This window comes from Panthera onca, chromosome B4, assembly GCF_046562875.1.
Source record: "Panthera onca isolate mPanOnc1 chromosome B4, mPanOnc1 haplotype 2, whole genome shotgun sequence".
Taxonomy (NCBI): Eukaryota; Metazoa; Chordata; class Mammalia; order Carnivora; family Felidae; genus Panthera; species Panthera onca.
In genome coordinates, this window is record NC_138345.1 from 43,519,229 (window position 1) to 43,591,317 (window position 72,089).

General features: G+C 37.3%; 2 protein-coding genes and 1 long non-coding RNA gene across 5 annotated transcripts in view; 1 reads left to right on the forward strand and 2 right to left on the reverse strand.

Annotated features, from left to right (window-relative positions):
- Positions 1-10,424: 10,424 nt before the first annotated feature.
- CLECL1 (C-type lectin like 1) lies at positions 10,425-38,723 on the reverse strand. 3 transcript variants are annotated; one of them, XR_009617460.3, is made up of 7 exons: positions 38,334-38,715; positions 34,501-34,587; positions 32,367-32,465; positions 20,868-21,037; positions 15,544-15,656; positions 12,202-14,516; positions 10,425-11,506 (listed from the first exon to the last, which is right to left on the reverse strand). XR_009617460.3 is itself a non-coding variant. In XM_060658428.3 (6 exons), the coding sequence occupies exons 1-6, from the start codon at positions 38,413-38,415 to the stop codon at positions 14,402-14,404; spliced, it is 666 nt and encodes a 221-aa protein (XP_060514411.1). In that variant the 5' UTR covers positions 38,416-38,715; the 3' UTR covers positions 10,425-14,401. The 3 variants fall into 3 exon arrangements, 2 of the variants coding, with proteins under 2 accessions (XP_060514411.1, XP_060514413.1); XM_060658428.3 differs by having other exon boundaries at positions 10,425-14,516; XM_060658430.3 differs by lacking the exon at positions 34,501-34,587 and having other exon boundaries at positions 10,425-14,516; positions 38,334-38,723.
- Positions 38,724-62,693: 23,970 nt separating this feature from the next.
- On the reverse strand, positions 62,694-71,909 carry CD69 (CD69 molecule). The gene is made up of 5 exons (XM_060658427.3): positions 71,746-71,909; positions 67,461-67,583; positions 65,976-66,175; positions 65,531-65,634; positions 62,694-64,510 (listed from the first exon to the last, which is right to left on the reverse strand). The coding sequence occupies exons 1-5, from the start codon at positions 71,807-71,809 to the stop codon at positions 64,402-64,404; spliced, it is 600 nt and encodes a 199-aa protein (XP_060514410.1). The 5' UTR covers positions 71,810-71,909; the 3' UTR covers positions 62,694-64,401.
- Positions 71,050-72,089, forward strand: part of LOC132694743 (uncharacterized) — a 12,656-nt gene continuing 11,616 nt past the window's right edge. Inside the window, exon 1 of the long non-coding RNA XR_013556868.2 lies at positions 71,050-71,363. This is a non-coding gene — a long non-coding RNA (uncharacterized LOC132694743). The remainder of the gene's footprint in view (positions 71,364-72,089) is intronic.

Genomic DNA, 72,089 nt, shown 5'->3' on the forward strand with positions numbered 1-72,089 from the left:
GCCTTCATTTAGTGTTTCAGTTTTACTTTGCTACCTCATTTCTACTTTCCCTACAGGGAGCAGATGCTTGGCCACCTGTTCATGGATCACAATTCTCACCTTCTCTGGAACAATTGCCCTTCTTCTTCTTCTTCTTCTTCTTCTTCTTCTTCTTCTTCTTCTTCTTCTTCTTCTTTTTCTTCTTCTCCATCTTCTTCTCCCTCTTCTTCATATTTTGTTTTATTTCATTTATTATTATTAATTTTTAAAATTTTCATCCAAATTAGTTAGCATATACTGCAACAATGATTTCAGGAGTAGATTCCTTAATGCCCCTTACCCATTTAGCCCATCCCCCCTCCCACAATCCCTCCAGTAACCCTCTGTTTGTTCTCCATATTTAAGAGTCTCTTATGTTTTGTCCCCTCCCTGTTTTTCTATTATTTTTGCTTCCCTTCCCTTATTGGAACAATTGCTCTTCTAATCCAGACCTAGGCAAATACCAGAGGCCCTTACTTTTGGAATAATTATGGCTATGTCTTTTTTAATTAACAGAGAGGTGACTGACCCAGCTGGAGTGTAGGTTTACTTTGAGAAGTGGTAAGTAACATCAGAGGGAAAAGATGGTCCAGATGATGGTAGGGCTTGCATAACAGTGAGAAAGTGAGAAGATTCTTGCATCTGTGTTTTTTCTTTTCTTTTCTTTTCTTTTCTCTTTCCTTTCCTTTCCTTTCCTTTCCTTTCCTTTCTCTTTTTTTTTTTTGCCTTTTTTTTGGTTTTATTTTATTTTTTACATCTTCCTGTTTTCCAAAAAGGAAGAAAGTTTGAGGTCAAAAGTGTGGCATGTAACCCCAAACCTAAAAAAAATTTGTCAAAGTTTCAGAAAAGTACAATCTACTTTCCCATGTAAAGCTGATCCTCATGAAAATTCTGTTTTCTAGGTAGCAAATATTTTACTATGTGCATTTTAGAGAACAGGAACCAAAAGATTAAGCAACTTGGTTTGACACACCTAAAAATAGGTTGTCTGATTCCCAAATTCATGTTTTTTTCCATTGCGTTTCTCTTCCAAAGCCAAATTCCCTTTTGTATATTTTAGATCTCCTTGGGGAAGTCTCCAATTCAAAAGTTACAACCAGGTGACTTATCGATGGGATTCAATCTTTATACTTCCTTTGTATTTTATAGTTTTTGGTGCAATTGTAAGTGGGATCTATTACTTGATTTCTCTTTCTGCTGCTTCATTATTGGTGTGTAGAAATTCAACCGATTTCTGTACATTGATTTTATATCCTGTGACTTTGAGGAATTCATGGATCAGTTCTAGTAGTTTTTGGGGGGAGTCTTTTGGGTTTTCTACATAGAGTATCATGATGTCTGTGAAGAGGGTGAAAGTTTGACTTCCTCCTTGCCAGTCTGGATGCCTTTTATTTCTTTTTGTTGTCTGATTGTTGAGACTAGGATTTCCAACACTATGTTGAATAACAGTGGTGAGAGTGGACATCCTTGTTGTGTTTCTGACCTTAGGGGGAAAGCTCTCAGTTTTTCCCCAATGAGGATGATATTAGTGGTGGGTCTTCTGTATATGGCCTTTATGATCTTGAGATATGATCATTCTATCCCTACTTTCTTGAGGGTTTTTATCAAGAAAGGATGCTGTATTTTGTCAGATACTTTTTCTGCATCTATTGAGAGGGTCATGTGGTTCTTATCCTTTCTTTTATTAATGTGATGTATCACATTGATTGATTTGCAGATACTGAACCAGCCCTGCATCTCAAGAATAAATCCCACTTGATTGTGGTGAATAATTTTTTCAAAGTATTTTTGGATCCAGTTGGCTAGTATCTTGTTGAGAATTTTTGCATTAATGTTCACCAGGTAAATTGATTTGTAGTTGTCCTTTTTAGTGGTGTCTTTGTCTGCTTTTGGAATCAAGGTAATGCTGAACTCTTAGAATGAGTTTGGAAGTCTTCCTTCCATTTCTATTTTTTGGAATAGTTTCAAAAGAGTAAGTGTTAACTCTTCTTTAAATGTTTGGTAGAATTTCCCTAGAAAGCCACCCAGCCCCGGACTCTCATTTGCTAGGAGATTTTTGATTACTGATTCAATTTCTTTACTGGTTATGGGTCTGTTCTAATTTTCTATTATTTCCTGCTTCGGTTTTGGTAGTTTATATATTTCTAGGAATTTTTCCATTTCTTCCAAATTGTCCAATTTGTTGGCGTATCATTGCTATAATATTCTTTTATTATTGTTTGTATTTCTGCAGTGTTGGTTGTCATTTCTCCACTTTCTATTTGGGTCCTTTCCTTTTTCTTTTTGATCAACCTGGCTAGGGGGTTATCAATTTTGTTAATTCTTTCAAAGACCCGTTTCTGGTTTCATTGATCTGGTCTATTGTTTTTTGTTTTGTTTTGTTTTGTTTTGATTTCAATACCATTGATTTCTACTCTAATCTTTATTATTTCCCTTCTTCTGCTGATTTGGGCTTTATTTGCTGTTCTTTTTCCAGCTCTTTTAGGTGTAAGGTTAGGTTGTGTATCTGAGACCTTTCTTCCATCTTTAGGAAGTCCTGGATTGCTACATATTTCCCTTTTATGAATGCCTTTGTGGCATCCCAAAGGTTGGGGACGGTTGTGTTTTCATTTCCATTGGCTTCCATGTACTTTTAAATTTCCTTTTTAATTTCTTGGTTTACCTATTCATTCTTTAGTAGAATTTTCTTTAATCTCGAAGTATTCCTGGTCTTTCCAAATTTTTTCTTGTGGTTGATTTTGAGTTTCATAGTGTTGTGGTCTGAATATATGCAAGGGATGATCTTGATCTTTTTTGTACTTGTGGAGGGTTGATTTGTGACTCAGTATGTGATCTATTCTGGAGAACATTCCATGTGCAGTTGAGAAGAATGTGTATTCTGCTGTTTTAGGATGACATATTCTGAATATATCTGTTAAGTCCATCTGGTCCGGTGTGTCATTCAAAGCCATTGTTTCCTTGTTGATTCTCTGCTTACACGATCTGTCTATTGTTGTAAGTGGGGTGCTGAAATCCCCTTCTATTATTGTATTATTATCAATGAGTTTTTTTATGTTTGTGATTAATTGATTTATATATTTGGGTGTTCCACATCGGGGGCATAAATATTTACAATTATTTGATCTTGGTGGATAGACCCCTTAATTATGATATAATGCCCTTCTTCATCTCTTGTTACAGTCTTTATTTAAAAATATAGTTTGTGTGGCTGCTATGTGGCTACTCCATCTTTCTTTTGATGACCATTAGCATGATAGATTGTTCTCTATTCCCTTACTTTCAACATGCAGGTGTCTTTAGTTCTAAAATGAGTCTCTTGTAAGTAGCATATAGATGGTTCTTGATTTCTAATCCGTTCTGACCACTTATGTCTTCTGATTGAAGCATTTAGTCCATTTACATTTAGAGTGAATCCTGAAAGATATGAATTTAGTGCCATTGTATTGCTTGTAGAATTGGTGTTTCTACTGATGATCTCTGGTCCTTTCTAGTCCTTGTTGCTGTTGGTCTTCTTTTGTTTTGTTTTGTCTTTTCTCCATTCAGAGTCCCCCTCTTAAAATTTCTTGCATGGCTGTTTCAGTGGTCACAAACTTCTCTAGTTTTTGTCTGGAACTCTTTATCTCTTCTTCTATTTTGAATGACAGCCTTGTTGGATAAGGAATTCTTGGCTACAGAAGCACTTTGATTTTAAAACACACATGCCTAGGTCCCACTTGTGACCAACTTCATGGTAATCTTTGAATGGAGGCTCAGCCATACTTAACTCTATGTGCAGACACTAATGTGGCATATGTGTTCTTTGATTTTCCATGGTCTTCACTAAACTTCCACACTCACATGACTCCCTGACTTTTGTAGAAGTTTGAGTTGTCAATTCTGTTCTATCACATTCTCCACTCCTAACTCAATTGGCAATTTGAACTTCTGTATTCAATAACTTAAAGTTCATTGGTTTTCATTTTCCTTACACTCAAAATATTATGTCATCCTGTTTCAAATGTGTGGAATCAAATTGGAAATAATCAATGCACAGTCTAGGAATTAGAGTTTGTGAGCCTTTCTATTATAGTTCTTTTTAGAAGAGGAGCTGGGGACAAGTGTTTTCTCTGTGTCTTTTTGCTTTTGTGAATGATTGCAAACATGAAACTTGGTGATCTGTTGTTTCCAGAATGTACCAATTACATGGAAAACTTACGAGAATGCAATCTTATTTTTAGGACATTCTTAATTTATTTTGTGCTTCCCTCCTTCCATGAAATTCTTCCAGAACACCAAAATCTGTACCGTATGATCACTACACCGCAGTTCTCTCCATACTGTTTTGAAAACCAGAGATATTTTATGTTGATGTCAGGAAAGCCAGTAATTGCAAAAATGAATAATTTTATTCCACTTTATTTCAAAATATTGATGGGCTGTGCTGGGTCTAGTCCACAGATGCTAATTCTATAGAATGAGACCTCTGCAGTGTTGCTCATATTTACTCATTCTCTGAATTTAAGGGGATAAAGTTAAGTTAAGGTGAAGATTTGAGGTGAGGACTTTTCAGGCTGAGGACTTCTGAGAAGGTAGGTCTACTATAGGCTGAATATGCCTCTATGAAAGGAGAAGATGTTTTCCCCCAGTGTTTTCTTTTTTGCCCCAGTAAGGATAGGGACTTTCCAGAAAAGCTGGCAGTTTCTGAGTCTTCCACTCAAGAAGTGAAAGCAGAAGTTTATGTTCTTAAATATTCAGCACTGAGGTTAGAAATCTATTTCCTTTAAATATTCCATCCTGCCCTATCGCTGTCTCTCATCTTGAGTCAACTCTGGTTTAATAGAAATAAGGACATTTCCTCCCGAGATCCTTAAGTTCTGGCTATTATATCCTATTGCTCCAGGATTAGATAGTTGGATCAATCTAAAAGGACATTATTTTATTTCTTGAATGAAACAGAAACAGGATATCCATCCAGCGCCTACTGGTTACAGTGAATATGCCAGTATAATTTGTCAAATTTAGAGGAAGGGTTATTTTATTGCCCACAAGATGGAGTCAGAGCTGTTTCTCAAGTTGTGTGCGGTGGTCTGAATGTTTGTAGTCCCCCAAACTCGTATGTTGAAATCCTAACGCCCAATATAATTGTATCAAGAGGTGGGGGCTTTGGGAGGTGATTAGTTCTTGATGGTGGAGCCCTCATGAATGGAATGAGTGCCTTGTAAAAGAGACCCCACAGAGCTCCTGGTTCTTTTCGCCATGTGAGGATACAACTGGAAGTCTGAAGCCTGGTTGAGGAGGCCCCTCCCTCGACTATGTTGGCACTCTGGTCTGCACTTCCAGTCTCTAGAACTATGTGAACTAAATTTCTGTTGTTTCTAAGTTACTCGGTCTGTGGTGTTTTGTTACAGCAGCCCTAACTGACTAAGACAGCGTCTTGAGAATCCTTTGTGTTCCAGAGAGATGTTTCAAGACCATCATGGACAGAGAGTGAGGAGAAGGAGGAGAAGTCATACCTGGGGCATCTTGTGAGCCAATCCCACTGAAATCAAAGCTCCTCCAATTTTTTTTTTTTTATCCATGTTGGTATTTTATCCATGTTGGTATTCCACATGGGATTTTGTCTCTAAACAGGATTCCATTACTTAAAGAATTTGAATACCACTGAATCAGAGGGAAATTTCAAGAGGTTCTGGAGGCGAAAAAAAATGGCTCACGTAAAATTTCTGTTGAATGAACTACATTCTTATATCAATCAATCATTCTTACATCAATCAAATTCTAATCAAGGGACTAGAACCCACGGTAATTGGAACTGGGAAAATTTAATATATAAAGTTATTAGTAGAGGATTAAAGTTACAGGGCCTTGGTTAAAAGGAGGTAAAGAAAACTCTAAAGAATACAAAATCAGACACAGGGAGCACCCATCAGTGTTTGGGCTGAGACAGTACATTGAAAGAAGAGGCTTTTCCCATACCACACCACAGACCGAAATCCTGACCTCGGCAGAGGACACCAGTATGGCTCAGCAGATATCTGAGATGCTGGCTGAAGTGCCACGTCAGCAGGAATCTGAAAATTTGGCCTTTAGGGCGTCCACAGGAAGGTGTTACAATTGGCCATTCATTCCAGAGCCACCGGATCCTATATGAGGAGAAGCCCACCATCAGAGCTGCCCTGCTGGGACCACTCAGTTGTGAAGGCACCTGACAAGGTGTGATTCAAAGTTCCCCAGGGGGCAAGTGCTACATGCAGCTGGCCATCGGGTACTGAAGGAAACCCAACTGTGCAACAGCCTGGTGAACAAAGGACACTGGAACCAGGAAGAGAAACTCCTTCCCCTGACTGCCTTCCTTCTTCAGTTCCTTCAACTGACAAACGTTAACGCTGTGCCAGCTGGCATGGCAGAAAAACGTACAGGCCATGTCCATTATAACAGAGGAGATGGTGAATGATAGATTTGGAGCAAAGAGGCGATAAACTGGTAATTGACTCAATTCCTACGCCAGTTATTCATATGAGCTCCTTAAGACTCTTCTGATAGAAACTTGAGATACAACTGAATCCTTTGAATTCATAGAATTGCTGCTTAGACAAAGAAAGGAGAGTTAGAAGCTTAACTGGTGTTTCCAAGCATCTTGAGAATGAAGGTATTTACTTCATTCACTCATTTATTAATAAATTCATTCAAATCCCTACTGTGTTCGTAGCATTGGAGTTAGTGGTACAGGAGAGGCAAAATATATAGTTCCTCAAGGGACAGGAAGCAATGCATGTAAAATAAGGCTCTTGGTACTCAGTAACCTACTCTCAAATTATTCTGGAGGATGCTTTGGTATGAATCCAAATCTTGGCATCTACAAATAGAAGAACTATCCTGGAGGTGCCTCAAACACAATAAACAATACAAACAAAACACACTTATTGCTACAAAAATTTATTTTAAACGTTTCTGAGCTGATTTGCAGGAATATATACACTTAGAGGAAATATTCTATTCACTATCAGGACCAAAGAATGGGAAGGCAACTTAATATATTGCCATAAAACTAGACAAAAGTTGTGATTATTAAAGACTGAATCTAACTTCGAGCTTTCTGGTAGCTAAAAGTGGGAGGAAAGCATGATTGTTTATATGTTTCTCACTATTAAAATTATAGAACATACCCATTCCTCAGGTGTTGTGAAATTAGTTTTTCTAATACTCAGAAGTGTATCTCTCACATGAAATTTTCTGTATTGAGGTATATTATGTCATAGACAAACTCTTATTTGGTTGACGCTCCATCACCAAAATACAGGTATTTCCTTCAGAACTAAAAGAATTGCTAATGATTGATGCTATTAATGTTTCTGGGCTAAGACGTAGGTGTGATGTTCATGATCAACCTTATACAATGCTGGTCTAAGGTGAACTGCATACCAAAGACAGCCAGGGTATTTTGGCTTGCGATTGAGGAGGTTTAAATAGAAAATATCAATACTAATTTTGAATGTCTACCGAAGTTCACCACCGTCCCCCAAATGCTCATCTTTACTCAACTACCTTTACTCTCTGGAAGTTAGATGCAATATAACAGTAGCTAAGCGTGGGTTCTGAAACCAGATTACCAGAGGTAATTACATTTCTGCCCTGCCACTTACTAAATGTGAGACTTCGTAAAATGTACTCAGATTTTCCAGAAGGATAAGTTTCTTCATCTTTAAGATGAGAATCAAGGGCACCTGGGTGGTTTGGTAGGGCTGAATTTCTGACTCTTGATTTTGGCTCAGGTCATGATCTCACGGTCATGAGATATAGCCCCTGTGTCGGCCTCCATGTTAGGCATGGAGCCTGCTTGATATCTCTTTCCATATCTCTCTGCCTCTCTCTCTCTCTCTCTCAAAAAAATAAAATAAAATAAATAAATAAAAATAAAATGAGAATCATAACAGTATCCACTTAGCAACTTTTTGATATGGTTCAAACCTATTTAATATTCTTAAAGCACTTAAAACTATGCTCAACAAGCAGTATGTGCTGTTTAAGTGGTGACTTTTTTAGTGTTGGAGTTTGGGACCCAAGAGAGTCGGCTGTTTAAATTTTTTTTTTTAACATTTATGTATTTTTGAGACACAGAGAGAGAGAGAGCATGAACAGGGGAGGGTCAGAGAAAGAGGGAGACACAGAATCTGAAACAGGCTACAGGCTCTGAGCTGTCAGCACAGAGCCTGACGCGGGGCTCGAACCCACAGACCATGAGATTATGACCTGAGCCAAAGTCGGCCGCTTAACTGACTGAGCCACCCAGGCGCCCCGAGAGTCAGTTGTTTAAAGCCAATCTGTGATGATTTTTCATGGTTACCTTCTATTTGTTCAATTTACATCAGAGACCCTGTTCATTTCAACTCTTTTAAGCGTCGTGATGAAAGTAATTTCTAATTCATATCTCTGTGGCCAATTTTTCTCCACGACAGTATCCAATTTTTAGTATTCATGTTGATCTTGGAGCGCCCTAATCTCCCCCCCCCCCCCAACTGGTATAGTTCAGAGTTACTGTCCTGGTTCAATTGCCACTGTTCTTATTATAACAACTTAATTCTCACAGTCTGTGTGTCAGTTTTATAGTATTTTATTTTATTTTATTTTATTTTATTTTATTTTATATGTTTACTTATTTTGGAGAGAGACAGAATGCAAGTGGGAGAGGGGTAGAGAGAGAGGGAGACAGAGGATATGAAACAGGCTTCAGGTTCCAAGTTGTCAGCACAGACCCCACTCGAACCCACAAACTATGAGAACATGACCTGAGCCGAAGTTGGAAGCTTAACCAACTGAGCCACCCAGGCGCCCCAATACTGTTCATTTCTATATGAGAGTGGAGTGGAAGGATTCACTGGTTAACGGAAACTGCAAAAAATGAGATGTGGTAATACTGATTTACTTCGGTTTTCCATGCTCACCTTTTTTCAAACAAAAATCTGTTCAATGTAAATTTTAGTTTGTTAACATAACAGTGCAATTTAGTTGGTTTCAAGAGTAGAATTTAGGGATTCATCACTCACCTACGACACCCAGTGCTCATCACAGCACGTGTCCTCCTTCATACCCATCACCATTTAACGCGTCCTCCACTCACCTCCCTCCATCGACCTTCAGTTTTTTCTCTATTGTTAAGAATCTCCTGTGGTTTGTTTCCCTCTCTTTCTCTTTTTCTTCCCTTCCTTCCCAAATTTAAGGCTAATTTAACTTATTTCATTGGCTTGTACAAGGAATCCAATGAATTGTGGACATGAACACCAGGTGATCTAACAAGCATCTTGCTAGCCCGGGATCACCTCTCTCCAAATCTCACTACGTCCTCAGTTTGAATTTTTAAACTATTGTAAGTTGGAGTTAACAAGGAATTGATATATTTGGATGTTTCTTAAATTGATCACATACACGAGGCCTTCTGATTAGTACCACAAACTGAGAAAAATACTTTACTATGATCCAATCGAATGAAAATTCCTTTAGGACCTTAAATTTTGTTATTTATCATTTCTCCCGCTTGACATTTGATATGGTCACTCACTAGTTTTCTAACATAAAAATCACATTACCACTGGGTAATTATCACTTAACAGGGTTCTGTAAAAGCCAGATTCCTTCCTTGCTTTCATTTACTCTTCTATTCATTCAACTAACAGGTATTTAGTATATACACTACCTAGAATGAATTCATAAAATTTGATTAAAGAGATCACATTCTAATGCTCATCTTAAGACATCTTTTAACTAACAGACTCATGAGTCAGTCTAGTCCATAAAGTCAAATCAGTTTTCTTCTCGGAGATATTTGAGAGAAAGTGTTTATATTAGCAGAAAAAATGCAGCTGTTAAATTAATAAACTCATTATTGTTAATAATAGGTGGACTTTTAAAAATGTCAACTCTCTTTCTATAATATAATAGAAAAAAAATAGTAACAATGTGTCCCCCAAATAAATGAATAGTAATATAAAGTGTTGGTCGTCATTCAAATTGATGTACTATAGCTCTGAAATGGCAAACCCTGACATTGTATAGCAACATACAATGGGTCTATTAAACACTGAATTAAGGGACAAGGAGAACACAAAATTGTGTTAGAACACTGGCGAATGTCCACTGCACTGTCTGGGCTTCATTGTGAACCTTCACATATCCCAGTTTTCAGTTATTAGGTACAAGTTTTGTTACAGAAATGTCAGTGGATGGCTTACCTGGCTGTAGGGACCTTAAATAAACCCTCTTCCCAGGCACCTCCCACCCTCATTCCCTAGGAAGTGCACACACACCTCCCTCCTGTTATTTCCTGGGAATCACCAGAGACAACAAGGTGTTACTAAGCTCTCAAGACAGGTCAACTCATGCCTTTATGCCCTTGCCTCCATATCCATTTACGTCTGCAGTTTGTTTCCGGGTTTGTTTTTTTTTTAAACAGATAAAAGTTGAATTATTTTCTCTCATTCTCTAAGCTTTTGTATGGTGTCTACTAGTTAATTTTTTTTTTCTTTTTCCTTTCTTATCACTAAGCTGTAGTAAGTCCGTTATTGATGTTAATAGTTGCTCTCAATGTCTCAGAAGACCATAGAGAAAACGGGAAGTTTTCTACCGTCTCCCCAAGAACACGTTTGTTTAATGGCTCCCTCTGCTGGAGAGAGTCTGCACTGCTTGTTTTTGTTATCTGATACAACGACGGGGGACAAGCTAGGAAAGTTCCTACACATAGCTGGAAATTTTCCAAGGAAATTGGCCTAAAGATGAAACCACTGCTAACAGCATTGTGAGAGACTGAGGAGATGGATGTTCTGGATTTTCAGCATTGCAAGATGTCTTCTGTTAAAGTGAGGGCACCGTCGAGAAGGACTGAGATCTTGAAAACTGGAATGGGGACATACGGGAAGATTCCACTCAAGCTAGGGACATGGAACCCGAAATTCTATTGAGTCTTTTTTGCCAGTAAATGTAGCCCTTTCTTAGGAGGCTAACCTAATTCTAAAAATAGGAGATCATGCTCCCTCCATCAATTCCCAAACCTGAGCCATTTTACAGACCCAGAATCTCTGTAGAGTGGGGAGAAAGCCTTTGAGAAAAAACTCTACTAAACAAACAAAAAGAAATTATATAGTTCATCTTTTTCCCCCACTCTTCCCCAAAGAAATCTATGACCATTTACCTGGGTGACTATACATTGAGGAAAGAGAAATAATCGAACTTTTGAGGAGTTGCTGGGCAGTGGCTCAGAATGGACACTGATTTCAGGAGACCCAAGCCATCAGTGTTTTATACTGATCAGAGTAACAGTATAAGTAGGTCAAATGATGAGTGAGATTATGGATTCTGTCTGCCGCACAGTGAGTCCAGCTGGTCCCTCAAGCCCGAGTTTTGTTCTCTTCATCCATCACAGACTTCTCCCTTTGACTAGGCATGTGGATGCTGGTAGCTTCTATTTCCTAAAGACTATAATCCAAGAACTCCTGGGTATATGTCCAAATGGGATAGGCTTCCAAATTTGAAAGGAGAAAGAAAATAAGAAAGGTTCATTTCCAAAGGATCTGCGCCAAGATTACTAAATGAATTATTCTAGGACCACCAGAGAATCACTTGCTAGACTTCAGCGTAGAGTCGCATGAGCAGAAAGCACGCCCACCCTGTGCCTTTTAGTGAACTGATTGCAAACCAGAGTCCCTGCACAGTCGTCAGCAGTGTCTGAATCCCAAGACCTTTCCAGACTACTTCCAGCACAAACTCTTAGCTACTTTTGTGTCTATTCCCCATGCACAAGTCCATGGTGCTTAGCATCCCTTACAATATTCTGTGTTTTCAAATGGTTTAGTCCGAAAACAAGTTTAATAAACATTCTTATAGTCCTATGAACACCACTGTGCTCATAAAATAAAACATTTTTGTTGGAATGTAGCGCCAACGTGCCATAACACAAATGCTTTACCCATCTGTTCATATACAGTGTCCAACTCAACATACAGACGTAGGATTCTTACGTTATGATATGACTTACAAGAAAGCTTCTAAGGATGTAACCGCCATAAAGAGGTGAACATAAACGTCACGAGAAAGTTTGTTTCTGAAGCATTTAAGCCTCCACGTACACTCATTTGGCATTCATAGGATTCTCTGTCAATATCATCGCCCACGCAGAAAAATTCTCCAGTTTTCCCTTGGCACTCGATGACTTACCGGTGAGGCCTCCATTGTCTGAGCCTCTGGTCTTTTGCAGCCTATCTTTCCAGCCTCATATCAGCATTTTACTTTTGTGATCATTTAGGGAAAACAACATCGTAAGTAGTTTTTTGAGCATTTATGTGCTAGACATTTTAAAAGACACTGGAAATATAAAACCAGTTATTACGTACTTTATAGTCAAGTGAGAGTGGAGAACATTAATTAAATATTCACTCAAATACTGATATAGGTAAGACCAAAAATGTGATAAGCTCTGGGAAGGGGTATATAATGTTGGGATATTTGACCTCATCATGGAGCTCAGAGAAGATCCTTAAGAATTCAGCTTTTTATGGAGAGTGGTTGAGAGTTCACTTGATAGAGAATAGAGAAAAGAGACTTCCAGATACAGGGAAAATGTCTGTCAGACAGTGTGGTGAAATTGTGGATGAGTTCCTGAAATTAGTCTACTATGGTCGTGGTACTGGGAGTTTGGATAAGTTTTGTGTAGAAAGACACTAAGTAAGCGAGGATTAGAGCTGACTGGGATTTCTAGGCTGTGTTATGGAGTTTGGTGTTATTCTAAATTTATTACTTTTTTGACATACATTTTTAAGTTTATTTATTCTGAGAGGGAGACAGAGAGTGTCTGAGCAGGGGGAGGGCAGAAAGAAGGAGAGACAGAATCCCAAGCAGGCTCCCTAATGTCAGTACAGAGCCCAACACGGGGCTCTATCTCACAAAGTGTAAGATCATGACCTGAGCTGAAATCAAGAGTCCGGCGCTTAACCGACTGAGCCACCCAGGCATCCCTGGTGTTAGTCTAAGAACGATGTTGCAGTGTTTTTCAAAAGAAGGGTTGTATTGTCAGTATGTGTATTTTTAAAATATCACTTAGGTTACGTGGTAGAGAATAACTGAAACGGATTAGGAGTAGAACAAGGAAGGCCTTGTTAGGTCAGTCACTTAATATTTTGGTACTTTTGTATTAAGGTTGTGAAAGCAATGAAGGGAAGAGGTGAGATTTGAGAGATATTTAGTAAAAACACTAACAATACTTGGTTTTGTGGGAGGGAGAGTGGATAGCAATACAGAAAGGTGGGCCAGATAGAGGGTGATGACGACACAGCTGGACTCTAAGTTGTGACATTTCTTGTCTTGTGTGGTGTGCCATTGACTGAGACACTGAGTGCTGGAGGATGGTTCCTTTCATGAGGAAAGTGATTGAACTATTTTTTTTTAAAGAATTTTTTTTAACGTTTATTTATTTTTGAGACAGAGAGAGACAGAGCATGAACGGGGGAGGGTCAGAGAGAGGGAGACACAGAATCCGAAACAGGTTCCAAGCTCTGAGCCGTCAGCACAGAGCCTGACGCGGGGCTCGAACTCACGGACTGCGAGATCGTGACCTGAGCCGAAGTCGGACGCTTAACCGACTGAGCCACCCAGGAGCCCCATGATTGAACTATTTTTATATATTGAGTTTGAGATGCCTTTGAGATTTCAGATTTCATATGTTAAATGTCATTTATGAACTAACTTTCTTTGATATAGTAGAGAGAGTGTATGCACACTTGCTCGTAAGCAGGGGAGGGGCAGGAGAAGGAGAGAGAGAATCTTAAGCAGACCCCACACCTAGTGCAGAGCCTGATTTGGGGCTCAATCTCATGAGCATGAGGTAATGACCTGAACTTGAAATCAAGAGTCAGATGGTCAACCAACTGACAGCCAGGTGCCCCAACTTGATATGTTATATAAGCAGTACCGTATATGGGTCTGGTGATCCGGGAAAAGTCTGGGCTAGAGATGTAAACTTGATTTTGATATGAATTTCTTCGTAAAAATGTAATTAGGTAAGGATATTATAGAGGGAAGCTGTGGAGAAAATAAAGACGGAAGTTTCGAAACCACATGCAAAATGAGAATGGGGATTGAATAACTGATAATTCAGACGAAAAAATACGTTCATTCTATCTTCTCAGTTTCTACAACATTTCATTTTCTCTATTAGCCTTCCTAAATCTCTGAGAAGTAGTACTATACCCACCCGAATGAACACACACACACACATACACACACACACACACACACACACACACACACACACTCCCCTCTGGGACACACGTGGCCCTCTGGACTTTGATATATTCTGAGTTCAAACTTCATGTGGTGTCTTTCCGTCAGAGAAATGGAGACTGATTTCATGCAGTGTGGGTTACAGTTGACAAATCCACGGATTAACTTTCCCACATTTTTGTTCAGCTATCTTAATTTGAGACACCTGGGCACATTTCATGCTCCGGGTCCGCCATTTTTCTTCTACTGAAAACCTATGAAGGAAGAAAATGGTTATCTTTACAACAGCAAATGTCCAGAGACTAAAGAGGGCCTCAGAAAATATTTTCTAATTTTTAAAATAAAAACATGAGTATTTAAACAATTTAAACAATATACAATATGGTGGGTAAGGTAATTCTTCCCCCCCTCAGTTTTATTTTGCAAGAGAAGTTAATAGTTAAGGAGTATTAGTCAAGGTTATGTGGATAATGCTAAAATGGCACTTCTGGTTTTGTTCACTTAAAAACTGTTGAAAAGGGGCGCTTGGGTGGCTCAGTCGGTTAAGCGGCCGACTTCGGCTCAGGTCATGATCTCGCGGTCCGTGAGTTCGAGCCCCGCGTCGGGCTCTGTGCTGACCGCTCAGAGCCTGGAGCCTGTTTCAGATTCTGTGTCTCCCTCTCTGTGACCCTCCCCCGTTCATGCTCTGTCTCTCTCTGTCTCAAAAAATAAAAAAATAAAAATAAAAATAAAAACTGTTGAAAAGAGAAGAAATTTATATTTTGTAAACTATACTTGTGGTCTTTTTTTTTTTTTTTTTTTAAGAGAGGGATAGAGAGCATGCGTAGGGGAGGGGGCAGAAGGAGAGAAAAAGAGAATGTTAAGCAGTCTCCATGCTCAGTGAGGAGCCCCAAATGAGGCTCAACACCATGATCCTGGGATCATGACCTGAGCTAAATCAAGAGTTGGATGTTCAACCAACTGAGCCACCCAGGTGCCCATAAACTTGTGCTCTTACAAGAGATTTCACACTGGTCAATTTGCCTCTTTAATAAAATAAAAGAACGCTATTGGCAAATCCTGCTTCCCATCCCTAAATCTTCTGAGTGTGTGGAATATGATGTCTTTTTTCCCTCAACTTTCCGAGTAGACCATTTTATATGAATATTTGTCAGATCATATGATTCGGTTAGGAAATGTATACCTGTTTCCTCAGTTCAAGCCCAACAGCATCAGACGACTCTTTCTTGTCATACAGTATGGGATTAAAATCACAAAAAAGCTAAAATACAATAAACTCACAGATGGGAGTCAAAAGGGTTGTTGTCTACCCAGGTCCATGATTCCCCTCCAGGTGGAATAGTCAAGCCAATCCAGTAAAACACTCCGGTATTTAGGTGCTTCCATAGGAAACTCTAAAGAGAATAGGAAATATTATAGGAAACAACTGATCGATTCTTATAGATACACAAAATAAATTTCTCAAGAGGACCTTTTGTATGCTGGTCCTACACGAGAAACAGGGATTGAACGTCACACTTTTCTAACGGATCATACTGGAGGGACAAAGTACTGCACTACAATGTCGTAAAGTATGCGTGGTTGCCGGGGATCCTAAGACTGCGAAGATGAACTTTCAAATTTGAGTCCTGGCTCGACGATCGATTGCTGTGCATCTTGGCACAGTTGTTGAATCTTTTTACTTGTGTTTTCCCCAATCTCTGAGACTCAGGTTATAGTAGTACCTATCTCAAAGAGCTTTGTTATTAAATAACATTATTATACACTGCTTGGAACATAATAAATTCTCATTACATAAATGTTAGTGGTTATAATTAATTACAGGTAAGAAATAATAGATAGAGGCAAGAGAATATACAAGGAAGAAAGGAAGCAATATCTGAGCTGACATGGTACATATTGTTCATAGTTCTTAATAACTTTTTCTATAGTAATAAAACCCCTGAGCCATATCTATGGCCAGACATAGTAAGGATATGTTTCCCAGGCTCCCTTTTGGCGAAGTGTGACAATGTGACTAATTTCTGGCTAATGGAACACAATTCAAGCAATACTGAAATTCTAATCAAGCACGTAAAAGGTAGAGGGCTGTATCCTTCCATTCATTATTTCCTTCTTTTTTGATGGCTAGAACGTCCATATGGTGGTCCATCAACCGGAAATAGGTGGACACAGACAGCACTCCACAGACAAGACTAGGAATCCATAGCTGTACGGACTAAAACGTGAGTGACATAACCAATTGCATAGAGGAATAGATACATTTTCCCCCTATTTTAACACTTCAACATTGGAAACATCAGACAATCCATGGCTCATAGTAGTTTAACTGGGAGTTTTCTTTTTGCTTTCTAATTGTCCTAACGCTTTTAAGTGTACCAAAGGGATATCTTATAAGTGGAACTGTTTTAGAGTCAATAAAGTGAACATCTACCTTGTTTAAGCTACGGTGATTTTGGTTCTCTGTCACATGCAGCTGAACTCAGGCTAAATGTCATAACTGTTTGTAAGAAAATAAAGTCATTATGCACGCATACAAGACAATGTAGTGTTGTTCCATTGAATTATCTTTGCGCTATGGTAAAAAAAAATCAGTTGACTAAATTTTTGTAGGTCTGCTTCTGGCATCTCTATTCAGTGTCACTGGTCTATCTGTCTTTTGCCAATTCTACACCATATTAACTAATTTTGCTTTATAGTAAGACTTGAGATCGAGTAATGTACATCTTCCATTCTTCTGCTTGCTTTGGGTCTAGTTTGTTCTTTTCTTAGTTTCTTTTTTTTTTTTTTTTAAGTAGTGTAGATGACTGATTCTACATTATTTTCTTTTCAAACATAAGCACTTAATGCGATAAATTTCCCTTGAAGCTCTGCTTAAGTTGAAACCTGTAAATTCGGACACATTAAGATCCTGTTTTTATTCAATTCACAATATAGTTTAAAAATTTTGCTCTGATCACTTCCTTTTTGACCCAGTCATCATTCAGAAGTGTGTTGCAGAATTTTCAAACGTTTGGGAACTTTCCAAACACTATTCTGTTCCTAATTTCCAGTTTAATTTTCTGAAGGTCTGAGACATGCTTTGTAGAAGATCTATTTTTGAAGATTTTAAATATATATATATATTTTAAATATATAAATAAATATAAATATATAAATAAATATAAATATATAAATAAATATAAATATATATATATATATATATATATATATATATATATAAAATTGACTCCTGTTGTGGGATTCAAGGGCCAAAGGGTAGAATATTATGGACCAAATTGTGTCTCTCCAAAATTCCTATGTTGAAGCCCTGACCCCCAGGACTTCAAAATATGACTGCATTTGAAGTCAGAGCCTTTAAAGAGCTGATTCAGCTAAACTAGGGCTATTAGCGTGGATCTTAATTCAATCTGACTGCTGTCCTTATAAGAAGAAAAATTTGGGCACACGGAGAGACACAGATACACCCACACAGAGGAAAGACTATGTGAGGATGCAGTAAGAGGTGGCCGTCTGAAAGCCAAGGAGAGAGGCGTTGGCCAATACCTTGATCTTGGGACTCAGCCTTCAGAACTGCAAGAAATTCATTTCTCTTGCTTAAGTCATTAAGTTTGTGGTCCTTTGTCACGGCTGCCCCAGCAACCACATACAACTCCTTTATCATTTTGCAGTATTCCCTTTTTTTTTTTTTTTGCTTGTTTGTTTGTTTGTTTGGAGTGTCCTGTTTCTTTGGGTCTTTTTATTTACCTCATACCCAATGATTTGATGCTAACTTGACTTGACAAAACCCACTGGTTTTGTGCGTAGTAATGAAACGAGGTTACTAGTTTGTCCTAGGGTTGAAGTTAATAGTTAGGAGGGTGGGTTTCTCATCTGTTGCTGCTCTGGTAATCCTTGGTGCACCTCGGGTTTCAAATTCCTGCGGTGGCATCTTGTGTTCAGTGGTTTTGGTTTGTCTGTGTGCCAGGGAAATGTCTCCTTGACCTGAGAATTTAAGTCTCCCTTCTCACCATGCCTCATGAAGATCTCTTTGCTCATTCTTCTTCCTCCCTTGTCCCTCTCCCTTCTTGACTTCCTATTTGAAACTTGTTAGCTTGATAATAAAAGGCAGCAGAGGCAATGGTCTTTCTTGTTCTGATTATGCCTCAGTCTTAGGCAGGCACTCACCCCTGTCTTCTCTGTGCAGCTTTCTCTGTTCTGCTGCCCCTCCTCTGAATGTAGTCATGGTCCCATTGTGTATTCTCGACCCTCCCACGGGAGTATTTTCGGTTCCCAGTCCTCTTTCTCACCTGCAGTGGGTTTCACCAGCGCCCTAAAGGCAGCTGTCCTTGTCACCGGCACGCACATTAAGGCTTTTGTGCCATAGCACAGTTAACAGACAGGGGGACAAGGATCTAGGGGGGAATTTCTTGCCACTTCCGCATCACTGCTCTTTTCTCCTCCCAGGTCTGTGCCACAATGGACATTTTTTTTTATGGTTCTTTCCAATCTTTTCTTTTTTTAATGTTGATTTGTTTTTGAGAGCAAGAGAGAGAGACAGAGAGACAGAGTGTGAGTGGGGAAGGGCAGAGAGATGGAGACACAGAATCCGAAGCAGGCTCCAGGCTCTGAGTTGTCAGCACAGAGCCCGACGCAGGGCTCGAACCCACAAGCTGCGAGATCATGACCCAAGCCAAAGTCAGACATTTAACCGACTGAGCCACCCAGGTGCCCCGCGCCCCTCTTTCCAATCTGTTCTTTGAGAGCCAGTGACGTTGACAGAAAAATAGTCTTCCAGGGTTTGTAGAATTCCCTTATTTCTAAAGAGCCCAGGAGCCTCACACTGTTCTTGCACCTTACTATCAGCCTGAACTCATCTTTCAATTATTTTGACTGAACTCTTCTTTCTGATGCATAATGCCTGATTTGTGTATCCCAAGTGAGTGAGGATGTGTCTTCTCTTTCCCACAGGTACCTGTTTCAACATAGATTTTGGCTCTGCAACCCTACCTTTCCCATGGATCTGAAACAAGTTGGCAATTTATAGTTGACTGGCTATTTCTTATTCTAAAAGTTGTAGTAACATTTCTTCACGATCTTCGCACCTTGCCGTGAAAAATCTCCTTGCTTTTGTTGGTTTGTTTGCTTAAATACTTCTTTTTCTCATTTTCTTCTTCTTCCTCCCCCACCCCTCCTTTTTCTCCTTCTTTCTACTTTCTTTTTTTTTTCTTTGCCATAGGTGACACATGGGTTTTCTAGGTGGACTTATAATTCTCTTCCTTTCACTTTATTCTTAACTTATTTGAAAGCTAGAGATGAATTTGCTAGAGAAATTATTTTCTGTTTCTTGGAGTAATTATTCTTCTGTAATATATATCTTATCTGACTTTTACATGCCTTCTTTGGAGAAATTTGGAAACGGAAATATTTATGTATAAATTCTATGCTGATTCCTTTTAGATTCTTATCTATCCTTGAAAGAGAACAATTATACCTGGCCCATTCAGTTGTTTAGGAATAATGTGAAGGGGTGTAATCTGAGCTGGAAGAAGGAATTTTCTATTAAAATATATTGTCTCAGTCTACTGGTCTCCCCCATCTGGTTTATTGATTGCCTAGAAGATATGTTTTTTCTGTATTTCAGCATCCTTCCCTTTGATGGTGAGAGGGAAATAGATGAGGTTCTTAGTGAAATATTTCATTGAACAATTTCTTCGTGCATTGATTTGTTATTTATCCCTTCCAGAGCATTCTTATGAGAAGATTTCCAGTTGATACCTGCTTCCCATTTCTTGCCTTAAAATTGACTTCAAGGAGAAGAATACAATTCTTACTCTATCCTGGATTCAGCTCATATTTGAGTCAATTTGAACTGCATCTGATAGACAGTCTTACAGGTTGAGATTTGGTGTTACACCGGTTACGGTGAGAAGATAGTTTACTTCTTTTTTCTTTTTTAATTTTTTTTAACGTTTATTTATTTTTGAGACAGAGAGATACAGAGCATGAACGGGGGAGGGGCAGAGGGAGAGGGAGACACAGAATTAGAAGCAGGCTCCAGGCTCTGAGCCATCAGCCCAGAGCCTGACGCGGGGCTCGAACTCATGGACCGCGAGATCGTGACCTGAGCTGAAGTTGGACGCTCAACTGACTGAGACACCCAGGTGCCCCACAAAACTTCAATTTAAATTAAGCCAGTTAGAGGAATATTCTGCTCAAGGAAGAAGGTCCTTAATGAGGACTATTCTGTATTTCTTTTCTCTCAGCATCATCTTAATTTTAGCTGCCATGATATCTGACTGCAGCCATTGTGAATATTGCAATAAACATGAGAGATGAGGGAAGATATTTACCGTCTTACATTTTAAAATGGAATCTAGTAAGCAATGGGGATCCCTGGTGGAGAAGTTAGTGGTAGAGTAGCAAAAGAATTCCTCCAATCCATAGCCACTCCCTCCCAAAAAGCTTAAAAATAAACATGTAGTTCAACAATTCATTCAACCAACATTTATGTAGTTAACAGGAATGAGGCTTCACATTATTTTCATAGAAATTTCCAAGTATGTAGCACAATAACTGTAATGAAAAGTGTGAGGATGCTATAATCTCCAAGTTTGATATCTCACCATATCAATGAAGTCTCGAATCACCATGAGATGTGAATTTTTCGTGGCACAGTCATTTTTACTTTCATGCCAAGATTTATTAGCTTCAGCAACCCAGTAACATTTCCCCCCGTGTAGCCTCCAGTCTTTCGAAGGGCATGATTTATGAGCGGTAGAAGAGTTGAAAGAAACTGGAAGGAAAAAGGATAAGTAATTAAAAGAGACTTAGAACTATATCCCTAATACCACATACAAGCTTCTCAAATTTTGTTAAATTATGGTCTAAAGCTTTCTTTGACAAAAGTATATGCTTTTCTCAAGGTGGATTTGGAAAGAATAAAGATGAACAGAATTTCAACCATGTGTATATTCATTCATTCTTCCATTCTTTTTCTGTTTAATTCACTTAAAAATATATCATATTTTCTATCAGCAAGGCAATGTATAAGACACTAGGATCAAGACTGTATAGGGTCAATGCAGACACTGCCTGCACTCAAGTCTCAGGCAGATAAAAATTTTAAAGTAAAATACAAATTAGAGATTTTAATTAGTGGTCCACCATTACTCCAGACATTTTGGGAGTTATCTATCACACTGGAATATATTTTCTTGGACAAAATTTGCATAATAAGTGGCCCCCAAAGCTTAAGATAGATTGATCCTCCCATACAAAAAGGATCTTGACATCCCCAAATGTGCTTGTAACAGGTAGTTTTGATTTATAATATTTGCCAGTAGGTTTAGATGATGACACATAGCCATCCTGGATATACCAGTAATTTATTGCCCTTGAAATAAATATCCTTTAAAAACACACATACATATACACAGAAAATGACTTGAAGGCACTGAAACATGAACAAAAGCAGGCAGATTTTGGAGGGGAAGTGACACTTGAAATAGGTATGGAAAGGTATCTATTTTTTATTTTTACAACTGTTAGCTTAAGACAGCCCAATGTTGGTGCCATGTAGAGTGAGTAAAATTTCAATAGACAATCTGCAGTCTTTTGAGACTTAAAAAACAAAAACAAAAACAAAAACAAAACAAAACAAAACAGAGAACAGAGTTTGAAGCAACCACAGATATTGAAAATGGAGGATGAATCCCATGAAGAAGAAAACATAAAGGATGTACACCAAGTTCCAAGTATAAAAGTTTTCCAAGTCGCTGCCTGATGCATGTGAAAGCTACATTATAGCTAAGGATAAAATAATTTATTTGGGGAAAAAAAAGAATTTGTTTGAGATTTGAGCTACTGCCCAAAAGATAGATATTTTTGTTTGTTTTAGAGAGCAAAAGTGGGGGAGAGCGGCAATGGGAGACAGAGAGAGACAGAGAGAGAGAGAATCTTAAGTAGACTCCACATTCAGTGCAGAGCCCCCATGTGGGGCTCAATTCCACATTCCTGGGATCATGACCTAAACCGAAATCAAGAGTCAGACCCTCAACCGCTCAACCAAATGAGCCACCCAGGAACTTCCCAAAAGACAGAAATTTAAATTTGAGGTCAGCTATACCAAGTCCCTGCTAAAATAGGAAAATCAACACTGTTTGGAGAAATACATCAGCATACAGACGCTCAGCATAGCCTGCACAATATCCAAGGGCACAATCTCAAAATACTTGACATAAGAAAATCAGGAAAATATGACCAATTAAAACGAGAAAGGAAATCAATGCAGCACAACAGGAAAATGATGCAGGTTGAGAATTATCCCCAAATATTCTAAAGCAGCTGTTCTAATTAGGCACAAGTATGTAAAAGAAAATATGTTTGTAATTAAAAAATGGGATACTTCTAAGAAATAGAGAATTTTTACTTTTGTTAAGAAATGAAATTTATAATTAAGAAATGCATGATATGCAAATTTCATTAGATTGGTCTTAAAAGCAGAGAATTAGCAGGAAAAAAAATGTTTAGGGAACTTGAAATTGTCCAATATAAAAAAACAAGGAAAAACAGTTGGAAAAAATATACAAAGTCTCAATGTTTTGCAGGGCAATATAAAAATATTTAACATACATGAAATTGAAATCCTAGAACCATCGGAAAGAGAAAATAAGGGGAAAAATGGTAATAGTTCAATTTCCTCCAAATTATTTAAATATATAAATCTATACTTTCAAGAAGCTAATCAAACCCTAAGCAGGTATTTTTACATACGCAAAAATAAAATAAACTGCTTACAACAGAGAAAAATCTTGAAAACAGAGAAAAATTGCACGCCATTTATAGGGAAACATAAAAAAAAAAGCCCTTTCACATAATGAATTATGGGGGGCAGAATATAGTGAAAAACATCTTCAAATTGTTGAACAGAACCAAGAAACACTTAACTGTAAAGAACAAACCGATGGTTACCAGAGGGGAGGTGAATGGTGGGATGGGTTAAGTAGGTGATAGGGATTAAGAAGTGCACCTGTGATGAGCACCAAGTGTTGTATGAAAGTGTTGAGTCCCTGTGTTGTACAGCTGAAACTAATCAGATATTGGTCCAGTGGTTTTGCATTTTCTGATTTGATTCTTGGTCAATTCTTATTATATATATATATATATATATATATATATATATATATATATATAATTTCTGTCTTTCTTTTCTTCCTTTATCTATTCTGGTTGTTGTTTTGCTTAAGCAGAAATTTTTAATCTATTCTTTTTACACCTCTTCTGTATCTCCTTCTTCATTTTCTTTTCTCTTTCTCTGGATTAAGTGGTAGAGTTTCTCTGATTATCTGCTTGGTCAATTTTTCTCTCTCTCTCTCTTTTTTTCTTTTCTTTTTCTCTGCCCCTGTCATTTCTGTCTTTGTATGGGATAAGGCTTCTTCCACTATTACCCCATTTTTAAATGTTTTCCAGGTTTACTTCAAAGACCAAATCAAAGCACACCTGGTGGAAGGTCAAAACCACTACTGGGGCGCCTGTGTGGCTCAGTCGGTTAAGCTTCTGACTTGGGCTCAGGTCACGATCTCACTGTCCGTGAGTTCAAGCCCCACATCGGGCTCTGTGCTGACTGCTCAGAACCTGGATCCTGTTTCAGATTCTGTGTCTCCCTCTCTCTCTGACCCTCCCCTGTTCATGCTCTGTCTCTCCCTGTCTCAAAAATAAATAAAAACGTTAAAAAAAAAAATTTAAAAAAAAACCACTACTATGAGTAGGGAAGTAAAGCAAACAGAGTCACAACAAGAAAGAGGGCACAATACACTCCAAAAAGACCTTCTGAAGGGCCAGGCCCTGGACAGTGTATGACCCCCTTTTATAATAGTAGTGCTCACAGGTGCAGGACATATAACAAGCTATTAGGACACATAAAAGACAGAAAACTAGCCAAAATGGTGAAACGGAAGAAATCTCCTCAAAAGAAACTTGAGAAAGAAATGACAGCTAGAGAATTGCTCAAAACATATGTAAACAATTTATCTGATCAAGAATTTAGAATAATAGTTATAAAATTAATATCTAGACTTAATAAAAGCATAGAAGACAGCAGAGAATTTATTGCTGCAGAGATCAAGGAACTAAGAAACAGTCATGATGAATTAAGAAATGTTGTAAGTGAGGTGCAAAATAAATTAGGCGCAGTGACAGCAAGAATGGAGGAAGCAGAGGGGAGAATAAGTGAAATAGAACATAAAATTATGGAAAATGATGAAGCTAAGAAAAAGAGAGATAAAAAATGCTAGAACAAGAGGGGAGAATTAGAGATAAGTGATTCAGTGAAAAGTAATAATGTCTGCATCATAGGAGTTCCAGAAGAAGAAAAGAGAGAGAAAGGGTCAGAAGGTTTACTTGAACAAAATATAGTTGAGAACTTCCCTAATTTGGAGAAGGAAGCAGACATCCAAATCCAGGAGGCACAGAGAACTCCCTTCAGATTCAACAAGAATGGGCCTTCTCCATGGCATATCATAGTGAAACTGGCAAAATACAAAGTTAAAGAGAGAATTCTGAAAGCAGGTAGGGACACATGGGCCTTGACCTACAAGGGTAGACACATAAGCACAGTAGCAGACCTGTCCACTGAAATGTGGCAGGCCTGGAGGGAGTGTCAGGAAATATTCAATGTGATGAATAGGAAAAATATGCAGTCAAGAATCCTTTATCCATCAAGGGTGTCATTCAGAATAAAAGGAGAGAAAAAGGCTTTCCCAGACAAAAACTGAAGGACAAACCAGCCCTGCAAGAGATCCTAGGGGGACTCTGTGAGTGGAACACTGCAAAGACTACAAAGGACCAGAGACATCACCACAAGCATGAAACCTACAGATAACACAATGACACTAAATCCATATCTTTCAATAATTACTCTGAATTTAAATGGACCAAATGCTCCAATCAAAAGGCATAGAGTATCAGAACGGATAAACAACAACAACAACAACAACAACAACAACAACAACAAAGAAAACAAGATCCATCTATATGCTGTCTACAAGATACTCACTTTAGATCTGAGGACACCCTCAGCTTGAAAATGAGGGAATGGAGAACCATCTATCATGCTACTGGAAGTCAAAAGAAAGCTGGAGTAGCCATACTTATGTCAGACAAACTAGATTTTAAACTAAAAGCTGTAACAAGAGATGAAGGAGGGCATTATATCATAATTATGGAGTCTATCCATCAAGAAGAGTTAACAATTATAAATGTTTATGCTCCCAATTTTGAAGTGCCCAAATATATACATCAAGTAATCACAAACATAAGCAATCTTATTGATAAGAATATGGTAATGGCAGAGGGCTTTAATACTCCACTTACAACAATGGACATAGCATCTAGGCAGAAAATCAATAAAGAAACAATGGCCTTGAATGATACACTGGACCAGATGGACTTGACAGATATATTCAGAATTTTTCATCCAAAAGCAGCAGAATACACATTTTTTTTCAAGTGTACATGGAACATTCTCCAAGATAGATCACATACTGGGTCACAAAACACCCCTCAATAAATAAAAAAGAATAAAAGAATTGAGATCATACCATGCATATTTTCAGATCGCAACACTATGAAACTTCAAGTCAACCACAAGAAAAATTTTGGAAAGCCTCCAAATGCATGGGGGTTAAAGAATATCCTACTAAAGAATGAATGGGTCAATCAGGCAATTAGAGAGGAAATTTAAAAATATACGGAAGCAAATGAAAATGAAAACATTGACAGTCCAAATCCTTTGGGATGCAGCAAAGGCAGTCCTGAGAGGAAAATATATTGCAGTTTAGGCCTATATCAAGAAACAAGAAAAATCCCAAATACAAAACCTAATCACACCTAACCTAATGGAACTTGAAGCAGAATAGCAAAGACTCCAAAACCAGCACAAGAAGAGAAATAATAAAGACTAGAGCAGAAATAAACAACACATAATCCAAAAAAACCCAATAGAACAGATCAATAAATCTAAGAGCTGATTTTTTGAACAAATAAACCAAATTGATAAATGCCTAGTCAGACTTCTCGAAAAGAAAAGAGAGGGAACCCAAATAGATAAAATCACGAAAGAAAGAGGAGACATCACAACCAACATGACAGAAATACAAAGAATTATTAGAGAATGCTATGAAAAATTATATGCCAACAAACTGGACAACCTGGAAGAAATGGACAAATTCCTAGACACCCACACACTACCAAAACTCAAACGGTAAGAAATAGAAAGTTTGAACAGACCCCTAATCAGTGAAGAAACTGGATCAGCTATCAAAAATCCCCAACAAACAAGAGTTCTGGGCCAGATGGCTTCCCTGGGGAATTCTACCAGACATGAAAGCAGAGTTAATATCTATCCTTCTCAAGCTGTTCCAAAAAATAGAAACAGAAGGGAAGTTTCCTGACTCATTCTATGAAGTCAGTATTACCTTGATTCCCAAATCAGAGACCCCACCAAAAAGGAGAATTACAGGCCAATATCCCTGATGAACATGGATGCAGAAATTCTCAACAAGATACTAGCAAATTGAATCCAACAGTATATGAAAAGAATTATTCACCATGATCAAGTGGGATTCATTACTGGGCTGCAGGGCTGGATCAATATTCACAAATCAATCAATGTGATACATTACATTAATAGAAGAAAGGGTAAGAAAGCGATGATTCTGTCAATAGATGCAGAAAAAGCATTTGACAAAATACAACATCATTTCTTAATAAAAATCTTCAAAAAGTCTGGATAGAAGGAACATACCTTGACATCATAAAAGCCATATATGAAAATCCCACAGTTAATATCATCCTCAATGAGGAAAAACTGAGAGCTTTCCCTCTGAGATTAGGAACACAACTGAGGGATGTCCACCCTCACCACTGTTGTTTAACATAGTGTTGGAAGTGCTAGCATCAGCAATCAGAAAACAAAAGGAAATAAAAGTCATCCAAATTGGCAAAGAAAAAGCCAAGTTTTCGCTTTTCACAGATGACCTGATACTCTGTGTGGAAAACCTGAAAGACTCCACCAAAAAGCTGCTAGGGCTGGTACATGAATTCAGCAAAGTTGCAGGATACAAAATCAACACACAGAAATCGGTTGCATTTCTAGACACCAATAATGAAGCAACAGAAAGAGAAATCAAGAAATTGATCCCGTTTACAGATGCAAAGAACCATAAGATACCTAGGAATAAACCTAACCAAAGATGTAAAAGATCTGTACTCTGAAAACTATAGAAAGCTTATGAAAGAAATTGAAGAAGACACAAAGAAATGGAAAAACATTCCATGCTCATGGATTGGAAGAACAAATATTGTTAAAATGTCAATACTACCCAAAACAATCCACACATTCAATGGAATCCCAGTCCAAATAACATGGTCATTCTTCTCAAAGCTAGAACAAACAATCCTAAAATTTGTATGGAACCACAAAAGACTCTGAATAGCCAAAGTAATGTTGAAAAAGAAAACCAAAGTGGAAGGTATCACAATCCCGGACTTTAGCCTCTACTACAAAGCTGTAATCATCAAGACAGTATGGTATTGGCACAAAAACAGACACACAGACCAATGGAATGGAATAAAGAACCCAGAAATGGACCCACAAAAGTATGGCCAACTAATCTTTGACAAAGCAGGAAAGAGTATCCAATGGAAAAAAATCTTTTTAGCAAATGGTGCTGGGAGAACTGGACAGCAACATGCAGAAGAATGAAACTGGACCACTTTCTTACACCATACACAAAAATAAGTCAAAATGGATGAAAGACCTAAATATGAGACAGGAAACCATCACAACCCTAGAGGAGAAAACAGGCAACAACCTCTTTGACCTCAGCCACAGCAACGTCTTACTTGACATGTCTCCAAAGACAAGGGAAGTAAAAGCAAAAATGAACTATTAGGACCTCATCAAGATAAAAAGCTTCCGCAGTGCAAAGGAAACAACCAGCACACCTAAAAGGCAGTGTACAGAATGGGAGAAGATATTTGCAAATGACATACCGGATAGCAGGTTAGTATCCAAAATCTATAAAGAACTTACCAAACTCAACACCCCAAAAACAAATAGCAGAAGACATGATTAGACACTTTTCCCAAGAAAACATCCAGATGACCAACAGACACATGAAAAGATGCTCAATATCATTCATCATCAGGGAAATACAAATGAAAACCACATTGGAATACCACCTCACACCGGTCAGAGCAGCTAAAACTAACAACTCAGGAAACAACAGATGTTGGCGAGGATGTGGAGAAACAGTAACCCTTCTGCACTGTTGGTGGGAATGCAAACTGATGCAGCTTCTCTGGAAAACAGTGTGGAGGTTCCTCAAAAAATTAAAAATAGAATTACCCTATGACCCAGCAGTAGCACTACTAGGAATTTATCCAAAAGATACAGGAATGTTGATGCATAGGGGCATGTGTACCCCAATGTTTATAGCAGTGCTTTCAACAATAGCCAAAATATGGAAAGACCCCGAATGTCCATCTACTGATGAATGGATAAAGACGTTGTGGTATATCTATAGAATGGAATACTACTTGGCAATGAGAAAGACTGAAATCTTGCCATTTGCAACAACGTGGATGGAACTGGAGGGTATTATGCTAAGTGAAATAAGTCAGTCAGAGAAAGACAGATATCGTATGTTTTCACTCATATGTGGGATTTGAGAAACTTAACAGAAGACCATGGGGGAAGGAAAGGAGAAAAAATAGTTCCTAACAGAGAGAGAGGCAAACCATAAGACACTCTTAAATACAGAGAACAAACTGAGGGTTGATGGAGGGGGAGGAAGGTTGATGGGCATTGAGGAGGGCACTTGTTGGGACGAGCACTGGATGTTGTATGTAAACGATGAATCATGGGAATCTTCTCCCAAAGCCAAGAGCATGCTGTATACAGTGTATTTTAGCTAACTTGACCATAAATTATATTTTTTAAAAAAGACGCCAGCAACAATGCAATTAGGACTTTTAAGGATACATTTAATAAGAAATTACTATATTTGTACTTCTATATTTCTAATAGTAGATACTTTGACCAGATAGTGTGAACCAGTGCTTCTTAACCATTTCTATATTATGGAATATAAAAAAATTTCTGAAGTGTAGCAAAACAAAAAAATAAAAGTCTATGGTTTACCAATTAGTCACCTAGATCTTTATAGCTCAAGAAGCTTAAGGCATACCAATGCTAAGGCAGTGTTGAAAAAACTCTCTTTTAAAGATACTTTTCTAGAAGATAATTATATCCTAAAAGAATTAGATAAAAACGTATTGCTTAGAAGAGCCCAGGTGGCTCAGTCAGTTAAGCATCCAACTCTTGATTTCAGCTCAGGTCATGATCTCAGGGTTGTGGGATCGAACCCCACATAGGGCTCTGCGTTGCTTGAGATACTTTCTCTCCTTCTCCCTCTCCTGCTTGTGCTGTCTCATTCTCTCCCTCTCTAAAATATGAAAATAAAAGTATTGCTTCGCTCGTAAGAAATAAGGAAAATCGCTGAAGGGAGGCACTTAGCTAGAAGCCGAATAGGAAGCATTTCCATAAACGAGTTCATAAAGCCAGGTTGCCCTCAAAGCTAATGATTTATTTGTTTATTTTTATCTTAACACGTATGTGTTTATTTATTTATTTATTTATTTATAGTAACGATATTCAGTGCCCATCCATGATAAAAACTCTCAGCAAACTTGGAATAAAGGTAACTTCCTGAATCGGATTAACATATAGAAAGTATTATACTTAATGGTGAAATACTGAAAGTTTTACTTTTTTAAAATTTTATTTTTTAATTTATGTGTATTTTGTATTAACTTCATTTATTTTTAAATTTACATTCAAGTTAGTTAGCATATAGTGCTATAATGATTTCAGGAGTAGATTCCCATGATTCATCCCCTACATATAACCCCCAGTGCTCATCCCAACAAGTATCCTCCCTAATTCAAAGCTAATGATTTATATCAGTTCTAGGGTCCTAAATCCAGACCTTGGGTTTGCTGAAAAGTGATAGAGTGAGCCAGTGAGATTCTGGTTAGTCCAGTTTCTTCAATTATTTTTTTTAACATTTATTTATTTTTGAGAGAGAGAGAGAGCGTTAGTGGGGGAGGGGCAGAGATAGAGGGAGACACAGAATCTGAAGCAGGCTCCAGGCTCTGAGCTGTCAGCACAAAGCCTGACTGGGACCTGAACCCACAAACCGTGAGATCATGACCTGAGCTGAAGTGGGATGCTTAACCGACTGAGCCACCCAGGAACACCAGTCCAGTGTCTTCAAAAGCATCTCAAGTCATTTAACCATTAGCCCCTCACTCCCTCCGCGCAGATGAAATTGCAACCAATCTTTGCCAGAAAGTATTTTTCTTTTAGAAATTCCATCAATTGAAATCATTCACATTAGAATAAAAACATATCAAATGCTTTAAAAAACAAGCCACGTTGCAGGATACACAAACAGCAGATTTGGTCACCAAAGACTTTAGATATTTAATTCATCATATGTATCAAAAATCATAATGTTTTAAATTATTTAAAGAATAAAAGAATAAGTAGAAAAATGATCAGATAACAGGAGACTAGTGAAAGCTAACACAAGTGTGACTGAAATTAAGTCCTTAGAATTGAACACTATAATCCCTGAAATCAGACTCCATGAATGAGTCTGTAGTTTAGACCCAGGAAAAGAGAGCATGTGTGGACTGCAAAACATATCTGAAAACATTGCCTTCAGCACAAATCGATAACTTTGAGGACACAACGGGATGCTAAGAGAAATGGAGGGTAAGCCTATTGCACATCTAATTTAAATTCTAGAAAGAAAATAGAAGGTGGACAAAAAATTAGAATTGATGGCTGAACAGATCTATTTTTATTTTACATATTTTAAGTTTTATTATTTTATTAAGATCAAATTTAGAATTGATGTTCTTTCCTGATGAATTGATCTAGGAATCTAGGAGAGGTGACATACATCTATAGCAATAGGATGAGGATTAGAAAACAAGTCTAACAAAATTTAAAGCTAGAGCTTTATTTAATAACACTAGTATGACCTGTGTCTCCGGTATAGTACATTATAGTACTCTTGCTCTGGGGATGGCGTCCCACAAAATTTTCCTTCAGCGTCACACCAGTTAAAAAAAAATTAACATGTGTTGTATCAGACAGCTTTTAGAATGTGGTCAAGGGGGCTTGGAAATATCAAAATCCAATTTAAGGTTTTAATGAATTCTCAGAATTTGAATGTACTCTGTATTATGGACTGGTAAGTCTTTCTAATAGAATTATACCTGGATGTTCAGAAGAAGAACGGTATATAGTTAAAATTAAATTAATAGATTTAAACATGTAATAAGGTCTCTGGAAAATAGAAAGCAGAAAGGCTAAAAGTAATTGAGTGTTTTCTTGACTTTTAAAAGTATACAGGAGCGCCTGGGTGGCTCAGTTGGTTAAGTGTCTAACTTCGGCTCAGGTCATGATCTCACGGTTCGTGGGTTCGAGTCCCACGTGGGGCTCTGGGCTGACAGTGCGCAGCCTGCTTGGGATTCTCTCTCTCCCTCTCTGTCTGCTCCTCTCCCTCTCTCTCTTTCTCTCTCTCAAAAATAAATAAACTTTAAAGAAATAAAAGAATGCAAATACATTCATATGAGACAGCAAGAGAAAGACCAACGTAAGATTACCATTTATAATTATTTTGCATTTAATAACATCACCTGGTAAGAAAAAAAACTACCTTGGATAATCATGGACTTTAAAAATGAAAATATTGTGATCACATTCTACATCCGCACATGCCCCACTAGAAATAAAAAGAATAAAATGCAAATATTTCAATGAAATACCTTTACATTTAGTTAGAACTCTATATAAGCTCATTTTTCTCCTTTGCCTTGTAACTCTGAGTATTTTTGTCATGGACTGTAATGGGTCTATAGAAAGTAATGATCTCAACCATACCTCTGCAGGTGCAGAGGAACCTTTCTATTCAGATATATTCAGGTAAAACTGAAGCTACTGTCAATGCCTGGCTATTCAGGGATTAGACAATATATAGTAATGTTACCTATTGAGGCGATTGTTCCAGATTTACTTTCCCCAGCACAGAATTTCTCTTTTGATTCATCATCCATTGTATTATGTCTTGCAGATTTGAACTGGGAAACTGATGAAAGAAGAAACATATTTTCCTAACTAAATAAAAAACACAAAACCATTGGGTTCTAGTGACTAAAGTTCAATCATGTAGAAACTCTATAGGAACTTAAATAATTAACATTCTAAGGGGAAAAACAACATTATTTCCCCCAAGATTTGGACTTTCCTTTGGACTCTTAATCTTATTAATGTTAACTTTAGTGAAAATGAAAAGATACGATCTGGGACCAGATGTTGTTCACCTGATTTTTTCCTGGAGGCTTCATACTTATTTTAATAAGCACAAAATAACCAGCCATGGATATAAGCCTCATTTGGAGAGTTTGCGTTTAATGAAACACAATTATATCGTGTTAATGACACTTGTTTCAATCAAGTGTCACCTGATTCAGGGAAAGGATTTTATTTTCTTCTATGAGTTTATTTATTTATTTTGAGAGAGAAAGGGAGTGTGTGCATGCACATGCAAGTAGGGGAGGGGAAGAGTGAGGGAGAGAATTGGGGTTCCATCTCATGAACCATGAGATCATGACCTGAGCTAAAATCAAGAGTCAAAGAATCAGATGCTTGGGGCACCTGGGTGGTGTGGTCAGTTAACTGCCCGACTCTTGATTTCATGATCAAGAAATCATCTCATGGTCATGATCTCAGGTCATGATCTCATGGTTCGTGGGATGGATCCCCGAGTCAGGTTCTGTGCTGACAGCACAGGCCTGCTTGGAATTCTCTCTGTCTCTTTCCCTCTGCCCCTCCCCTACTCATGTTCTTTCTCTCTCTCACAAAATAAATAAATAAACTTAAAAAAAAAAAAAAAAAGAAAAGAGTCAGATCCTTAATCAGCTGAGCCACCCAGGCTCCCCTCAGGGAAAAGATTTTATATGTTTTGATTTGGTTCATAATTGTTTCAATACTTTGCATGTAAATGCTATATATAGAAGTATAGGGTGAGCCCGGAGTACTTTTTCTACAATGACAAATATTTCTGTCTTTCTGATGGCCATTGAACTGAAATTACCTTTGGTAATTTATAATTTCATAATAATGTGTATTAGGCAATTAAATATTTAAAATCTACTTTGGTAACAATTCTATTGGTAAAAAATACGTTTTATTGACAAACTGATGTTTTAGTAACAAACAAATCTATTAGCTTAACATAAAAACATATATAGAATAGGTTTTTAATGCTAATTATTTTTGCTTCCCTCCTCCCTAATTTTATAGCTGCAATTAGACAATAGACTAGTTATATTAAACTAATGAAACAACTGATCTTTCTGGGGTTTTGGGTGTGCATCTCAACTAAAGGTTCGACCTGGACTTCTAGGTCTTTCCCATTCTGGAATTCTATCACTGTGCCTATTTCTTCGTAACTTCCAAGGCCATTCATAATTGCTAATACTATTTACAAGGATTCTTGATGTAGGCAGGTATGCCTTGGCCTGTTCTAGAGTTTGATTTAATCTGGAAACCTGGATTCCTTGCAATATATACACTCTGTGTGTTACCTTAGTTCTATAGACATTTGTGAAGAACTTTTCTCCAAGCATTTATTCAATAATTAAAAATATTTGCCATATGAATAATTGGATTATGCTCAGTTATGTTCAAAGTACATGAGTAGAATTTTTAAATGGTTTATTAAGAAATGTTTTCACCTATTGATTTAAGATTGATAGTGCCCAGGACTAGCTCATGTGAATAAACTTACAAATTTAAACTTATAAATTTAATTTCCTTTCATTGGAAAATAGTTTTAGAGCAGCTTGTGTATAGCTCAATATTAAACTGCATTGTGCGGTTCAATCATAAAATATAAATATATTCTTGACATATGTTTCTTTTATCAATGAAAAGAATCCACAATTATATCACATACTGAAGTTCTATGGAGAATCTTTCATTTTAATTGTTTCAAATTTCATACTTTTTGTGAAGTTGTACTGCATTGTTTAGGGAACCATTGAACAGCAAACACAATTACAACAGGTCACTAGAGAAAAATACTTCAGGATAAATGAATAATACTGATAATTACTTACCCAAAATGCTCAACACAATTACTATTACAAGAAGGATGATGATAATTGCACATCCAACTTTCAAGAAAATTCCATGATGGTGAGTATCTACAAAATTGGATAGATTGGAGAGATAAAATTGGATAGTAACTCCAGCAGATATTTCCTTATATGGTGAGAGGTAAGAGGGGACTCAATAAATTTTCTTGGTTATCATGCTTCTAAGTTACTCTCCTTTGAAATATATACACCCAGCTTCTTTTTTGCGGATGCATGCACACACACATACGCACTCACGCAGAACATATATACTTTTCTGGTTTGTGAAGAGGGGACTTATAAAACTTTGAATAGGTATGAATTTTTGTTTATGGGTTCATTGCACTTATTCCACAGCATTACAATGATCTACTGTGAGCAGTCCTAAATTTTTATATAAGACTGAGACTCTCCAGATTCTCTAATAAGTTTATTGACAGCACCCACTGATGTGGATTGATTCATTCTTTTCTCTCTTATGTAACATGCCTACATACTGTGATACATAACTGTGATTTCATATGTTTCATTCATTTTTATTTTAAAATAAAGTACTCTTAGAGATGACCTCACCCAACATCTGCACATTAGTGGGGATATTCAAGTCCACAGCCACATAGTTATTTGATGACAGAGCTGAGATCAGGCCTCAGCTGTCTTGACTGACTACCAAACCAGTAGTTGGTTTGCTGTTCACTCTATCTCATTGTCTTTGGAGTAGTCAAAAGATAATAATAAATCACAAAAAAAGGACTTATTAGCTTTGGCTGATAATTAAACGGGCAATCTCTAATGCAAAATAATTTCGGCATACCAATTCCACTAGATAGATGATATATACACTGAGAAAGTAATAAAATAATTAATGTTGATACATAACCAATTACAAAGTCAAGCGTCAAGACCGGTTAACCTGAATGCTTATTTAGTGGTATATTATTTTTTTTTAATTTTTTTTAACGTTTATTTATTTTTGAGACAGAGAGAGACAGCACATGAACGGGGGAGGGTCAGAGAGAGAGGGAGACAGAGAATCTGAAACAGGGTCCAGGCTCTGAGCGGTCAGCACAGATCCCAACATAGGGCTTGAACTCAGGGACCGCGAGATCATGACCTGAGCCGAAGTCGGCCGCTTAACCGACTGAGCCACCCAGGCGCCCCAGTGGTATATTATTATAGAGTGCTTTGTTCTATGTTCAAATTCTTACTGTTATTGAATAAAACATCTTTAGTGGGATTTTAATTGTCAGAAGATAAAAAAGGCTGTGTATTTTTATTTATCATGTAAAACAATGAGAATGGTGCCAGTCAAGGTATAATCTCAAGAAGAATGTGATGGTATCCCTACACACATTTTTAATATAAAATAGACATGTTTTTAATAACATGTTTCAGGTTACAGACCTAAAAACTTACAGAATAAAATTTCAGATTTTATGAAGGGACTGACATAAGGGATATTAGCTCATTTTTTTGACCCTCAAGGTACGATTTACCAAAAGTGTGAATTTCTCAATTTTAGCCTGGGATATTCTCAGTGGCATCATACTTTTCCACTTTTTTGCTTCAGCTCAATTTCATCGTGACCTCTTTGTTTTATATCTTAAAGAACAAATGAACCTATAATATCTATTGAGTGTCTCATGAGATCCGTTTATTTATTTAACCATTTATACATTCATCCACTTACCAAGCATCTACTGATGGCCTGTTAGGTACTTGGTACTATGTGAGGTGTTGGGGATGCAAAGATTAAGAGATTAGGGACAGGGTCTCAGCATTTTTGAGGCTCTGAAGAAGTAAGGAATATGGTAACTTTAAGGAGCAAAGAGAAAGACAATAGCCAGAGCAAAATAAGTAAAACATACGGAGTAAGAAGAAGACTAAGAACCTGACATATCATATGTAGGGCTCTAGAGGACATGACATTTCAGTGTACCAAATAATTTTTTCCCTCTACTGTGATATGACACATGAGAACAGAAGTTGTATTTATCCAACACCAGGGATATGCAGTGAAAGAGTAATAAAGTATTTGATTTCTGGTCATAAGCACCATTGTGGGTAAGTAATTTAATCTTTATATATTTATGTTTTCTCTCTTTAATACTGGAATATTGAACTAGATGGCATTAAAGATGTTATCTTCAAATCTCTAAGCCTGGAGGGAAGTAAAGTTCTATCTGTAAACAAAAAGGAAATCAAACCCTGGAATGTAGAATTGAAAACACTGGTTTTGTTGCTTGAAGTGAGTTAAAATAATGCTAGAAAAATGGACTAATAGTGTGAGAATTTTCACAATGGGAGAATAAGAATGCAATTCTATTACACGTTATTTTTCAAATTAAGTTCTATCTTCTCATCGAAAAAGAAAGCACCCAGTGTAGGGAGAAAAGAAAGCAGATAAGCTTCTATTGGGCAAGTTAGAGAGGTGACATTTAAAAGTAGGGAATAATATGCTTTTGCAATCGGAGAAAATCACACATCAGTTTCATTTCATAACAAATTTAAAAATATAAAAGAAGAAATACATTCTGTGGAAATATAGAAAATCATACATTATATTCATTCTATAAGGGCAAACGCAATGAGGAGATTTTAAATTACATAAATATTTTATATAAACTATTTATTATTATTATTATTTTTAATTATTTTTTTAATATGAAATATATTGTCAAATTGGTTTCCATACAACACCCAGTGTTCATCCCAACAGGTGCCTGCCTCAATGCCCATCACCCACTTTCCCCTCCCTCCCACCCCCCATCAACCTCTATCCTAGAGAAAAGAATGGAAATGCAACATGAAATTTTCCCTAGTACTTTGGAGGATAAAAGACACATTGAATTTTAAAATCTATCAGTTTTGAGTGGTTTGTGATTAAGGTGCAATGTTATCTTTAGCTATATGCCTATCTCTTCATATTCCAAAAATATTCTATTACTCAGATAGTCACTAATTCTAAACTTCATGAAATAAAATACTAGCATTTCATGTCTCCTTAGTTTAGTTTAACATTGTTACCCTATCAATTTGCAAGTTTCAAAAAGATAATTAACAATGTGAATAGTAGCCAGGAATTTTCCCCTCTGTATAAATAAATATATCATTCTATATTAAAAGGGCAGGTTTAATCAGGGGTATATAAAGTGTAGAGAAAAAGGGGGTCATGAGTACAGATGTCACTGTATGAGTATAAATGGTCACTGCAAGAAATGCAAAGAATAGAAAGTTTACAAAAACCAAAAGCGAAGTTCTGTGTATTAAGAATAGAATTATATATAACACCCAGTGCTCATCATAAGTGCCCTCTTTAATATCCATTACCCATTCAACACATACCCCCACCCCCACCTCCCCTCCAGTAACCCTCAATTTATTCTCTATAGTTAAGAGTCTGTTTCCTGGTTTGCCTTTTTTCTCCACTCCCCCCACCATGTTGACCTGTTTTCTTTTTTAAAATTGCACATATGAGTGAAATCACAGGGTATTTGTCTTTCTCTGACTGACTTATTTCACTGAGCAAAACACTCTCCAACTCCATCCATGGTGTTATATGTGAGTGATAAATCACCAAATTCTACACCTGAAACTAATATTATACTGGATGTTAACTAACTGGAATTTATAAAAATTTGAAAAAGAAAAGCATAAATTACAATTAACTTTATGAACATTTGTGTCATTAAAAACATTCACTCTTATCCTTGCATTTTTCTATTTTTTAGTAAGACATATACAAGCACAGGACAGAAATAAAGGAGATTAGAAGTAAAATATTAATTTTAGAAGGACCCCTAAATCCGACTTACCAGATTTCTGAAGCGAAGATGAATTTCCTAGAGAAAAAGCCCCATCAGTTTTAATATCCGCATAGATTATATCTCCAGCCATCGCACATACTAAAAAAAGAGAGACCAAAAATGATGTTCTGCTAAGGGAGTTTCATAGTTCTGCAAATAAATTTCCGGTAAGTCAAATAAACTGAGATGAACAATTTTCTTTTGCTCTCCCAAATTTGGTGGATTTCTCCTATGAATAAATGACAAAGCAATGTGTTCAGTCTTACCAATCAAGACAAGAGATTTCCAAACACTTCACGATAGGGAAGAAAACTACTATTCGTACAGGAGTTTCTTCTCTACAGTTAGTTTTCTGCTTAAATTTGGAATAGTTTTCACTTTTGATATTACCACAGATGACCTCCTGCCATTTTTTCTTCTATAAACTACTTCCTCTTTTAGTTCAGACATATATTCTCTGGCAGAAATTCTGTGACCATTCAGCATTTTCTCCAAAGTGGAATAGCAATTTGGAAGGGAGGACAAAGAAAAAGAATGATTTAAAAAAAAATGTTTATTTATTTTGAGAGAGAGGGAAAGCATGAGCAGGGGAGGGGCAGAGAGAGAGGGAGAGAGAGAATCGCAAGAAGGCCCTGCACTGAAGGCCCTGAAGGCCCAACGCAGGGCTTGATCTCATGACTATGAGGTCATGACTTGAGCTGAAATCAGGAGTCAGACACTTAACCGATTGAGCCACCCCGGTACCTGAAAACGAGGGATTTTATAATGGATGTGATAGAAATAACTGATAGACTTCTCATCTTGAAATGCATCGTATTTACCTAGGTAATACCTTTTTAACCTAGGTAAAAATTCCCTTAGACCTATTCCTTCTTTTCTATGTTTTATAATATGAGCATCAAACTGAGTTAAAACATGGATCATGCAGAGGATTTCCAAGCTGATAATTATATTTAAGGCACAGAAATAAATTCTATGTCAAAATAATTCAAGGTTATGCCATTAAAGAAAATAAATCTTATGTTTAAACAAGGTTCATAGAAATTTCCTGTTGAATGCAATGTATAAAACGTAAATTTTGTTCTCCTGTTTTTTCTAAAGTTACACTAAAATTATATTAAAGGAATAAAAATGTAAAAGTCTCAAACAATAACAAAAAAGAAGTGAGTTCTAACAGATAAGGAAAAAAAATCAGTCAATTCATGGAAGATAGAGATATCATCATTGATGAAACAAAGTAGAAGAAAGTGACATCTAGAATATTCGTAGGGAAATAACTGAGGAGAGAGCCCAACTACCTGTGAAATTCTCATAAGACTCAGAGGTCAGAAATGCCAGATATGAAAAATGACAGAAAGCTTTAGTTCATAAGCAGTAGATTAAATGGGCTTCTGTACCGGAAGGAATTGGTTTCCTCAATGTTCACCCAAATACGTTGCATGGAATTATTTAAACTGTAGTTATCCTTAATCCTTCAGATCCAAGGATTTTACCTATATTAACCAAATAGCTAGAGAACAGATCTTGATTTTCTGGCATCGAGGGTTCCCTCATGGCTTCTGACTCACAAGGCTTCTGACCCAGGATGGGCTATAAGTTGACCTCATGACCACTGTGACACTCTCTCTTTCTTGGGATGTTCTAAAACTTTATATGTTGAACTGAATTTTATACATGAAAAACTGACTTTGAGAGGTTATATGAAGATGGTTGCATGACCACACATTTTTAGAGTGAGGATTTGAATTTACATCAAACAGTCTGAAGTCCATAGTATAATACAATAATGCCTTCTAGATTTTGAGGGTGAGAATGACATTTTATTCTTCTTCTTTGTTATATCCATCACTCAATCTATGCTTGAAACATAACAGACACTTAATAATTATGTATTGGATTACCAAAACAGTTAAGGCTACACTGAATTTTATTACCGAACTCTTAACATTTTTCCAGAATTAGAGCAATCGGTTTTGACTAAAAAGTAGACTTCTATTCGTATAAAAAATATTATCAGAGATTCAGCCCTCTAAAACTGAAAAAAAATCCTAGCAGGTGGAAAATTTATTATATATAAAATCCTAGCATATGGAGAATTTATGTAATAAATCCTTGGAATTTACAGTTATATATATATATATATATATATATATATATATATATATATAACATTATATATATATATATATAACATTATATATATATATATAACATTATATATATATATAACATTATATATATAAATATAATAAATATTATATATTTAATTAATATATATTGTATATATGATTATATAAATAAATATATATATAAATATATATATTTAATGTTTATTTATTTATGAGAGAGAGAGTGCTCAAACGAGCAGGGAAGGGTCAGAGAGAGAGGGACACAGAAAATCTCAAGCAGGCTCTTTGCTGTCAGAGCAGAGCTCGAGGCAGGGTTCCAACTCACAAACCACGAGATCATGACCTGAACCAAAACCAAGAGTCTGATGCTTAACCAACTGAGCCATGTAGCAACCCCCACATTTGATATTAATAATCTCTGCCTTCTCTCCTTGCCCAAAGTAAGTCACCAAGGTATGAGTTATGGAGTAATCTCTAGGTTTGGTGAGATTTAACTTTTGATTGTCATGATTCTTGTAGGTATAGGACTCACTTAGCCAGGAAAACCATTTTATAGGTAGTCAATTTATGGATTAATTGAAAAATGGGATATTAAAAGTTGTGGTGTCTTGTGGTGTATGTGATTAAATAATAGAAATATGTCTGGAAACAAAATAGAGATATTCAGTTAGGTACACTAGACTCATGAAATATTCATCAGTAAAGATGTGAAAGCATAACAGATATTTAGTTAGGCTGCTGTATCGTATAAAGAAAATTATACGCGTACGATGATGTTCTCAAACTTGGTGACAACTTCCCTGGGCTATAACTTTTTTGAATGTTGAGTTGTTCCGTTTCCATTGTTATTTAAAAACATTTTTTTTTTGATGTTTATTTATTTTTGAGAGAGAGAGCATGAACAAGGGAGGAGCAGAGAGGTAGGGAGACACAGAATCCGAAGCAGGCTCCAGGCTCTGAGCCGTCAGCACACAGCCCAATGCGGGGCTTGAACTCACAAACCAGGAGATCATGACCTGAGCCCAAGTCAGATGCTTAACCGACTGAGCCACCCAGGCGCTCCTTCTGTTACCATTATTCATAGATGCCAGTTCTAAGTAATTAAGTAGTATGCATTTGAAATATGTTTTATTACTGTCCTAACTTTAACCATAATTTTATTAATCATGGTTCCGGGCCTGGATTCCAAGTGGAATCCTCCATCTTGGCTCACTTCCTGGAGTGCAAGTCCTCATTTCCAACTGCCTTCCAATATCTCAAAATCAAAATGATCCAAAGTAATCCAACTTCACCTCTCCTTCCACTGTGTCACCTCTTTCTTTTGGTGGCCCCATTACTTTTGCATAAACTCAGACTTAATATCTCCCCTTTGTATACCTCCTTCTGTCACGTTCCAGTGTGCATGCGTGGGTGAGTGATGGAGAGTCGTATATAATAATTTATTCATTTAAGATGAAAATGTCCTCTTCACCTCAGACAAGCATGGGATTGAGAACATATTCAGAGAAATATAATGCTGTGGGAGGGCAGGGAGGTAAATCTGGAGAATGATTAAAAGCTTACCAGTCAGATAAGTAACTCTTCCTGTGATGGTAAGAGTGAGAAACAGAAAAATGTACATGTTTTCTCTGAATATTTCTGGGGGGGAAAAGGTTTTATTTTGCAGGTTGGCTGGGGCATGGGGACAGGGAAATAATTGTTTGTTCTATGATATATTTGTATCCATTTATGTGTGTGTGTGTATGTGCACATACATATTTTTAAGGTCAACTATATATATATATATATATATATATATATATATATATACACTTTATAAAGTGTGTGAAAAGATTTCATTTTACATGAAAATGACACCTTTTGCCCTTTTTCAGTAATCTATAACAATTATCTAATTATCTAATTATTCCGGGTTAGTGGTTCTTAACCTTGTCTGAACATTGAAAACTTTTGGAAAGCCTTAAAAAAATGAGGATGTAGAGAAAAAGGAACGCTTGTGCACTGTTAGTGGGAATATAAATTGGTGCAATCATGGTAGAAACACTATGGAGATTCCTCAAGGAAGTAAAAATAAAAATGCCATATGATTCCATAATTCTACGCTGGGTATTCACCCAAAGAAAATTAAAAAAAAAAATACTTTGCAACATTACATGCACCTCTATGTTTATTGCAGCATTTTTTCAGTAGCCAAGAGATGGAAGCAACCTAAGTGCCTATTGATAGACGAATGGATATAAAAGATGCGATATATTATATATGTATATATTTATCTATTTATAATGGAATATTCCTGAGCCATAAAAAGAATGAGATCTTGCCTTTTGCAACATTTACAACAACATGGGTAGACCTAATGGGATTCATGCTAAGTAAAATAAGTCCGGAAAGGAAAATAAATAGCATAAGATTTCAATTATATGTGGAATGTAAAGAATAAAACAAACAAATGAAAAACAGAAACATATTCCAAAGTACAGAGAACAAACCAATGGTTCCCTGAGGGGAGAGGGTGGTAGAGGGGGCAAAATGGGTGGAGGAGAGTGGGAGATACCAGCTTCCGGTTATGGAATGGATAAATCATGGGGATGAAAAGTGCAGCAAGGGGAATACAGTCAGTGGTATTGCAATAGTGTTGTGTGGTGACAGATGGTAACTTCACTGGTAATTACACATAGCATAGGAGTGTCAAATTACTACGTTGTATACCCAAATGTAACCTTGTGTGTTAGCTATACTTCAGTAAAAAATAAATTGAAATAAAAATAAATTTGAAAATGAATGAAAAGTATCACCAACAAAGCCTTCAATCTATCTCACTCCTATTAGTAGAACAAGAAATGAAAATAAGACACGAAAAAAAAAATAAATGAGTCACAGGGATGTAATGCACAGCATGGTGACTACAGTGAGAGTACTGTATTGCATATTGGAAAGGTGCTAAGGTAGTCAATCTTGAAAGCTTTCATCGCAAAGAAAAAGAATTTCTGTAACTATGCATGGCAATAGTGCTAACTAGACTTATTGTGATGATTATTTTCCCATAAATACAAATAGTGAATTATTATGTTGCCCACCTGAAAGGAATATAGAATTATATGTCAATTATACATTAATAAGAATTTATTTATTTATTTATTTATTTTTAATGTTTATATATCTTAGAGAGGGAGAGAGAGAGAGAGTGCGAATGGGAGAGGGTCAGAGAAAGAGGGAGACGCAGAATCCGAAGCAGGCTCCAGGCTCTGAGCTGTCAGCACAGAGCCAAATGCAAGGCTCGAACTCATGAACCCGTGAGATCATGACCTGAGCTGACCCTTCCCCTTCCCCTTCCTTCCTTTCTTCCTCCTTTCATGGGTCAAGTTACCTGCAGATAAGTTTAACAGTTTTGAAACCTGTTTTTCATTGTTGTTAGGTTAGGTACGAACTAATGTCAGGGTTAGTTTATTCCTACCACTAAGGTCTGAGGCTTCTGTAGTGATGGCCCTGGTGAATACTAATGACTCTCTAGTTGGGCAAGTAAGAGCTTGAATGTCTCCTCACCCTGTTTGGGCTCTGAGAATTGGTCTGCAGATAACCGCTTTGTTGTTTTTTACCCGGATTGGTGCATTTTTATGTTATGTATAAGCATCGTAGTATTCAGCAGAATCAAGGGAGATTCTTTTTTGAAATTCTGCCTGCAACTTCCAGCTGCCTCAAAGTCCTACTCTGTATCTGTGTGTCCTCAATTTCAGTGAGACTGCTAGCTTCCTTTGGATGTTCTTTCCTGTGCCTGCATTATGGAAGATTATTCCCAGTGAAATCTGGAGTCATCTTAGTGCCCATCTTACTTATTTCCCTTTTCTGACACGATCTGAGCTATCTGTTGTACAATTTCTGAAAGCCTTTTTTGGTAGGTTTGCTGAATTTTCTACTTGATTACAATGGGAGGTTAAGAATGATTCTTGTTAATCCATCATGGCCAGTGGTGTTATACTTTTTAAACATATTTGCACTCACATTATATTCTATAAGCAAATTTTATTTATTTATTTATTTATTTATTTACGTACTTAATTAGGGGAGGGAGGGGCAGATAAAGAGAGGGAGAGAGAGAATCCCAATCAGGCTCCATGCCATCAGTGCAGAGCCTGATGCAGGGCTCAATCTCACAAACCATGAAATCATGACCTGAGCCAAAACCAAGAGTCAGACGTTTAACCGACTGAGCCACCCAGATGCCCCAATAAACAAATTTTTTGAAAAGATGACTATTATATTGCTAATATTTTGTTTTTATTTTCTCTGTGATTTGTTTTTGAGTTTCCATCATAATCCATTATGAGACTAGGGAGATTGGAATTCAAAACACCTGAGCTTGAGTCCTGACTTCAAATTGTTTTAGGTAAACAACTTTGGGCAAATTTATCTTTTTAATGCCAATGTTTCTATCTACAACAGATATATAATAATATTAAAGCACTGTTGTAACATATGCGACATTGTAACCGTTAGTGAACTATACAAATATTGTTGTTTTTCTCTTGCTCACTACTATGAGGAAGGAAAAATTTTCCTCTACCCTTTAAGCATGTTCCAGCTAGTGTAAGACTTAAATTGACATAAGGCAGTTTGATAGGAGAAAAAAACCCAGAGTTTAATTAAATGCACACAGAGACCCAATAACAAAATTGATACCCAAAGAAATGACCGAGGCAGCCAGTTTTGATATATTTCAGATAAAGAGGCAATACATTTGTAAAGAATTGACAGAACAAAGAATGTTATGTTTGGGAACTTCAATTAATAAGGATCTCTAAACAGAATTTGGGCTAAGGCGGTAAATTAGTAAACAGTTACAAGGTTTATTTATAAATGATAATGATATCCCTCTACCTTCCGGTACATGGAGAGTACCTTTCACATGAAATATTTCCTGTTTTCAGCAGGACAAAGGAGGGTCAGCATGTCCTTCTTGCACTGGCTGTTTCCTAAATAGCTTTAATTCAAATAATCAATATGCCATTGTGGCAAATTTTTCTTGCCCTGGGTCCACACAACTGACTTTCTGTGACATTTATTCTAGTAGTTTTTAAAGACCTCCCTCAAGCTCTGGTGCTTTATTTCATTTTCCCTCTTTCATTAATTTAATGTTCTCAAAGAGGCATTTTTGTGTTTAGAAAAAAAAAAGACTGAACATAGTAACACTTAAGGAAGAATATTTAATAAAAAATAGTTATTAAAAAAATAGTGTTATTCTAACACATCGTAACAATTTGTAAAGTTCCCTTTCTCTCCCAGTGTCTTTAAAGTACAAGGCAGAAAAATAAGATACAGCATCACAATAAAAGATCCAATGTCAATAGTGCTGAAATGTCAGAAACATAAAAAAATAGTGTGTTAAGTAAGTAACCACATTTAGGGGGAAGTCTGAGAAAAGAGAAGTTGTGAAATCAGGAGTGTTAAACAGTTACAAAAAGAGGAAGAATGTTCTGAAACAGAGTAAAATTTTAGCTTCAGAGAAACCATGGAATTATTAACTTCGAATGCAGATAAGAAAATTAGGTTTAATCATCAGTGGAGGGAGCAATATTGTCTAACGTGATGTTGAAAGTAACTCAAAGACATTTACTTATCAGCACAGAAATTTGTTCACATTAGGGTTAAGAGATGTTTGCCAAGCATGAGATATATATGAGAAAGAGGAGAGAGAGAGAGAGAGAGAGAGAGAGAGAGAGAGAGGAGAGATTACAGCTTTCAGTAGTTTGTTTGAAATGGATTTTTATTATACGTGTGAACTTGAAATACAGTTTAGATACAAAGTTAAGATTAGTAATCACATTTCCTCTGAATTTTAGTGGCACTTTCTGTCAGATGGCATATCGTTACTAAAAATTACAATTATTGTTCCAATTTCTGAGTCTGTGTCTGTAGCCTAACTTTTCTTTTTTTTAAGTTTATTTCTTTTGACAGAGAGAGAGAGAGAGAGAGAGCGAGCAGGGGAGGGACAGAGAGAAAAGCCCAAGCAAGCGCCACCTGCTGTCAGCACGGAGCTGGACCAGGGACTCAAACCCAGGAACAATGAGATCGTGACCTGAGCTGAAATAGAGTGGGACACTTAACCAACTGAGCTACCCAGGCACTCCTGTAGCCTAACTTTTCCATATGGAAACTTTAAGAACCTTTAATTTGTCCCTTGAATTCTGAAATTCTCTAATGAGGTGCCCTGTCAGCCTATTTTCCCTCTTTCTGTCGGACATTCAATGGGACATTTTAAATGGGAAACATGTCCTTCGTTTCTGAGAAAGTTTCTTTCATATTTCTATTATAATTTTCTTCCAACTTTTCCCTCATGTCTTTTTCTAGAATTCCTATTAGTGAGATATTGGTGCTCTTGGGTTGATTTTCTTTCTTTCTTTCTTCTTTCTTTCTTTCTTTCTTTTTTTTCTTTTTTAACATTTATTCATTTTTGAGAGACAGAGAGAGACAGAGCATGAGCGAGGAAGGGGCAGAGAGAGGGAGACACAGAATCCGAAGCAGGCTCCAGGCTCTGAGCTGTCAGCACAGAGCCCGATGTGGGGCTAGAACTCACGAACTGCGAGATCATGATCTGAGCTGAAGTAGGACGCTCAGCTGACTCAGCCACCCAGGCGCCCTTGATTTTTTAATATCATTAAACTTTTCCCCATTTTTTAAAATCCGTTTCTCTTTAGATTCTACTAGCTAGGCTAGTTCCTCAAGTTTTCCTCCACTCTCTTCATAGAATCTCCTTTCCTGAATTTATTATAACTTTAATTTCCAAGCATTCTTTCTTATTCTTTAAATGTCCTCTTTTCAGTTTGCTCTTCTTACTTATGTAATGAAGTTTTTTTCCCCTACTTCCCCCACCAAATATATTAATTATAAGAACATTTAGAATTTTTCTTGTTGTTTGCCATCAACTTTTACATGAATGTTATCTGATATGTGCTTGCTTTGGCCTCTTTATGTTTATTTGTTTGTTTGTTTTGGAGGAGGGAGGGGCAGAGAGAGAAGAGAGAGAATCCCAATCAGGCTTCATGCCTAGCGTGGACTCCCATGCAGGATTCAATTTCACAACTGTGAGATCACGATCTGAGCTGAAATCAAGAGTCAGGTGCTTACCGTACTGAGCCATCTAGCGGCCCCTGGTCTCTGTTCTTTTAAGGGACTTTCCTAAATATCTAGTGTCCCATAAGTGCCTATTAATATGTGAGGGTGAGATACTAAATGAACAGTAGAACATTATGTATCTGGAACCCGCGGACATCCTTACGGATGTTAAGGCAGAGACTGTTCATGTCTTCTTATTCTCAATAGGTCTTTTGTATTCGTCACTTTTCTCAAAGAGCAATTCTACTTTAGGCTGAGTGAAATAACTCAGAAAGAGTAAGACAAATATGATAGGATCTCATTTCTGTGTGGAATCTTTAAAGCAACAACAAGAAGAAGAACTCACGGATATAGAGAAGAGATTGGTGGTTGCTTTAAGTGAAGGGTTAGAATGGGCGTAGTGGGTGAAGGTGGTCAAAAGATACAAACTTCCAGTTATGAAATAAATAAGTCCTGGCAATGTAATTTATATCCTAGTGACTACAGTCAATAATCCTGTATTGTATACTTGAAAGTTGCTAAGATAGTAGAGCTGAAAAATTCTCATCACGAGAAAAAAAAAGCTTGTTGCTAAGTGTGGTAAGAGATGTCAACTAGACATTGCGATGATTTCACAGTATATACACATATCAAGTCATTATCTTGTACACCTAATGCTAATATAATGTTATCTGTCAATTATACCTCAATTAGAGGTATAATTCTCTGGTACAATTCTCTGGTTTTCAGCCTGGTTGTATTAAGCCTGGATCTTAAGGATCTTGAAACTAATGAAAGAGTCTCTGATCTTATTATTCATAATTGCAGTTAATTTCTCTCTTTTTAATAAAATACCTCCTCCTTTAGCCTTTCCTAAAGACTCCCAACCTGAATTCAGATTTCTTTTTGGTTCAGTCATTCCAGGCAGCAAACTTCCAATCTCCTGCAGAGATATCAGATTGGAGTTTGGTTGTTCAAGGTGGAAAGGAGCTCAAAAGACTGAAACGTTTCTTATGTGTATTTTCAACTAATACTCCAGTTTTCCCCCTACGGTATTTGTTTTCTACTTCTGACCAACAAATTACCATAAACTTAGTGGTTTAAAATAATTTCACTTATTTATTATCTCATTTTGCTTATGCCAGGAGTCTAGGCATGGCTTAGGCGGGTCCTATGCTTTAACCTCTCACAAGGCTGCAATTCAAGTGTTGCTTGGGGCTGTGGTCTTATCTGAGGCTCAACTGTGGATCTACTTGCAACCTCTTGTGTTGGCAACATTCAGTTCCTTGTAGGCTGTCAGACTAGAACCTCCATTTCTCATTGACCATAGCTTTCAATTTCTCGCCACAAAGACTTTTGCAACATGGTATCTTGCTTTCTCAAAGCCAGCAATAAAGAGAGTCTCCTCCAGCAAGACAGGCATTAACAATCTTATGTAACATTATTATATTTCATGTATTTTTCCTTTATTTTATGGGTAGAAGCAAGTCATGGTTCCCACCCACACTTAAGGAGAGGGGATCACGCAAGGGCACAAAGACCACAACAGAGAGATTGTGGGGCTATCCTACAGTCTGCCCACCACATCCAACTTTAGAGATGCATAGTCTCTCTAATTTCATAGCATTCAGAGTTCTATGGCTTAAGTCACTTGACATATTCTAAAATGTATAAATATTTATCTTTTGTGTTCATTTCCTCCTAATCCTTTCCAGTCCATTTCTTGTTTTTCAATGAATGTTGTTTTAATGGAGTTTTTGAACAAAGCAGAAACAAATACAGCTGTTCAATATTATGAATACACCTGAAAGTCCTCTACTGAATTTTTAAGTAAACTTTGTTCAGCAATTAAAAACAAAAATCCAAAAAAAAAACAACCCAAAAACAACAAGAACAACAACAAAAATCCATGATATCTTAAGAATAACATAGACACATTACACTTAATGCTTCATTTAGTTTTATTAAAGGGCAAATAACTTATGATGTTACTTAATTAGTTTACTAATTACTTAATTAATTAATTATAATACTAATTACTACTAATTAGTATTACTAGTAGTAGTATTACTAGTATTACTAGTAGTAGTATTACTACTAATACTAATTAATACTAATTACTTAATTAGGTTTGAATCCTATATGATATTTATATAATATTATAAATTTATAGAAGTATAAATACAGACCTTAAATTATATATATATATATATATATATATATATAGGTGGTATGCATATGTATATATACCAAAACATTTTCTATTCAGGGAAACATTGGGTTTATTTGTATTGATAGATTAATTTTCAAAAAATGTTATATAAAGTTTATAGTATTTGTATGAAATTTGCACAATTTTAAGGTAAACATATTCGCAGAAAGGGAGTAACCTAAATTTACATGAAACCTACAAAATACTCTGATGATTTTATTAGCAAAGAGCTAACATTTATTAAGATTATTATATACTTCAGATATTAACTTACTTAAACTTCACAGCATCACAAGAAATATAAGAGCTAGGTACTTTGACCACCCCTATTTACTGATGAGGCACACAAGGCAATTTACCCAAAGTACACAGAAATGTGAAACCAGGCTATTTGACATCAAAGCCTATACATTCAATAACTAAACTTAACTGCTTCTCTGAAACTAGAAGCTGAGATTGAATATGGTGTCCTCCCTATAGGAAGTAGATTTTCTAGTGAGTGAGACAAACCATTCGCTAACAATTAATATATAAAGCAAAAGAATTCTGCCACAGAGTATGCACAAAGTTCTACTGCCACCTAGAAATACACCAGAAAGGAACTGACACTCACAAGCAGGGGTGAATTTTGAAAGAAAAGAACCTTTCATTTTCTTAGGAAACAAAGCTAATGAAGAAGTGCCCTAGTCACGCTGCAACGTGCCATCAAATATTTTCAGGATACGCAGCCTTTGGTGTTAGGATGGTTTTCCCTGCCACTCCAGACTTTTTAAAACACTTCATAAAAGCGGAATCACGCAATTTGGAGTCTTTTGTGTCCAGCTTCTTTGATCATCGGTTTTTTGGATACATATTTGTGTCACTGCCGGTGTGATAAATACAGTGCTTTATGGTATAGATGCACCACAATGTATCTATTTTCCAGTCGAGGGACACCTGTGTTGTTTCCAGTTCAGGGCTAGTATGGATAAAACTGCTCTGAAATTTTTGTATCTTTCGTTGCATGCACATACACGTTTATTTGTGTTAGCAGATGAATGGAATTAATAGGTCATAAGGTGTCCCATTGGTAGAGACTGCCAACCAAGATAGTACCTATCAGTTTAATCTCCTTCCACAAGTGCAGTAGGCGCTTGAACAACACAGGTGTTAGGGGGACAGACCACCCTACAGAGTTGAAAAATCTGTGTACAACTTTTGAACGCCCAGAAACGTAACTCCCAATATCTTACTCTTGACAGAAAGCCTTACCAATAACATCGACGATCAATTAACATATATTTTACGTGTTATATGCATTATATACTGTATTCTTTTTTTTTTTTTTTTTTGTCTATTTGGGAGAGAGAGAGTGTGTGTGTGTGTACGCGAGTGGAGGCAGAGTAGGAGAGAGGGCATCTCAAACAGGCCCCAAGTTCAGCATAGAGGCAGACGTGGGGCTCAATTCCACGACCCTGGGATCATACGCTGAGCCGAAATCAAGAGTGGGTCACTCAACTGACCGAGCTGCGCTGGCGCCTCTATACTGTATTCTTACAGTAAAGCAACACAGACCAGAAAATATTATTAAGAAAACCAAAAGGAAGGAAATACATTTATAATATTGTACTATACTTATTGAAAAAAAAATTTGTGTGTAAGTGGACCCACACAGTGCACACCCATGTTGTTTAAAGGTCAACTGTACATGAGTTCCAACTGATACAAATTCTCACCAATGCTTGCTAGTCTCTGTTTTTGTTTATTTTTTTAAAAAAATATTAGACATTGTAGTCGGTCTTACAATAACTCCTTTTAGTTTTAATTTCTATTTGATGACGATTTTGATAAGCGTATTTGCCATGTCAGTTTTTGTGTGTGTGTGTGTGTGTGTGTGTGTGTGTGTGTGCGCGCGCGCAATGACCTTTCAAGTCTTTTTGCCCATTCAAAAATGTGCGTGTTTTTCCTTCTTGCTGATTTCTCGACTCTTCATCTACAAATCTTTCAGTCTTCGCTGAGGGAGCCTGTGTGCCTGTCGAGACACATCTTCGACACTCGGGCAGGCAGGTTACAACTTTTCTCAGCCTTCCCTTCCTGTTTGTGCAGACTCTCAAGGTCAGTCAGAGGTGAAAGCTTAGTCCCCCACCCCCCCGCCCCCCCAGGTCATTCCTGGGCATGCGTCCTATCCTGGCCTGGCACCCTACACATGTGTATAACCTTTTAGGGTCCCAGGAATATGTTCAAAGCCCACTTCTCAAAGTCCGCTACAGGTGTTCAAAGCCCACATGCAGCAAAACAAGTACCAAAACTCTACTAATGAACAAAATTTTCGCTTGGATGTTTTGGTCAGCTTTTCATGCCCATTGTTATTGTTGCCACTGGAAGCAAAACAATTGCCACTGAAGTTCTGAACAAACACCTGCAGGAAATGGGGAAGGACTAGACGGTTTTGACGAAGTCTCGTCTGAAGATGACTAAGCAAGCTTTCGCAGCAGGTGTAACCTGGAGGAAAAGGAGCTGTTTTGTCGGTAGGGGGCCCTAAGTGATTGTGGTTGCCATAAACTTTGACAGCAGTGACCCGTGACTCTCAGCGTGACACATTCTCAATGGCTATGTCCCAAAGTGTCAGACGGCCTGGGTATGAATACTCGATCTAAAATTTTAAGGCCTTGGGCAAAGTACTTACTCTCTATGTAACTTGGTTTCCTTATATACAAAATAAGACATTAATAACACCTAAGGCACAGGGCTGTTGGGAAGATTAAATGAATTAATTGTATGGTAAGCGTTTAGTCTCTGGCTGATAGAAGCATAGAAACACGATGTAATGTTGGTTATAATTATTGCTATGTTTTTATTATCCTTATTAATCATCATATCGTCATTCAATACAAACGTTCCTTACTTTTATATTTTTGAGTGCTTTGCATAATGCAGGGAGCGAGTATCGTCACATTTAACAAAGTAGTAGGGGTCGAAGGCTGTGCCACGTGGATGCAGGTATGAACCAGCAAAATGTGACTCTTGGAGAAGCCGGCAACAACAATTAAGGGTGAGAGGTATTAAGCAACAAGTAACTTTTTGAGCACTGAGTCTGAGAATTTCTCAGAAGATTTCTTAAAAGCAGGAGGAGACTTCCAGTACTTTCATTTGGTTATTCAAAAGAAACAGGGTGATTTTCTCACTAGGTAATACCGATCCTCTCTCCACAAAGGAAAACGTGTCGAGCCAGCAAAATATTCTAAATATATTAACGGCATCAGTGAGATAGCAAATTAGTAAGTAACCCCAGGCAAGTCCAAAAGAAAGTTAAAACCCAGAAAGAAGAGCTGCCTTTCCTGTACAAGATTCTCAAAGACAGAATCAGAGCAGCAGAAGAGGGTTTGGGGCAGTCTAAGAGCTTGGGCAGGGGTAGGGACATTGAAAAATCAGTACATCTCGTTGGTTCACCAGAAAGCTACACCCCAGGACAAGATGGTCTCGCCTGGATACCACGGACATTTTGAATCAGATTATTCTTTGTTGTCGGGAGCTGTTCAGTGCCTTGTGTAGTTTAGAAGTGTCTCTTACTTCTCCCTTCTAGAGGCCAGTATCAAGCTTTCCCCACCATTGACTGTCCACCATGTTGGACAACCAAAAATACCTCTAAACACTGCGCTAGGAGTAAGGCCAAGGAAGAGTGGCTGGTCTTTGAAGGAGATGAAGGTCAACTTCAAACTTTTCAGTCACTAAAATTGAAGGGAAATGATGCCAGATTGCCAGTGTTGAGGAAGGAAAAATTTCCTTTTCTTCCCCACCCCCAGGGTTCTTCTAGCTAGTGAGGAATTAAATTGATATGAGATAGATTAATAGGAGGAAAAAAAAAAGACACAAGTTTTATAACATGTCTGCGGAGACTCAATTATGACATTGAGATGCCAAGAAATGACCAAGGCAGACAGTGTTTACACATTTTAGAAAAGAGACAATAGGAATTGACCGGATAAAGAAAACATAGGGACACCTGGATAGCTGGGTCAGTTAAGTGTCTGACTTTTGATTTCAGCTCGAGTCATGATCTCACGGCCATGGGATCCAGCCCCCTGATGGGCTCCATACACACTGGGCATGGAGCCTGCTTGGGATTCTCTCTCTCTCCCTCTCTCTCTCTCTCTGCCTCTCTCCTGCTCACGTGCTCTCTCTCAAAAGAAGAAGAAGAGAAAGAAGAAGTAGAAGAAGAAGAAGGAGAAGAAGAAGAAGGAGAAGAAGAAGAGGAAGAAGAAGAAGAAGAAGAAGAAGAAAACAACAGGTGTTTGGGAGCTTTTTTTTTAAATATGAAATGTATTGTCAAATTGATTTCCATACAACACCCAGTGTTCATCCCAACAGGTGCCCTCCTCAATACCCATCACCCACCCTCCCCTACCTCCCACCCCCCCATCAACCTTCAGTTTATTCTCAGTTTTTAAGAGTCTCTAATGGCTTGGCTCCCTCCCTCTCTTTTTTTTCCTTCCCTTCCCCCATGGTCTTCTGTTAAGTTTCTCAGGATCCACATAAGAGTGAAAACATATGGTGTCTGTCTTTTTCTGTATGACTTATTTCACTTAGCGTAACACTCTCCAGTTCCATCCACGTTGCTACAAAAGGCCAGATTTCATTCTTTCTCATTGCCAAGTAGTATTCCATTGAGCTTTAATTAGTAGCTTTAATTCTATGTGGAATTTGGGCTGAGGTCATAGATTACAGTAAAAGAGTAATGAGAGGTTTTTTTCTACAAATTTCTCAACTTCAAAGTCTCTGTCTTTGGTGATAAGGAGGTCTTTTTCCTTCCTATCATGGGGAGGGCATTTTTTTCACATGGGGGATTTATTTCCTGCTTTCAGGGGGACAAGGGAGGGTCTAAGTGTCTTCGTGTTGGTTGTTTTCCAAATAGCTTCAATTCAAAACAATCAATATGCCATTGTGGCACATTTGGGATGGCCTGCCCTGGGCCTCTACAGTTCTAGTTCCTGCCCTGGGCCCCTACAGTTTCTAGCTTCCCTGGAAACTTCCACACTAAAAGCTGATCTGGTGACTGTGGAGAGAGAAATGGAATTAGTAAATGCGTGGAAGAGATCTGCAGAGAGTAGAAACAACATAGATTAGAATGAAGTTGACAGGGGCGCCTGTCAGGAGCACCCACAGGAGCCTGGGTGACTCAGTCAATTAAGCATCACTCTTGATTTTGGCTCAGGTCATGATCCCAGGGCCATGGGAGGGAGTCCCATGTCTGGCTCCACACTGGGTATGAACCTGCTTGAGATTCTCTTTCTGTCTCTCCCCTGCTTGTGCTCTCTCTCTCTTTCTCTCTGTCTCTCTCTGAAAAAAAAAAAGACTGAGGATGAATAAACAGAAAAGAACAAATCAGAGCCCATTTCCCATATCCCATTAAGCCAGTCCAAGCTCCAGAAATAGATCAGGTCTATAGAATACTTGTACTTCTTCTATCTGACAAAAAAATATTAATTCTTTCTTTTAACAGATTTAAATTAGATATTATTTGTCCTGCTTTGTTTACAGAGAAGCAACATTTTTCACTGATGATGGCATAAGCTCCTCTTTGCACGATGGCGTTGGAGTACCATAGAGGCTGAGCTGTTAACTTCTGAGTATTTCTTTTTTTTTCTTTAATATGAAATTTATTGTCAAATCGGTTTCCATACAACACCCAGTGCTCATCCCAACAGGTGCCCTCCTCAATGCCCATCACCCACTTTCCCCTAACTTCTGAGTATTTATAAAGTTCACTTTGTGGTATTGAACTCCGGTTCCATGACCATGGAGAGACTTAGGATTGCTTTTCTGACTGATTATCTCCCAAATTTGACTAATGGGACCTTTAGTGCTGAATAGAATTTGGAATTGTGATATACTAATGGATTTTCTATGATTTCTTGAGGGACGCATTTATGGGGCACAATTTTAGGAACAAAGGAGCACAGGTTTGTAATTTGGCAGGCAGTTAGCTGGAGTGCTAACTCACAGAAAGGAACCAGATATCCAAGATCACATTGTCCTGACCACGTAGTTAGGAACCCCATTTATGCTTTGTTGTCGCATAACATAAGGAGATTTTTATGGACAAGATTAAGTTGAAATTTTGAAAGTCTGGGACATCTCATGACCTCTGCCACCGATAATGTTCACATCCACATGTCTCCATTTCTCCTGTGAGAGCAGAACAGGTTGAGAAACAGCCGACATAAGAAGCCTGTAGTTGCCAATCACAACATTATTTAAATAGGAGTAAAGGGGTTCAGAACAAGTCTCTCCAAAATGTGCCACGTGGGCAAGCAGACTGTTGCAAGCTGAAGTCAATCAAGACCCAGCAGACTCAAGAATAGCTTTACCTCTCCCTTAAACTATCTAAAAAATATTTAGATACGGGACCTGGCTCAGAAAGAGAGCCATTAACAAGAGATAACATTTTTACGTGAATGACTTATTTGCATGGCAGGTCAAATGTCTGTTTATCAAACATCTCTGTTCTTCTCTTTGGTCTGTGAATTATTCTTCCTCCCTTTGAAGCCCCAGGACTTAGCTTAAGATGACATAGAAGTCTCCATTGCCCGGCTTGTCCTTGGGTCTTACATTTTTATGGGGTCCCTGCACATTTGCAATTAAATTAGTTTTTCTCCTGTTACTCTAACGTTAATTTGATTGCCAAGGAGGTTAGAAGGGTAGAAAGAAATTCTTTTTCCCCGTCCACAGTAAAAAACAGAAAACAACCCAAATATCAATCAATACTGCCTATTCATACAGGAAACAACATATAAGAATGAAAAGTAATTAACAACAGGTACACCTAACAGCGTGGATGAAACTCACCCACGTGATGTTGGCTATGAGTTTGAGCTTGAGATATACTGAGGGAAACTAGACACAGAGGAACACTCACCATTTCATTCCATTCATACAAAGGTCAAAAACAAACCGCAAACATCAATTTTAGAAGTTATGAAAACAGGTATCTCTGTATTTCTGGGGGAGATGAAAGGGGTAGAGACGAAAAAAGGGCAAGAAAGTGTCATTTGGTGCTAGCAATGTTCTGCTTTTTGATTTGGGTACAGTTTTCATGGATATTTGTTCTGTAAAAAATTGTTAAACCTACATTTATGTGTTGTACCCTTGTCTGTATGTTGGTTACAAGTTATTGAATATATTTCATTAATATTAATTAATACAGTATTGTGTTCATTGCAAGCTATTAAACACGTATAACATATGTATAAAATAAGATATTAATATTCACTATAGTATATATTATTAATATCACATTTATATAATATTCGTCATTATATTAATATTGATAATTAGTCATATTATATAATAAGAAAAAGGTGTCTTTCAGGTCTCAAAAACTAGACATTTTGAAGTATGTTTTGGTAATATAGACTTTGGTAGTAGAGGCTTTAGCATATACAAAGTACTTTAGCATATTTGCACATATTACACAATAAATAAACATTAAAAAGGTTTTAAAAAGTGAGTTCTTTGGAGAAATGTTTATTTAAGTCTTTTGCCCATTTTTAAATCAGGTTATCACTATTATTATTTTTTTGCTATGAATTAAAAAAAATTCTTATATATTTTGCATATAACACTTTATCCAGATGTATGTTTTCCAAAGATTTTTTTTCTCATTCAATAGGTTACCTTTTCAAATTTTTTTTTAAGTTTATTTATTTTTGAGAGACACAGGTAGCATGAGTGGGGGAGGGGCAGAGAGAGAGGGAGAGGGAGAGAATCCCAAGCAGGCTCTGCCCTGTCCACACAGAGCCGATGTGGGGCTTGAACCCACGAACTGTGAGATCACGATCTGAGCCAAAACCGAGTCAGACGCTGAACCAACTGAGCCGCCCAGATTCCCCAGTTACGTTTTTATTCTGCCATTCCCTCTGCTCCGCAGAAGCTTTTAGTTTGATGTAATCCTACTTATCTATTTTTGCTTTTGCTGCCTGTGCTTTTGGTGTCATTCAAGAAATCATTGTGGAGACTCATGTCAAGAAGACTTTCCCTTATTTTTTTTTTCTGGGATTTATTTTCACGTCTTTAATCCATTTTGACTCAATTTTTATGTATGGTGACGTCAGATAAGGATCCAATTTCATTCTTGTAGATGTGGATATCCAGGTTTTTCAACACCATTTATTCAAAAGGCTATTCTTTCTCTACTGTGTTTTCTTGATACCCTTGTCAAAGATCAAATGACTCTATATGCATGCTTCCCCCCACCTCCTGGGCTCTCTAGTTCCACTGATCTCTATGTCAGTGTTTATGCCAGTACCATACTGTTTTGATTACTGTAGCTTTGTAATATATTTTATTATTTAAAAAAATTTTTTTTCTTAATGTTTTTATTTATTTTTGAGACAGAGAGAGACAGAGCATGAGCAGGGAAGGGGCAGAGAGGGAGGGAGACACAGAATCGGAAGCAGGCTCCAGGCTCTGAGCCATCAGCACAGAGCCCAAAGCGGGGCTCGAACTCATAGACTGCGAGATCATGACCTGAGCTGAAGTTGGATGCTCAACCGACTGAGACACCCAGGCGCCCCTGTAATATATTTTAAAATGAGGATGTATGAAGCCTCTAGCTTTGTTCTTGTTCATGATTGCTTTGCCCATGTGGGGGTCTTTTGTGGTTCCATCTGAATTTTAGGATTGTTTTTTCTTCTATTTCTATACACTATATCTTTGGGATTTTGATAGGGGTTGCACTGAATTTGTAGATTGCTCTGAGTGATATGGCCTTTTAATAGTATTAACTCTTCCAATCCGTGGACACAGAATGTCTTTCCAGCTATTTGTATCTGCTCTAATTTCTTTTATTAATGCGTTCACCATGTAAGTCATTCACTTTTTGGTTAAGCTTATTTCTAAGGTTTTTTAAATTCTTTTTGGAGCTATTGAAATGGGATTGTTAATTTCCTAGTGTTTGTTGTTGGCGTATAGAAATGCAAGTGATGTTGTATTTTGATTTTGTAACCTGCAACTCTACTGACTTTGTTAAGAGGTTAGATTTCATGCTGTGATTTTTTAAATGTTTATTTATTTATTTTGAAAGAGAGAGAGAGGGGGAAAAAATGAGTCGGGGGAGGGGCAGAGAGGGAGCAAGGAAGAATCCTGAGCAGTCTCTGTGCTCTCAGCGTAGAGCCTGATGCGGAGCTCAAACACATGAACAGGGAGATCATGACCTGAGCCGAAACGAAGAGTCAGAGGCTTAACCAACTGAGCCATCCAGACCCCCCTCATGTTGTGAGTTTGAAACACAAACAAGCAAACAAAATCCAAGAGAACAACTTTGGGAGGTGATGGATATGTTTATCACCTGGATTGTGGTGATGGTAACATGAGCATATATGTACATGTGACCAAAGGCACCAAATTGTGCATATTAATTATGTGCCATTTTCTTGCATACTAATCATACCTCAGATAAATCTAGAAAACAAAACAAACTAAAACAAAGCTACACGTTAGGTAGCATTATTTGTGGTGTAGATCATCTCCTTGGTCTGCACTGTGGGGCAGAAACTAGACGCAATTGTCTTTATAATGAAATACGTAAAGCTGATTATACTACCCACGACACTTAAACCGTGTTTAAACTGCGTTTAAAAAGAAAAACAAACCTGCAGTTTCTCTCCCGTTAAATACATCTTCCTAGCCAAGAAACAACCCAACAAAACAAAAGTGCAGTGACTTTGCCCCGCCACTAGGTGACACTGCACCATGCCCTGCCCATAAGAGTGGGGGAACTTGAGTTAAATTAGGATAGAGGAGATTCTTGAAGCAACCTTATTATTATTATTATTTTTTCTTTATTGAAGTATAGTTGAGGGATGCCTACGTGGTTCAGCCAGTTGAGCGTCCAACTTCAGCTCAGGTCATGATCTCCCGGTTTGTGGGTTCGAGCCCCACGTCGGGCTCTGCACTGACAGCACAGAGTCTGCTTGGGAGTTTCTGTTTCCCTCTCTCTCTCTCTGCCCCTCCCCGACTTGTTTCTCTCTCTCTCCCTCTTTCTCTCTCTCTCAAAAATTAATACTAAAAAAAGTATAGTTGACACAGTGTTGCTTTAGTTTCAGGTGTACAACAGGGTTATTTCACAAGTCAATACATGATGCTAGGGTCGTCACAAGTGTAGCTACCATCTGTCACCATACAAGGCTATTGTAGTATCATTGACTATAGTCCCTGTGCTTGCTTTGCCTTTCATGCCCAGACTTATCCATTGCATAACTGGAAGCCTGTATCTCCCACGCTCCTTCACCCATTTTTCTCATCCCCTCATTCCCATCCCCTCTGGCAACTATTAGTTTATTCTCTGTATTTATGGGACTGTTTCAAAGCAAACTCATTTTTAAAAAATATTTATTTTTGAGAGAGAGAGAGGAGGAGGAGGGACAGAGACGGGATGGGAGAGGGGGGAGAGTTGGGGGGAGAGGACCCAAAGGGGTCTCTGCACTGACAACAGGAGCCTGATGCAAGGCTCAAACTCAGGAACCACGAAATTATGACCTGAGCTGGATGCTCAGCCAACAAAGCCATCCAGGCACCGCAAACAAACTCATTATTAAATTTTTTAAATGTTTATTTATTTTTGACAGAGAGAGAGAGAGAGAGAGAGAGAAGGAGAGAAAGGCAGAGCCCAAGGGGGGAGAGGGCAGAGAGCGAGGGAGGCACAGAATATGAAGCAGGCTCCAGGCTCCGAGCAGTCAGCACAGAGTTCAACATGGGGCTTGAACTCGTGAATGGTGAGATCATGACATGAGCTGAAGTTGGATGCTTAACCGACTGAGCCACTCAGGTGCCCCCAAATTCATTTTTAATATTGGTAATTGGTCACTAGGAAATAGAGTCATACTTTAAATAATAAAATTGCTACTTTAATGATACTATATTAGGGCTTATTAACATAAATTTCTCTTATAGAATATCTTGAAACTATGAAGAAACATAAAGAAGAAAACAAATGTTATCTATACTCCTATTACTCAGGGAAAACCATTGTCTTCACCTTTGTAGTTTTCTGTCTTTAAGATATAGAAACACAAAATGTGTGTATTTCTGTTTAATATTTAACAGGATAAAATCTTACTGGATATATATTTCACCTGGCCTAACAATAATACTTTGCACATTCCCCCATATACCTAAACATTCTTTTTTATTATTATTTTTCATTGTCGTCATATTATTTCATCATGTAGTAGAATCATATTTACTTAACTAAATCTTTAATTTTGGACCATTAAGTGGTTTCTAATTTATCATTATTAAAAATAGCTCTTTGATAACATTTTGTGGTTATATCTTGAACATCAGAGATTATTCCTTTAAAGTCTTCTCTCTCCCCCCCCCCCAAAATGGTCACATCAAAAGAAACATGGAATCTTTTTAGGGTTTTTGATAAGTGTTTTAAAAACTGCATTCCAAAGGTTAAACTATACCAATGTGTATGATCATCAGCAATCTTTCCAATCATATATATTCCAACATTTTCTCTAGAATTTTATTAGCATAGATTTTCATGTGTTAAAATCTAGTCAAATTTATGAAAACTGAGAGCAAGCTTAGAAAGATCATTTCTATATTAGAATTATAAAAATGTTGAATCAGTTCAATACTGACTATAGGATCCAGCATTTCAATGGCATTCTATCATTTTAAAAGTAGTTGTCATTTTATTGAGTCCCTGTATTTATGTGAAATAAGCAGGTGAACTGTTATTCCTCTTTCCAGAGGAAGGAATTGAAATTGTGTTGCAAATGCCAAATAAAACACAGATAATTGATAGGTGCCTTCAGCACGCATTAACATAATTATCCAAGGTGAATATAGCCTGCAAATTCAACATTTTAAAAATTACATAAAAGCTTGAACACGGGAGCAAACCGAGTATATATATGAGCTCAGGTCATGACCTCGCGGTCCTTGAGTTCAAGCCCCAAGTTGGGGTCTGTGTTGACAGCTCGGAGCCTGGAGCCCGCTTCAGATTCTGTGTCTCCCTCTCTCTCTGCCCCTCCCCTGCTCGTGCTCTGTCTCTCTCCGTCTCAAAAATAAATAAATAAATAAATAAATAAATAAATAAATAAATATTAAAAATTAAAAAAAAACATGCTATAGAAATAAACATATTATGTAGAAATGCTGCTCTATGTCAATACTGGACCTTTAATGACATAACAATCATCATTCAAAGTTAATACATCCTGGGGGTTCACTTTGAGGCAGGGACTCTTCTAAGTTCGTTTCCATGTATTAACTAATTTAATTTCTACCCAATTGTAAGTAAGTTTCTGACCAGTGCTAACTAAAACAGCTGGACAACTGGTGACGGTGACGGTGCGGGGCGGAAGCGAAACAAATACTTGTCCTGTGCTTTGGCCTTTAGCTACACTTTCCGCCTACACATTTCATAACAGGTAAATCACAAGACTTTGTTTTCTAACGTGACTCAAGAGTGCTTTGTTATTATTAACGATAGGATATTAGAGTTTGAAAGCCATTTGTTTTATTTTGCAGCTGTGGGAACTGAAGGACACTGAAATTAAGAAACCTCTATTTTTTTTTTTTTATCACTATAGGCAGTGTCTGGAACCCACATTTCTTTCCAATATGGCATTCTAGTGATAACAGTTTAGAGATATCAGAATGGCATTCAGAGAAGCCTTCAGAGAAGAATATGATGAAATACATTGCAGCTTTCGGAGAAGCATATTGTGAAACGCATTCATCAAACAATTTTGAAGGTAACAGAATTTTTCCTGACTCGAGTATCTCGTAGAGATTAACATAGCGCCTTGTTTCTACTTTATGGATTATTTTGTGTAAATGACTAAAATACAGAGCATCAGTTATGAGGGCCAATTATACTTTTATTGGAGAGAAGATGAGCTTTATTTATTTAAAAAAATTTTTTTAATGTTTATTTTTGAGAGAGAGAGAGAGAGAGAGACAGAGCATGAGCAGAGGAGGGGCAGAGAGAGAGAGGGAGACACAGAATCAGAAGCAGGCTCCAGGCTCTGAGCTGTCAGCACGGGGCCTGAGAGAAGATGAGCTTTATAAATAGGCCCTTGCAAAATAACTCTAGATGTCTCCTAATTTCTCTATGTCTCTTTAGTATGAGGGTGATGAATAACAACAGAAAGGAAGAAAATAACAGAGTCAGAAATTTAAATGACCTACATTCCTCTCAAGTCAATTTGAATGTTCACTGCACATCTGCTCTACAGAAAAATAAATAGAGCCCTTTTGGAAGCACATATGAAAACAATTCAAAAAGTACAAACTAGGGGTGCCTGGGTGGCTTAGTCGGTTGAGCATCTGACTCCGGTTCAGGTCATGATCTCGCGCTCTGTGAGTTCGAGCCCACGTCGGGCTCTGTGCTGACAACTCAGAGCCTGGAGCCTGCTTCGGATTCTGTGTCTCCCTCTCTCTCTACCCCTTCCCGGCTCATGCTCTGTCTCTCTCTGTCTTAAAAATAGATGTTAAAACAAATTCCAAAAACCAAAAGTACAAACTGTGCTATAAAGCTAAGTTTCTACTGTAGATAAGTTTAAAAAATGTTCTAATGTTCTGTTTTCTGATACTGTGACATATATTAGTGTATTTTGAAGGAATGAACACTTCTTAAAAACCGTTTTGTGGATTCTACTTTTATTTTAACTTACACAAAATCAGCTTATAATGGCAGTGAATACAAAAGACAAAGAAACACTATTGCACTCAGAAAATACTTCATATGAAGCATTGCACGTGGGAGAATTGATTAGGAAAGGTACAAATTTATAGTCAGATAAGACTTGACTATTCCAGGTTTGAAGAATACAGACTTTTTCCCGGTAGAAATTTACCACATCACATATTGCACATTTTCCAACACTTTCATCTGCTTCACAAATATCCGTTATAGTCTTTGCTTTTGTCTGTGTCTCTGTAAAATGCTACATGTAAGATTTTTAAGACAATGAAGTATGTACCATTGGAAAAGATGAGTTACGTAGAACTAAAAAAACAAAAACAAAAACAAAAACCAACAAACCATATAAATACATGATTATCCCACTCTTTTGGCAGGAAAATGACAAAGTAACTTGGCAAACTTCTCTATAAAGAGAAAAATATTATGAAGCTTAGTTTCATAAGCATTTGTCCACTTAGAAATGTTCTCTGATTTTTTTCTCAAAAAATGCATTTAGACTAAATGTCTGCACTACTGGTTAAAATTTCTTATGTTGACATTTGGTTTTTAATACCATCAGTTAACATCTTCAAATAGTGCAAATATGAGGAGCACACTCAGTTTAGGTAGTCATTCAACAATAAATAATAACTCTAAGCCTAGTTATTTTACTATTTCTGAATTTTAAAATATAAAGTGCATCCATAAGGCTTAAAGTCATTCTCATTTTTGCGCGTAATGAATGGTCAGGCAACCTGTGCCTTTTTCAGCTCATGGCTGGATAACCTGGAATTTCTTTTCCTTTTTTCCATAGTCTCATTTGGAAGAAGGTTTCCAAAATAATACAAAGGTTTTTTTTTCCCACAAAGTTTTTATGGAAAATTTCTGACCATAAAGCAGCATCCATCAACACAAATTTCCTCGAGTTCCAAGTCACCATAGTCTAGAAGCAAATATGTTTCCTCATTATTTGAAGGGCTTACTACATATCCAGTATAAATTCTTTTCACATTCTGTGCTGATGACCCCTCTGCTATTCAGAAATGCACAGTTCTCAGATCCTGTAAGGTTGAACCTGGCAAACAATAAAGAAAGTCAGCATTATTTTCAGTTCATTATTTCCATTCAGTTACAGGAGAATGAACCTTGTGAGGGTAGTCTGTGATTTTTTTTTTTTTTTCGCTTGGTAGGACCTCATGAAACATGTCAGCTGGTCAAGTTGACCATAAACTAACTTGTAAAGACAGTAGACCGAGACTGGAAGAAATACTATGTGGAGGGTGGATAAAGAGCAGAGAGTAACAGTTCCATTCCTTCGGTTGGCATACCACCAGAAGAGTGATTCTTGGTTGTTTCTGAGTTAGGTTTATGGCCCCTAAAGCCCATCTGCATGTATAGTCCCATAGGACACATATTAAGAATTCTTTTTCTAGAGATTTTTAAATTTATTCTTCATATCAGTAATTATCATGAAACTATTTAGATACCTAGAGATTTATTCAATTCTGAGTTTTCAGATGAAAAGATTAACACTAAACATATAAAATGTCCTTTAAACTTTAAAATGTACATTAATTACAGGTAATAAAATTAGGCAATATCTTTCATTCTGAGGCAAGTTTTCTCTTAGGTTCACAGAAGCTTCTAATTCGTGATTAGAAATATTGTTCTTTATCTCTGTGGTGATGAGAATTGGGAGAGGGCAAAAGGGAATTATTTTCTAAAAAAAAAGAAAAAAGAAAAACTCCAGCTTATCAGGAAAATATATATACGAGATTGGAAATGTTGGATTTTTTTCTTTTTGCAGCATTGCAATTATTTCTGGAAAATTTCTGAGTCTGTCACTCACACTGAAATTTGCTGAGATAAACATGCTAGAAGCATTTATTGTATGATTTCCAAATAGATAAAAAGAGAAAAATGGCAATATTAAAACCGTTCTTTGAAGAATTTGAAAGAGTATAAGCGTACAAAACAGACTGGTAAAGCTCTGCTCATAAAGGGCACAACCTTTGTATACAACAGTGATTTGAAAGGAAAATGGCTTCCCTGAGCTGCCATTCTGGGGAGGATGAAGAGACATCTAAAAACTTACCTGTTATTGAATACTTTGCCATCTGACCATTTCCATGTCCGGCCATCTTCATTTTTCAGCCCAATCCAATGTTCGGCTCTACCCACAAATCGTTTTAAAAAGATCTTGAAGAAAGCACAAAGAAGGCATATGTTAAACAACCCCTCTGGTAAGTATGTAACAAATTACATTTCTCAAAAGCTGCAATTCAAGGCATGATGGCTAAGCTGCTCACTTATTAGCTCTATTTGGGACCAGCTCGTTTGAACTTTTGGCCATTGAAGCTAAATAATCAAATCAAATTTACAAGGTTAAACGGAACCCTGATTATGACCTCAGACTGATCTCATGCTTTTCTGTAACTAAATTTCCCTACAAGGGAGATAGGTGCAATGTCTTCAAAGAAATCACAGATTATCTCTATCAAAAAATAGCAAATATTTAGGAAATTGTTTTTGAATCTTACCATGTCCTCTTCAGAATCAACGAAGGCAAGAGTAGCCCAATGTTCAGAGCAAAAGTTTTGTGCTGACTTCCAGTCCTTTGTTACAGTGGAAATAAAGTAGCATTTCCTCCGGTATGCAATCCAATCATCTGAGCATGAAGAAACAGGGCTATTTGATGGCGGTGGGTGTGAATATTGTTCTGGACAGTTGTATTGGCCAACTGTGAACAGGAAAATGGTTTGTTTTAGTAATAAAAGAAACTAGCTGACAATGACAAGGATGAGAGGCAAGAAGTGAATTCTGAGAAGAGCGAGAAGGCAGGTTCTCACTTTATCTAATTTCCTGTTGTGCCTAACTACCACTGTCAGGATGCAAGAAATAAGAAGGTGTCCTTTGGGCCATAATCTCCGAAAGGGGTAGGAAAATAGAAAAATCCTGCCAGTAGTCTTTGGACTAAAAAGGGTAAAGGGCATTATAAATTCCAATGCAGCCAACGAAACACTAAATTGGGAGAAGGAGAGAATAATTTGTAGGGAAATAATTCAGAATACAGAAAGAACTATGGCTGGGGACATTTCATAAAATTGTAAGATTTCATGTTTGTTAAAGGCAAATGTCTTGGTATTGCTATGTTTTGAATACCGTATCCCAATTAATTCTTTGGGAGCTTCTAGATATATATATTTTTTAATTATGCGTAAGCACCATTCTGTTGCCCTTGAGATAAAAAACAAAAGACTGGTCAATTCCTGATTAATCTATGGCTTAGATATTATTTTTTTCTATCAAAAATGAATGTGAAGCCCACATTTTCCCCCTAGCTAAATGTCTGTTTAGTTAGAATCTAAATCAGTCCCTTTCACTTCAGATTTAAAAATCTGCTCGTGTAATTTTCTCCCACAATAATTTTTAACTTCTTTTTTTTCCTTCCCTTCCCCCATCCCACAATAATTTTTAAATCATAGACACCTTTAATACTTCTAAAGACGTTCTAGGCAACTGAGAAAGCGTTGCATTGATTATCTAAAGAATATGGAATTATATTTGGGATGTTCAAAGAAATCAGCCATGTATAAAAAATGGGGGTGATTCTAAAAAAGAGAGAGAGAGAGAGAGAGAGAGACCATTTCTAGATTCCAAAGTATGAGAGTCCCCCCCCCCCCCCCCACCGCTTTTTTTTCCTTCATGTGAGACCATATCCTCCTCTGTGAGGTTTCTGGGGCTAGAGTTGGGCATGTTACACATTTCACTTTCTGTACAATGGCAGCTAACAATCCCTGACCCTCCCCTTGCCTAAAGGCTTTACTGTTAAGATTAAACCAAAGGCTTTTAGATTAAGTTCCATGCAAAAGCAAACAAATAAAACAAAAATGATGCTTTTAAAAAAAAATGGGGGTGATTCTAAATTAATCAGAATTTCAGATTAATTAGTGCCAGTAATCCCTGTTGATTTCAGCTGGACAGGAATGCTAACAGCAGAATGAATTCATGAAGTACAGACCCACCTGATAAAGCGATGAGAGCAATGATTAAACAAGTGATAAAGACCACATTCAATACAGCACATGGGATAGGAACTTGAAGGGACCCTTCATGCTGTGTTGCAAACTGAGGGCTGGCGGTGGTACCTGCAGGGAGAAAGTTCATGATGAATTCAGGTCAACTGTGGAAGTAAGAAAGGGAGATTTGATATTCTCCTGAGGCATTAGCTTTTCAATACCTCCTTATCTTCTTAGATGAAATTTATAAGTTAATTTCCCCCCAATTTTGAGTGACTTTGGACAGTTTATTTTTGGCTAGAAATGAAACGATCCAGGGATAATAATGAGATCATAAAATATCTGCCTAATATGTGCACTTAGTACCTACAAAAATTCTAAGTTTATGATGATTTTATTGTTTGAATCACAAAAACATTTATTAAATATCTGATTACCCTAGGAGACACATAAAAAGGACATCCTAAGCATAATCCCTTAACCTCTCTGTAGTTCCTGTTTAAGAAAGTTGACTTAAATGTAATAAATATGGATGATGAATAAAAAATATTGAATTGATATATAAATATCTACAACTACCATGACTGAAAATTAAAAAAAAAAAAAAAAAAGACTGGTGGTACTTTTTGGTGAAGTCAGTACATATGTAAAGCAATGGAAATTTTCATATATTACTGATGGGGGAGTAAAATGTAAAGATAATTTGGAAAGCTGTTTTTCATACGATGAAATATATACCTATCCTCTGATTGAGAATTTGACTTGTACAAAACAAGAATGCTCATAGCAGCTTTATTCTTAACAGCCAAATCTTAGAAAGAATCCACATATCCATCAGTAGGAATATGGATAAACAAGATATGGCATATCTGAATTCTACTCAGCAGAAAAAAAACACAAAAACAAAAAAAAAACCCACAAAAACAAACAAACAAAAAACCTCATCAATGCAACAAAATGCATTGGTCTCAAAAAATGTCGAGTGAAAAAAATGCAGCTACAACTATATACTATAGATTTCCATTTATATGACATTCAAGGCTATAAACTATAGATTTCCATTTATATGACACGCAAGGATAGCTGAACGAAGTCAGACCAAGAAAGACAAACACCATATGATTTCACTTATAGGTGGAGTCTAAAAAACAAAGCAAGTGAAGGAACAAACAGAAAGCAGAATCGGACCCATAAATACAGAGAACCAAATGAAGATTGCCAGAGGGGAGGAGAATGGGGGTATGCGCAAAATGGGTGAAGGAGAGTGGGAGATACAGGCTTCCAGCGATGGAATGGATAATTCACGGGAATGAAAGGCACAGCATAGGAAATATAATCCGTGGTAGTGTAAGAGCATGGTGTGACAGAGGGTCCTACATTATGGTGAGCATAGCATAACATAAAGGGGTGTAGAATTACTATGTTGTACACCTGAAAATAATGTAACATTATGTGTTACCTATACTCAAAAAAAAAAGTTGAATTAAACTATGGCAACAGAAATCAGAAAAGTAATTGCTTTTATGTGTGTAGGAAAAGTAATTTGGCTGGAAAGAAACACAGGGGAACTTTCTAGGGTGAAATTTCAAATCTTGATTGGAGTTGTTATGGAACTCATTAAATGGCATACTTTTGATTTGTGCGTCTGTGGCATGTCAATTATGCCTCAATTAAAATGATATATGAGTGAAGAGCAAAATATTTGAATTTTTCAAGAGAAGATAGTAGAGGAAACATAACAATATTATACAGCAAATGTTAGGTAGAAGTTGATTTTTTTCATGTACCTTCTGTATAATGCTGAAACGAAGCAAAAATTTGATTTGATTTCACCAATAAGAAATAATTTTGTGGAATATGAACATGATGTGAATGATGATTCTTAGTTTAAAAAAAAAAACTACAAGAATATCTGCTTTAGAATATAAATAAGTAATCAAGAACGGAGAGAAGAAGATTTTGTGACCAGTGATTGAATTTGATTTTTGCTAGGATGACCCCTCAGGGTTTCTAAAATTTGGTCTCACAAGAGATACATAGTTCCCTATTAGGTTCTCAAAAACTGAAACGTAAAATGGCCACTTGAATGATACTAGAAAGTACCATACAAAATAGCATCGAATGCAAACATATCATGTTTTTCTATATGCTATGATTTCCATAATTAAAAGCATACTAAAAGAGGACATATCTTGAGATTCTTGTATTTCTTTTCCTAAAAACATTTCTCCGAAGTGAAACTGAGCACAGAGGTGTGTTTTCTTTCATTGTTCACTGGTTATCATTTTTGCTTCTGGGGATTGTTCTTTCCCAGCATAGGTCTGCATTGGGGTTTTGCAAGAGAAGCTTTTACTTCACTCCTCTCTAGCTCTATTTCTCTCAGCTTCTCAAAGCAAATCTTCCTTTTTTTTTTTTTTTTTTTTTTTTTTTTTTACCAGCATACAACTATCACCGGAAGCTGCCCTTGGTAGATAGGGTAGCAAGTTCAGAACTGTCTGTCTAGTTTCACTTCTCCCCATGTGAGAGTCAATCATGCTGTTTAGACTCAATGCAGCAAGAGTTGTGGTTCCTCGGCAAACACTAACTCATCTATGTAGCTCCCGGACTCAGAGCCAGCCTAGCTCAGTCTATTGGCTTATCCACAGGCAAAAGGTGGAGGTGATTCTCAGACTGTATGTTTCTCCATTAGTGAGGGCTATTGTTACTCACTGTTTGATTTATCACCTAGGCAACAAAACACTCCCCTTACAGGATACTTCCGCTCTGATTATGGGCCCTGTTCATTAATGAAGAAATTGAAGCTAAATCCACGATTAAATACCAAGTCATCCAAAGGTGATGCCCAATGATGGCTTACAGTAATAAAGCAACTACAAGGGCAGCATAAACTAAACACTCAATAGAAAATTGGAGAACTCGGGAAAAGTTGCGGATTCCTGAATTAGGTCCTTCGTTGTGCAACTATGATCTCTACTTACTGGGTGATTTTATTATTATGTACGTTATTTCTTTTCAGCAGCTCAACTGGGCCATAACATTATGGTTACCTAGCTACCAGGAATCTTTGCGGCTTGCACTTCTTATGCACACTTGATTGTGTGTACTTAGTACAAGATGGGTTTATCAGAAGCGATTGGTGTCTTCCTAACATAAACCAGTCTAGCAGACACAGGCTCAGAAAACAATCCCACTCTCCAGACCGTTCAGCTCTGCTGTTCATGTTATAATGCACCCCTTGATTACCAGGTAACTTTGCCTAAAAGTAAGTTTGGGGGGCACCTCATTAATTGGAGAGGAAGAAGGCTAAATTAAAAAAAAAAAAAAACAAACAAGCCTCACAGAAACACATTATAAGAAAAAAAAAATGGGAGTGTTCTGGTAACAGGAAAGAGAATAAAAGTCTGTGGACAGAATAGGCAAAGAGAAGAGGGGAAAAAGTAAATAGCTAAGATAATCACATTTTGATGTATTTAGATGAAAAACAGAAGAAAGGAAGAACCATGTGTGACTCATGTCGAATCTGAAGCCAGTGATTAGAGGGTGAAGCAGAATGATGAAATAGAGGAAGAGTTCTATGAAGGGTGCAGAAGCAGAAGATTGCCCTTTCAAGAACTTTTCGTGACCTTCTCCTAAGAAACTACCACCGGGCCCGGTAAATGTTCAGATATGCGTCCGTCTATCCTCTCAAAGGTTGGAAACCTTCATTGCCAGCAACTGGAGGATGCTGTCACGAGAATACAACGAAGCAAACAGAAAGCCTACAAAGACACAGGTGAAGACAACGAAGAATGTAATTGTTCATGTGGAAGGCCCAGAAAAGTTTTGTAAAGAGAGGCTGTGCTTCCTGAAGTGCCTACAGATGGATATGGAAAAAGGATGCGGAATGCACTGGGCCAGTGAGCTTTCCAGGTAAATCTGAAGAACTGATATGGAACATTGAAACATTGAACATTGAAACAAAGGAACAGGTCTTTAAAGGCCTTCTGAAATCCAACGCTGTGGTCTCCTCTCATGTTTCAGGTAGATAGAGAAATAATTACTTGTTCCCATATTCTCCTTTTCCTGGACTGAAGCAAAATGTAACCAAGTTTTTCTAAAGACAAAGGCTCATTTTTTAAAGTACTGTAATATATAAGCTAGCTAGCTAGATGATAGATGATAGATAGATAGATAGATAGATGATAGATAGATGATAGATAGATAGACAGACAGATAGATGTATGTGTGTGTGAGGGACAGAGAGGGAAAAGGAGTTTTGTTACAAGGATATAACAAATAAGGTCTGACTTACTTTGTTGTCCTCTCTCTGGATGCAAGGAGCTGTTCTCTGTTATGGAACAATCTTCAGAATTCATCTTTGCTCTAGTCAAGATTCCCCGGCTAATCCCAGGCCAAGCCAACTACAGCAAAAGTCTTTGCTAGACCTCTTGTCCCGTCTCTGAGTCTGTGAGGTACCTCAGCGTTTATATTGTTATATTGTCTCCACCCCCTTCCTCTTGCCACCTATACCCGCTCGACTACATCAGTTCTCTTTAATTTATGCTCCAGCGGCCCAGACAATTCACACCGTGTTGTGGTGGTGAGCTGCGGGTTTTCCCTGCTGTCTGAAATGTGCTTTCTCACAACCGTAGGTGT

Coding starts and splice junctions, on each gene's coding strand:
- CLECL1 (XM_060658428.3), bottom strand. CDS start 38,415: ATGGCTGGAGATATAATCTATGCGGATATTAAAACTGATGGGGCTTTT. Junction 15,657..20,867: donor TTCGAGACTTCATTGATATG/GTGAGATATCAA, acceptor TATTCTCTTTAG/AGTTTCCTATGGAAGCACCT. Junction 14,517..15,543: donor AACCCTTTTGACTCCCATCT/GTGAGTTTATTG, acceptor CTTCCTTCATAG/GTTTTCAGTAGAAGAAAAAT.
- CD69 (XM_060658427.3), bottom strand. CDS start 71,809: ATGAATTCTGAAGATTGTTCCATAACAGAGAACAGCTCCTTGCATCCA. Junction 66,176..67,460: donor TGCTCTCATCGCTTTATCAG/GTGGGTCTGTAC, acceptor TCCTGTTCACAG/TTGGCCAATACAACTGTCCA. Junction 64,511..65,530: donor GGCAAAGTATTCAATAACAG/GTAAGTTTTTAG, acceptor ATTGTTTGCCAG/GTTCAACCTTACAGGATCTG.